Source organism: Anolis carolinensis, chromosome 4 (assembly GCF_035594765.1).
Source record: "Anolis carolinensis isolate JA03-04 chromosome 4, rAnoCar3.1.pri, whole genome shotgun sequence".
Taxonomy (NCBI): domain Eukaryota; kingdom Metazoa; phylum Chordata; class Lepidosauria; order Squamata; family Dactyloidae; genus Anolis; species Anolis carolinensis.
In genome coordinates, this window is record NC_085844.1 from 253,032,822 (window position 1) to 253,103,906 (window position 71,085).

The window sequence follows — 71,085 nt, forward strand, 5'->3', positions numbered from 1 at the left end:
AGTGCATAATTCCCATGGAGTAAACAACAAAACCACTGGACCAAATCACACCAAATTTGGCCACAAAAGACGTTAGTCATCCAATCAATCTGCATGCGGCAGCATGTCAGCAAAAATGGCTAGGCGTGTCAGTGCTGACACGCGTGTCATAGGTTGGCCATCACTGCTCTAGGGTGAGGTCTGATTGCACAACGTTTTCTTTGCTAGCCTAGCTGACCTTCTTCTGCATTCTTTCTCCCTTCGTCGCTCCAAAAAAGTAGGTGTGATGACTCATGGGCCATGTAGTCCCGTTCCTAGTACTGTTGTGACAGATGAAGAGGAAAACTTGGGTTTCCCACCGTTTCTGCCAGTTTTGGAGCCCTTGCAGCTGCAGGATGTTTGTCCACAAGAAGTCAGCCAAACAAGCCTTGAGCAGAAATCTCCCCCATTTTCTCGCCGCCTTTATTATAATCAAGATAGACACGCTAGGGAGGCGACTCGCCGAAGCGCCCGGATAGCTGCCAGACAATTAGATGATTAAGTCTATTTCCCTTGGGAAAGTTTAAGGAGTCTTGCATCTGGACAGTATAGGTTTCGGTTCTTGTTCCCCAGAGAAAGTGTGCTTTGGCGGGAAAACAAGATCCTATATAGATGTTTAACCACAAAGGATTCCTTGCGGAGTCAATTCGTCAGCTCGTGGAGTGAGATCGTGTGTAGACTTCGTACCCCAGTTCCCAGCTCCTGAATCAAGTTCCCAGCCCTGCCTTGTTCCACGGATTTCTATGGACTCAGTTCTTGTTCCACGATTGTCTTGTTTCAAGTTGGACCTTGCCAAGTCTCAAGTCTTGCCTTGCCTTGCGTTTTAAACTACGGACCCTGCCTCTCGGATCCCAGCCTTGTTTTTCCCTCCTTCGGATTTTACCTTGAGCCTCAAAGACTAAGGACAGTTCCCCACACTATTGCTTGCTAAATAGTGTGTGTTTCGGTGAAGTGGATTATAACTTTGGACTTTAATATCATATATTGGACATTGCTTCCCTGGACTATATTTGACCTTTCCTGAAGGGTCTATTTCTGGACTATATTCTACACTTGTTTTTATTGACTTTATATAATTCTTTAATAAAGATATTAGATAGAATCTGGCCTCTGTGTATGGTTATTGGTGCTCTGCAGCCTGGGTCCTGACAGTAGGGATCTCTGCCATATCTGCCATCTCTCCTCCTTCCTCTTCTTCCTCACCAGTTAACCCCAAATCCCCAAGTGCTGCCTCTTTAACCACCTGTACTCCTTCTCCATCCGAATCAGAAGAACAATCCACAATACTTTACAGATGCAGCAACCTTGCATGCAAAAAAACCAATAATATGTACATCAACATAAATGGCGCTCCATGCAGTCATGCCAGTGGCCACATGACCTAGGAGGCATCTATGGACAACGCCGGCTCTTCGGCTTAGAAATGGAGATGAGCACCAACCCCCAGAGTCAGACCCAACTAGACTTAATGTCAAAGGAAAACCTTTACCTTTACCTAAACATAAACGTACTTGAATAACAATTACCCAACAAACTCATGCAGAATCCTTGGTGCAGGTTATGACCTGTAAAAATGGTTCGGGCCCCGAACCTATCCCTGCGATTGCATCTCCCCCTACGTACCAGGGCGGACTCTTAGATCCTCCGGTGAGGCCATCCTCTCGCTCCATCCACCATCCCAAGCACGGTTGGTGGGGATGAGGGAGAGGGCCTTCTCGGTGGACTCTGACACATTGGTATAATTATACAGTAAATAATATGTTAAATGTGGAAATAACAAATTGCAATAACAAATTGCAAATTGAACAATATAGACAAAGCAGAAAATGTTATAATAATTAAGAGCATGTAGGATCCAGTTAGGAATCATTTAGAGGATATATTAAGATGTGGAGTGGGAAAATAAAATTAAGACCCTTAATTTTAAAGAGCTGGGCATGTTTAGCCTCCAGAAGAGAAGGCTGAGAGGAGACATGATAGCCATGTATAAATATGGAGAGGAAGTCATAGGGAGGAGGGAGAAAGCTTGTTTTCTGCTGCCCTGCAGACTAAGACGCAATGGAACAATGGCTTCAAACTACAGGAAAGAGAGGAGATTCCACCTGAACCTCAGGAAGAACTTCCTCACTGTGAGAAAGGCTGTTCAGCAGTGGAACTCTCTGCCCCAGACTGTGGTGGAGGCTCCTTCTTTGGAGGCTTTTAAGCAGAGGCTGGATGGCCATCTGTCGGGGGTGCTTTGAATGCGATTTTCCTGCTTCTTAGCGGAGGGTTGGACTAGATGGCCCATGAGGTCTCTTCCAACTCTACTATGATTCTATGATTCTAAGACCCAAGGGGAGGGGCAGAGCGTGGGAGTGGGATAATATATATATATAATTATTTATATATTTATAAATTAATATAATTTATTTATTTACAGTATTTATATTCCGCCCTTCTTTCTCACCCTGAAGGGGACTCAGGGCGGATTACAATGCACACATATATGGCAAACATTCAATGCCAACAGACAAACAACATATATAGACAGACACAGAGGCATTTAACATTTTTTTTCCAGCTTCACGATTCCAACCGCAGGGGGAGCTGTTGCTTCACTGTCCACTAGTGGCTGTACTTCCGCATTCCTTTCCTCGTGTTTTGCTGTCAGTTTTACGATGTTGTAAATTAGTTAAATTAGCCTCCTGCATAAAGCGTACCTAAATTTCCCTAATTGATAGACGCAACTGTCTTTCGGGGCTGCATAGGTCAACAGCAAGCTTGGCTATTTAATGGTCGAGGGCTTAACCCGACCCGGGCTTCGAACTCATGACCTCTCATTCAGTAGTGATTTATTGCAGCTGGTTACTAGCCAGCTGCGCCACAGCCCGAATGAAAGTTTACTGAATGTTTTACCTAATTAATATATTAATAATATATTAATTAGGCAAAACATTCAGTAGGAACACAGGTGTTTCTATTACATCTGCTCTTTTCTGGAGCAACACTTGTGCAAGACTTTTTCCTCACCATTAAAGAAGCCATGGCCCATTTGGTGCCTCCATTTGTCTCTTGTTGAGGATTCAGTTTAGGTTCTGGATTCCCATCAGTCCTGGGTCTGGTCCTGCTCCTATTTACATTGCCGTAAATACGGCCTATTTACATTGCCGTATTTACATTGCCGTATTCCACCATTGCACTGGTTCTTTTCTGGAAGTCTTCGTCCTCCCCAATTCTTGGTCAAAACATCTGCTTCCTCCTGCTGCTTTTTGGGCAGGACATCATGGCTCCTGCTGACATATGCTAATTATCCCGTCAGTGTTTTTGAGCCATAAAGGTCATTTCACAAGGCAGACTTTGTGCTTTGTTCCCTGCAGAACTTCCAGGGATGAGGCTGCCCAACTCTCTTGGAAGATGATATAAAGGAGGAGGGCAGAGCTGGAGAATCACTCACTCAGTCCTGCTTCACCATGAAGTCCTCAGGTGTCCTCCTCTTTGCGCTCCTGTCCTTCTGTGCCTTGATGCCTGATGCCTCTGGGAAAGGTGAGCGATACCTGGACAGAGATGCCCCTCAAAGGTTTCCTGCCTCTAATGTCTGAGTGAGAAAAGCTCTCTAGATAAAACCTGCACTCAAATACTTGCCTGCAATGGTTAAGTCTCCTTTGTCTAACCCAAGGGCAGCTGCCTGGTTTGTCTCACAGCTTTTCTGTTTGTTCTGTCTTCCAGAAAACCCTGGAAAATGTCCAAATCTTCCTCCAGAGGAAGATAGAGGTTGTACAGAATTTTGCAAGTCAGACGATGACTGTGCTGGGAGCAAGAAGTGCTGCGAGTGGGGTTGCATGAAAGCCTGCCTTAATCCTGCCAAGGGTTAGTCCCATTCCCAGGTGCTGGAAGGGCCCTGTGTCTAGCCTTGGATCAGGAGATGGTTAAGGAGCAAGGATTCCAGTGTCTAGAAGAAGACATATAAAAGCGTTATTCCAGGGACACCATTCCTATCTTTCCTATTTTAAAGTTGCTCAGGTTGTTGGTCTCATCTTGCTCCATTCTAGGGAAGACCAGAAAGAGAATAGATGGAAAGATGAAGAGAATCATTCCTTAGAGAACTGATTCTCAACCTGGTGTCCCCAGATGTTTTTGGTCTACAACTCCAATCAATCCCAGTCAGTTTACCAGCTGTTAATATTTATGGGAGTTGAAGGCCAAAAACATCTGGGAACACTAGGTTGAGAACCTTCTTCTTCTTAGGCGATCCCTCGTAGTTTGAGGATGATGGATTTCTAGTCATGGAGTCTTGAAGATGGGTTCTTAGGTGGCTGAAGAGACCTATTCTTGATCCGCATGTTCTCCTTTCCGCAGTGAGGACATTGGTTTCCAGGTGGAAGGCGGTCCCGGTCAGGGTTGGCTTGACTGGCCTTCCTCTTGGCACGTTTCTCCCTTAAGCCCTCCATTCGTGCCTCTTCAAACTCCTCAGCACTGCTGGTCATAGCTGACCTCCAATTAAAGTGCTCAAGGGCCAGGGCTTCCCAGTTCTCAGTGTCTATGCCACAGTTTTTAAGGTTGGCTTTGAGCCCATCTTTCAATCTCTTTTCCTGCCCACCAACATTACGTTTCCCGTTCTTGAGTTCGGAGTAGAGCAACTACTTTGGGAGAAGGTGATTGGGCATTTGGACAACGTGGCCAGTCCAGTGGAGTTGATGGCGTAGGAGCATGGCTTCAATGCTGGTGGTCTTTGCTTCCTCAAGCACGCTGACATTTGTCCGCCTGTCTTCCCAAGAGATTTGCAGGATTTTTTCTGAGGCAACGCTGATGGAAACACTCTAGGAGTTTAGTGTGACGTTGTAAACCGTCCACATTTCGCAGGCATAAAGCAGGGTTGGGAGGACAAAAGCTTTGTAAACAAGCACCTTGGTATCTCTATGGATGTCCCAATCATCAAACACTCTCTGCTTCATTCTGAAAAATGCTGCAGGTTGAGAACCACTGCCTTAGAGGATGTGTTCCCATCACAGAGGGGTCAACAGAGGTAGACATAGAGGGAGGACACTTTGGGTTACTGCAACTATCTAATCCTATGACTATTGCTCAGGTATTTTTGTCTCTTTGGTGCTAAGCCTTGTTGCCCTTCCAAGACCTCTCAACCTCCACAATGGGGCACTCTGACCTTTGGGCTTCTGGGTTTTCCTTGCAGCCATCTCCTTCGGGATCACATGAGGGCAGATGCAGGGGTCAAGTGGTGAAAAGTGTGAGCAACTGCCATGGAGATGGTGCCACTACCCGTCTTTATGCTGCCAAGCACAGGGATCCTGATGTTTTCCCACGGGGGTCTGAGTTTATGGTTGTGATGGGATAAATGGTGGAATCAACTCCAGAGCCCATCCAGGGATCCTTAATTCTCCAGGCAGCTTCTGGGAATCTCCTGCAATGGAGGCAGGAGAACAAGGAGCATGCGGTCAACATGATGAGCCAAAACATCAGTAAACCAGTCTCTTAGATCAATGGGGAGGTGGCTACAGAAGGTGCCAAACTGGTTTCTGGAGCGTTTGGCTCCTAAGTCCCTTTGGCCATCATGACTGGGACAGAGCCATTGGCAGGGAACATTCAGTTTCCCTGATGAGTAAGAAATGTCTGTGTTCTTCCCTGGCAGGAGAGCATTCTACACATGTTCTGACCTCTTTCATATTGTTTCACAGGTTTCAGCCCTGGAAAAAGAAAGCTGGAACCAAATTAAGACCAAGGAGCAAGGGGAGGGTGGAGATAAGAGCTGAAGAAAAGTCTGGGCATGAAAAAAATATGTTTCCATCACATTTGGGAAGATAGTAATAGCAAACATCATGTATCTCCAGCTTACTGTATATACTCGAGTATAAGCCTAGTTTTTCAGCCCTCTTTTTAAGACTGAAAAAGCCTCCTTCGGCTTATACTCGGGTGAGGGTCCTGGTTGGCTTATAATTGGGTCAGCTTATACTCGAGAATACCATATATGGTACATTTATTATTTTTCTCTATTATTTTTGCTACTATTACATTTATTTTACTCTATTATTATTATTATTATTATTATTATTATTATTATTATTATTATTATTATTACATTTATTATTTCACTCTGATCTTATTATTATTATTATTGCATTTATTATTTTACTCTATTATTATTATTAAAAGATACATAAGCACATTTACATTGAAGAAGATGAGAATAATGATTTGATCAGAGTTGGACAGTCTTATCTTAAATTTGAGCTTGATGTAAATATTCAAAAACACTTAACCTACGGATGCCTCAATTAATGTAATTTTATTGGTATCTATTTTTATTTCTGAAATTTACCACCCTCGGCTTATACTGGAGTCGATGTTTTCCTGGTTTTTTTGTGGTAAAATTAGGTGCCTCGGCTTATATTCGGGTCGGCTTATACTCGAGTATATACGGTCTTTTGTTGTACCTCTGATTCCCTCTTCTTTTCACAGAGTGAACTTAAAGGAGGCCTGGATCCATGGATAGCAACCACCAGAGAAGTCTGGTTGGAGGTCTTCTGCCCATCTCTCCTGCTCCATGAAAGCACCCCTCATTCTTTTGAGAATAAATGCAACAATCCCCTGAACCTCAAGAGTCCGGACTCATTTTTGGATGATAGTCCTCTTTTGAACGTGGCTCATTGGAGCAAACCTGATCTTGTTTTTGTCCTGAAATCCCCTCTTCCTCCTTGGATTCCCACCTGTCTGTCCCTATGGGGCTCAGATTGCAGCATCTCACGTCTAGAGGGGCTTCACGTGGCCTCCTTATGGGTGGAACGGTGGTGGGGGTTTCCGTTTTGGCTCTGGCCCAGTTCTGCTCCTCTTTCCAGTGACCGGGTTCCAGGTGGGTCTCTCCCTTCCCTAACCTATCCCACACTCACTCAGTCAAAAGCAACAAAAGTATAAAGAATAAAATTCTAGTAGTAGCAGCCCCGGTGGCGAAGTGCGAAAAGCACTGAGCTACTGAACTTGCGGACCAAAAGGTCCCAGGTTCAAGTCCCGGGAGCGGCTTGAGCACCAGCTGTTAGCTCCAGCTCCTGCCAACCTAGCAGTTCGAAAACATGCAAATGTGAGTAGATTAATAGGTACAGCTCCGGCGGGAAGGTAACAGTGCTCCATGCAGTCGTGCTGGCCACATGCCCTTGTAGGTGTCTATGGACAACGGCGGCTCTTCAGCTTAGAAATGGAAATGAGCACCAACCCCCAGAGTAAGACATGGCTGGACTTAACATAAGGGGAAACCTTTACCTTTACCTTAGTAGCAGCAATAATAAATGTCCTTTCAAACTCACACCTCTCCCAAGCACACACACACTTCCCTAACAGAATTTGGAAAATTGAAAGTTGGAATAAGGAAGTGTTGGGTTTCATCCCTGGACTGCACAAGTTTTTGTGTCATCAAGTTTCTAGTCCTCAATGAGTAGCCAGACTAGAAACAGGGCTAAGCTAAGGGATTCCTTTCCTCACATGCCTATGCATGTTTCCTGTAAGTAAGTAAGTACTGTATATACTCGAGTATAAGCCTAGCTGAAAAAGCTCCCCTTGGCTTATACTTGAGTGAGGGTCCTGGCTGGCTTCTATTCAGGTCGGCTTATACTTGCGTATATAGGTATTCTTATTAAAGTCTTATTATTATTATTATGATCTTAAATGACAGTTTTATATATTCAAAAACATTTAACCTACTGATGCCTCAAATAATGCAATGTTATTAATATCTATTTTTAATTTTGAAATTGACCCATAGCTGCTGCATTTCCCACCCTCGTCTTATACTCGAGTCAATAAGTTTTCCCAGTTTTTGCTGGGTGCCCCAGCTTATATTCGGGTCGGCTTATACTCGAGTATATACAGTAAGTAACTTTATTTTTCTATCCCGCCATCATCTCCCGGCAGGATCTCGGGGCGGCTAACACGGAACAAAGGTCCGAAAACAATAAACAGAGTACAACAATTAAAACATATTACAATGTTTAAAAACACAGTAAAATCGACATTATGCAAAACAATACATTAACCATAAAAACTCATTTGAAGCATAAAATGAGTAAAAATAAAGTAAAATAAGATGGACCATCAGGTTGGTGGAGGGTGATAGTGTCCAGGGGCCATTTGAACTAAAGTGCAATAGTATAGTTATAAAGTGCTTCGGGGCGAAAGGACAAAGTGCAAGCATTTCTTGACTGTTGGGTGGGAACAGACATCCAATTAATTATAGGGAAAGGGAACTGTCTCCTTTCCCTTTGATGACGTAGTAATGGAATCCTGTGAGGGAACTTCCGGTTAAGTTTAAACTGCCCCAGGAAGGCCATGCAGTCTCCACCATGTTAGCCTGCCTTCCTTCCTTCCTTCCTTCCTTCCTTCCTTCCTTCCTTCCTTCCTTCCTTCCTTCCTTCCTTCCTTTCTTTCTCCCAGTGAGGACGCATTGTAGGAAAAATGTACCTACATGGACTTTTGTACCTTTTACCTTCTTTAGACGATGAGATTTAGCAAGCTAGTTCGCTTCAAGACTTTTCTATCAATAAATGTTTTGGAACCTAAAGTTCTGACTCTACCATCCTTGCCTCCAGTGGCCTAGGGGATAAAAGCCTTGTGACTTGAAGGTTGGGTTGTTGACCTGAAGGCTGCCAGGTTCAAATCCCATCCGGGGAGAGTGTGGATGAGCTCCCTCTATCAGCTCCAGCTCCATGCGGGGATATGAGAGAAGCCTCCCACAAGGATGGTAAAACATCAAAACATCTGGGCGTCCCCTGGGCAACGTCCTTGCAGACGGCCAATTCTCTCACTCCAGAAGCAACTCCGGTTGCTCCTGAGACGGAAAAAAAAATCCTAAGTCATCCTAAAGATTAGAAGATTTTTCCTGCTCACCACACATAAATTTCTGCTGGTTATGGAGTTTAATCCTGGTACTTTGCTATTTTCTTCTTTTTTCATTCAGTTGCTTCAAATTCTTGGTGACCTCGTGGACCAGTCCACGCCAGAGTTTCCTGTCGGCCGTGGCCACTCCCAGCTCTTTCAAGATCAAGCCAGTCCCTTCAAGGATCCCATCCATCCATCTCGCCCTTGGTCGATCTCTCTTCCTTTTTCCTTCCATTTTCCCCAGCATCATTCTCTTCTCCAAGCTTTCCTGTCTCCTCATGATGTGGCCAAAGGACTTCATCTTTGTCTTTAATATCCTTCCCTCCAGTGAGCAATCGGGCATTATTTCCTGGAGGATGGACTGGTTGGATCTTCTTGCGGTCCAAGGCACTCTCAGAAGTACTCTGCTATACTCTGCTACATTTTTGTGGAATTTCCCTAACTGAGGGTTATTTTTGAGCCTAACAGCTCAGATTCGCCAACAGGAAGATCTTATACAAACAATAAAGCACAGTATTCCAGGTGAGGTCTAACCAAAGCAGAACAGAAAGGCACAATGACTTCTCTCGATCTAGACACTCCTTTTGGTGCAGCCCAAAATCCCATTGGCTTTTATAGCTGCAGCCTCACATTGTTTGCTCATCTTCAACTTTTTGTCCACAAAGACTCCAAGGTCTTTTTCACATGGGCTGTTGTTGAGCCAGGCATCACCCATTCTGTACCTTTACTTTTCAATTGTTCTACCTAAGTACAGTATCTGACATTTGTCCTTGTTGAAATTCAGGTGAGGAAACCCTGTTTCCAAGTATTTCCTCACTTGCTCGGCTGTTATGCAGCATATTTGGCAATGGCCCCCAAACATGTAAGATCTGCTCTTGGCTCATTGAGAGCTGGAGCTTCCTCTCTGAAGCAACAATCTCAGCCTCATCCATTTGGGGAAAGATGAGGGAGAACACCTTGTCCTTCTTTTCCTGACTTCCAGCCCATGATGCTGTGATTTGACTGGTCTTGATCTCTTCTGTCCTGGACCAAATAGAGACCACCAAAGAACAGTCAGCCAAGATCGGGGCTCCTCTTTGGGGAACTGAATATTAGACATGTGCATAATCCATTTTTAGCAGGTCTCTTCGGCCATTCAGATTATCCATTTTGTTCAGATGCTGAAAACAACAAGAGGTCAACCGTTATGGATTCCCATCTGAAAAGGGACCATGGGGCAGCCGATCACAGCTCCTCCTCCCCTATTCGGCATCACAGTTTAATCTTTTTGATTTTCCTTTATTTTCCTGATTCTTTTTATTTAGTGGAACTGACTGGGAGTTGAATAAGTAAGTAAGTAACTTTATTTTTTCTACCCTACCACCATCTCCTGGCAGGGACTCGGGGCAGCTACACGGGTCAGAAGCCCAAAAATACAAAACAGTAGATCAGTTAAAATACATTGCAATACAAACACAGTAAAATCAGCAGTTATACAAAACAGTTACCTTAACCAAAACAATACAATAAATCATAAAAACTCGCTTAACATATAAATCAGTTAAAAATAAAATCAGTTAAAAATAAAATAAAATAAAATGGGCCACCAGGTTGGTGGAGGGGATGGCCACCTAAACTAAGGTGCAATAATATAGTTCTAAAGTGCTTTGGGTCAAAGGACAAAGTGTAAACATTCCTGGACCAAAGGGATGGGAGATGGATGGCCAATTTGTTATGAGAAAAGGGACCTGTGCGAAAGAAGGTGTATTGATCTGACTTTTGGACATGGGGACTCAATTATTCAAATGCGCAGCGAAAAAACCAAATTTTAAGCTTCTTTTTAAAGTAAGCAAGGGTGGGTGCCTGCCTGATCTTCCCCGGGAAGGAGTTCCAGATCCTGGAGGCAACGACTGAAAAGGCCCACTCCCTCATCCCCACCAACTGAGCCTGCAATGGTGGCGGGAGCGAGAGAAGGGCCTCTCCGGATGAACGAAGAGATCGTGCAGGTTCATAGGGGGAGATACGGTCGCGAAGGTAGGCGGGTCCCAAACCATTTAGGGTTTTATAGGTAAGAACCTGCACCTTGAATTAGGACTAGAAAGTAATAGGTAGCCAGTGGAGCTCCTTAAACAGGGGAGTTGACCTCTCCCTGTAATCCGACTTAAGGGATGGTGGATGCAGTTGCGTATGCGCATTTGGGGGCTTTCACCCTTTTAGCTTCTTTTCCTCCTTCCCTTCCTCTCCTTCAGGAAATACTTCTAAAAGATTATTACTAATAATAGTAATCCCAGCAAACAAAAACAGAAGCCTTGCTCTCCTCTAGAGTGGAAAATAGAAACAGCTTTAAGGAAGCAAAACCCCAAGCAGAAAGGAGATTGTAAGCTCAGGAGAGAAAACAGAGGGGATTTTAAAGGTAGTCCAGGGAGGATAGCTTCACTGAGCTCCAGGTCATTGCTCTTCTTCCCTGGACCTCCTTAAAATGCCTTGAAAGCTGTGTGGCATGCAGTTGGTGCTAGCACATGCACCTGCCTCTTTTCTAGAGTAGAAACATTAAACTTGGTCTCTTCCTTTACAACAGAAGGTAAAGGATCCAGAAAGCATGGTATTTTAATACTGATGCTTTTTACCATCCTCTGGGAGGCTTCTTTCATGTCCCTGCATGAGACGCTAGGGCTGACAGATGGGAGCTCACCCTGTCTTGCAGATTCAAACCACTGACCTTCAGGTCAGCAGTTCAGACGGCACAAGGGTTTAACCCATTATGCTATGGTGGCCCATTCAGGAGTCGCTGGAAAATGGGCATGGGGGCGTCCGGAATCAGAAAAGGATAGCAATTCACCCAAAATGCACAAGCCTACTGAATATGTGTATGAAGATGCTTTTCCATCCATTCTGACAAGTCAGCGATTGAGTGGTGCCAACCCTTCAAATAGTGGAGAAGAAAGAGGAGAGGCTCCCAATACAACCATTTTCTCTTTCTTTTGCCCTTCTTTTTAATCCAGCAAAGGAGCAAATCTTGGAGGACTAATTCCCTGGCAAGGTGCCTAGCTGCATTATTTTTGAACTTCTAGCAGACTCCTTTCAGACTTTAGCTCTATTGTGGTGTTCTGTTCTGTATTTACACTGTACCTTTTTGGTGGCTCTTGCTGACGTGACTCCTTTTGTTTCTCTCTCTTACATGTTTCTTAGAAAACGCAGAATGGCTATTTCACAATGGAGCTATCTGCAATTGCTCTTATTAGGTATTACATTGTTTTAAAATGTTGGAATTTTAAACATGTTTGCTAATTGTTGTTATATTGATTTCTTGTATTTTGTATGATGCATATGTATTGAATGTTTTTACTATGTGTAAACCGCTCTGAGTCCTTATCAGAGATAGAGCGGTATATAAATAAAGTTTTGTTTGTTTGTGTGTGTTGCACAATCCCCAGCTGAGCACTTAAGGAATCTGCAGGCAGAGTTGGGCAAGGAGTTTGCAATTCATTTCCTGGAGCCCAACTGATACCTGAGAGTCTTGTGTCAAGAGGAAGCCTCTTCCATTGGGAAATCCAGCTTGACCAGCTTCCCTCTCTGCTGGGTTTATAAAATCCCTGTCCGACCCAAGGGCAATGCTTGCTTCCCAAAAGGGCACTATGGGGTCCAGGCTTCTCCTCCTGGGTCTTCTTCTCTTCTGGGCTGGTTTGTCTTATGCTAACAAGAAGAGAGGTGAGTTGGCAAACTCAAACAAGGTCCAGGGAGGGATGGACACATCTGGTCAGCTGGACTTGGTTGGAGAAATGGACAGGGGCATGGGGTCCTACCAAGAGGCTGCTCTGCTTCTTCTCCTGCTCTAGCTTTTGCCTGCTTCTTTGCATCATTTCTTCTGGAGAAGAATTTCATGCTAGAGCAGTCAATGCATGAAAGTGTTTTCCTTCAGGAGAAACCAAAGACTAGGATGGAAGATAGGAAAAAGAGGTTTTTCTTCCATTTAACCCAGGAGATGGTTGAGTTCTGGGGGGGGGGGGTGCAATGGTTGGGGACTTCTTTGTCAGGGACCAACAGTGACTGTGGTCCAAGTGTTATCCTTAAGATTGCATTCCAGCAGTCTAGGAGTTAACTACAGCCAGCCCTGATTGAGGGCCAATGGGTCAAGACTTCCGTTTCAACTACATGGACGGAACATTTGTCATGAACTGTGGAATGCAAGGAGGTGCCTGCTTGCATTGATAATGGACTTGGCAAGCCGAGAGGATGCACCATGTTTTGTCCTTGCCGAGACAACATGTGTCCAGAGAGTGATGGTATTTAGTGTTGTAAATAACTTGTAAATAAAGGCTTAGAACCGCTGGGATCAGCAGATAATTAACGACTGAGGTGTCGTTTGTCAGTGCTACTTTCGCCACAGCCTGAGTGGTCTGACTGATGAGCAGAAGGTGAGAACTGACTCATCAATCGGTCAGGGCGATGATTCCCTGATAAAGCCTTCAAGCCAAACCGATTTAATCCAGCCTGTACAAGTTTAATAGTAAATTACATAAAGAGTTTCTCCTTCCTTCTTCTAGATATCTGCCTCCTTCCTCCTAAACAAGGCAAATGTGAAGCCTACATTCCTAGTTTCTTCTTCAACCCAAAATCAGGAAAGTGTGAGAAATTCATTTATGGTGGATGTGGTGGAAATGAGAACAGATTTGGGACCGAGAAGGAGTGTCTCCAGGCCTGCTCAGGTAGGTAGTAGGGGACAGAAGGCAATCATCTTTCAAAGACCAGGAAGGGCTCCTTTTGGGTTTGTTGGAGTAAATACCATTGTGTGAGTAGATAAATGCTCAGCCATGGATTTGAAACCTCTGCTAATTCAAGGAGGGGGACATGCCTTTTTAAGAAACGGAAGTTGGGGAAGATGGCCCTATGACCTCATGGGACCATTCTCTGCTCCAAGGACTGTCCACTCAAGTCCCATTGAGAGGAAAAGGAATTCTACTGCAGGGGACAAGGAGAGGTATCTGCTCTCAGTTCAAACATACAGAGCAGAAGACACCATTGGATCCTGGGCCAAGCTCATAGGGACCAACAGCAAATGCTGTTGAACTAGCTAGGTAACAGGAGTGGTCAATGCCATGGCCACAGCTTGGTTGTTGTTGCCCAGCTGGGAATAGAGGACCTGCTCTCTGACTTCCACATTCTTTTCAAGAAAATGTTCAGGCCAAGACATTTGGCACCTACTCTAGAAGCATCTGAAGGCACCCAATAACGGCCTTGGATGTTGAAGGTGATTCTGCCCTTCTCGATCCTCTCTTGAACTGCAGAATTGTTCCACCTAATTGGCACTCCAAAGGGTCACCATTACTACACAGATAATTATGAGTTGCCTTCTTTCTCCCCTCTTTGAAAGAACCTTATAAGTCCCTCAGCCTTAAGACAGCTCAGAGCATTCTTGGTGATCCATCTCATTCGGCATTTTCTTTTTTTGAATTATTGCCATCTGGAAGACGGTACAGGATGATAAAGGCAAGGACAAAGAGACCGAGAGACAAGTTTCATCCTAGATCTGTGGTTATGTTGAACTCCATGGTTTTGCAATGATGTGGCATTGGGGGCTGTGTGGTGGTGGTGGTGGGAGTGTGGGGGGACAGGGGTGTTTTTTGTGGTGTGCTGGGGAAAGCATTTAATTTTGTTGTACAAAGTACAATGACAATAAAGTTATACTATTCTATTGTGCTTCTCAAAAACTCAGGTGCTACCAAAACGTTGCAGGGGGGGGGGGGTGTTAGCATTTCTCCCCTTGTCCTAGTAGAAGGCTGCCATGAGATCCCGCTTCCAGAACTGTGATCATGACTTTCCAGTTGACTCGTTTCTGAGCCTCTGACACATCTCCATCTGACTTCCCAGAGAAACCAGGAGTGTGCCCTGCAACAACTCCACCCGGAGAACTCGATCCTTGTTTCTTCCCCTGCTCGAGTGACAGACAATGCCCCGGCAAGAAGAAGTGCTGCACAATTGAGTGCGGTAATGCCTGCTTGGATCCAGTGCTTGGTAAGGGGGCCTGAACCTGGTTGCACTTGGCATGGGAGTGGGATTTGGGGAGCCCTTTGCCCAATGTCACCTCTGCCCCAAAAAACTGGGTGGCACTCCCCCTCTTGAGCAGCTGCCTAGTTGCCTTCTCATCTTCTTGGACAGTGTTTTCTGATCACTTGATTGGTTACTTGGTGCCCATTCTGACCTTAACTGGCCTGGATTCTACTACCCTGTTTCCCTGAAAATAAGACATCCCCAAAAAATAAGACCTAGCAGAGGTTTTGCTAAATTGCTAAATATAAGGCCTCCCCTGAAAGTAAGACCTAGCAAAGGTTTTGTTTGGAAGCATGCCCGGCGCCCGCCAAACAAAACACCAGAACTTGCAGGATCGGTAAATGTACATACCAGTTGTACATGGAAATAATGGTAATAATATATTAAAATGTTATATTATTTATTTTTATACAGTAGTAACAAGACATTCTTGACAGAAGTCATAGTTTGTCTGGTTTGGTTATGTTGGTTTGCAATGACAACTACTGTACAGTATATAATAAATGTCCATTTTTTTGTTCAACAATAAATGTGAATTCTTCATGGAAAAATAAGACATCCCCTAAAAATAAGACCTAGCACATCTTTGGGAGCAAAAAATAATATAAGACACTGTCTTATTTTCAGGGAAACACAGTATTGCTTTCTGTTTTCAAAATCAGTCCTCAGCTTTCCTAGGAGACGGTCTGTGTGCCAAAATGTGCAGCCAGCCATGCTTGTTGGAAATGCAGCAATGCTTAGCACTGAAGAGTAAAAAGTACCTCACAGTGGGCAGCAGCAATAGTCGGTAGTTTGAAGCATCCTCCCTTCTTTAGTCTACTTATCCTTTTCCCTCGGTGATATAAACTGACATTTCATCCATACTGCCATATAATCCCGTATCTGATCCCTGATTGTCTGCTTTGAACTGGATTATATGAATCTGCCATATAGGTAAAGGTAAAGGTTTTCCCCTTTCGTTAAGTTCTGTCTGACTCTGGGGGTTGGTGCTCATCTCCATTTCTAAGCCGAAGAGCCGGCGTTGTCCGTAGACGCCTCCAAGGTCATGTGGCCGGCATGACTGCATGGAGCACCATTACACTGCCATATAGTTCGGTTCAAAGCAGATAATCTGAGATCAGAAATTGGACAATATGGCGATGTAGAAGTGGTCTTCTTGACCACTTTTTCTTCCCATGAGCCCTTTCCCAACCTTCCAAGGCTTAGATTAGCTCCCCGAGTAACTTTCCTGTCTTAGAATGAAGTTCCTACAATAAAGATCTGTTTCTGTCTCTGAGCCATTGGTATGCTTGCACCTTAAAATCAGATCTCTAACCACTCTGTTGCTTTGCAAAAAATACAAGACTTGAATGAAAAGTAATGCCTCCACCTTCGTAACTCCTCAACAGATGGCAGTCCTGGTCTGCGGCAGGTCTTGGCTTGTTCAGTAGACTCTCCTCTACAGTTCCCTTAGGAGGAAAGCCTTAGCATTGAACGGTTGTGTTGTTAAAATGCGAAGTATGGAACCCTGCACAGACGGTCAGTCAATGAGACTTAAGCAACGTGCAGTCATTGAATTCTTGACAGCAGAAGGTGTCACCCCAAAGGAGATTCCTCAGAGAATGCAAGCTGTTTTTATGGGGATTGTGTTGATGTGAGTCCTGTGCGTCGTTGGGTGAGTAAGTTTAAAGATGTTGAGGTGGGAATATCTGCTATCAAGAATTCAAGTTTCTTAAGTCGCATTGACCGACTGCGCAGGGTTCCGTACTTCGCACTTTAACAACACAACTGTTCAATGCTAAGGCTTCCTGCCAAATGGAACTAACTGTAGAGGAGAGTCTATGGAACAAGCCAGTACCTGCCGCAGACCAGGACTGCCATCTGTTGAGGAGTTATGAAGGTGGAGGCATTACTTTTCATTCAACCCTCCTATACCTACTATTTATTATTGTAGAGCAAACAATGCAGAAATGGGCTACTTGGTGCACATTCTGATTGTTACCTGGCCTGGATCCCACTATTTCCTTCCTTTCTTAGCCCTCTTGGAAGCCAGTCTATGCTCCAAAATGTACAGTCATGCCTCTCATGTTATCTCTTCATGAGAAATCCTAACCCTCTTAGTGTGTATTGCAGGGTGACTCTTTCTGTTTCTTGGGGTAAATATTGCAATTTCTTGCAAAATACACACACACACACACACATCTATATCTATATCTATATCTATATCCATATCCAGACATGCACATACATATGCAACATTTTGCAAGAAATAGCAAACAATATGAAAACAGCAGTGGAAATGCCACTGCTATACACTTTTGAATTTTAAAAATCCCTTTCAACTATAGGAAGCCACTCCTAGCCTTTAGTTTTGGCATTCTTCAGAATGGAGAAAATAAACAGGAAAATGGTTCCCCAAAATTCCAGTTTTGTCTAATGCATGTAAACTTGAACAGGAATGTATAACTTTGTGTATTTTACACAAGACTTCCATGATTGGCTGCAAAAACAGCATCACCAAACTACACTGTGTATATTTATCAGGAAAAAAAATCCCAGGCAGCAAGGAATTAACATAAAAATTAGGCTTGAACATTTTTACATAAATGGGGTCTGTTCACTTCGATATTGTGTCTTCCAGATTTCTGGTGCATCTCTGTTTTCCTGATTTGGAATGCAAATTGATGTCTTTATCTTTAAAATAGTCTACTTTCTGCATACCTCCTCGTCCTAAACTGAATGAGTACGTCTTTGTTCCTGATTCTGAGCTCACTTTCCAGAGATACGCTTCTGTCTCCCTGTGAATGTATGCTTTCTATTCTTTGAAGCATGCTCAAGAGGCACCTCCATAGATCACCTCGTCCAGCCCCCATTTCTACCAAGTAGAAATGCTTTCACCTTGCAAAAGCTTATGTGTCCTTGACATAAGATAATCTTCTGGGAAGGGAAATGCTGTGCTGTCTGCTCAGGAAATGCTGGGATTCCTTGGACTGTTAGGAGGCACAAGAGAAGACATGGGAGTATTCTCACTGTTTCTGTGTTTGTCCTTTCTTCCAGAAAAGCCCGGGAAATGTCCAGTTCCACCCAAAGGCAAAATAGCAACTTGCATAGCTAGATGCAGCTCGGACCAGGATTGCCTTGGGTACCAGAAGTGTTGTGACTGGGCATGCACGAAAGACTGCTTTGACCCTGTCTTTGGTGAGTCTCTTTCCCCTGTGATTATTAATTGATTGATGGAGCTATGTGCCAGGAAGATTCATTCCCAAAACATGTGGCTAGTATTATTTATTTATTTATTTATTTATTTCCATCATTTATATGCCGCTCTTCTCACCCGAAGGGACTCAGGGCGGCTCACAATCTGGCAAATTCGATGCCAGTATACAGTACAAAAATAAAACATAGCAATTAAAATAATCAATTTAAAACAATCCAATAAAGACATTTAAAACAGTATAATAAAATACTTAATCCATTCGTCCACATAAACCTTGCACGTAAACCTTAGTCCGGACCGAGTTAAAGCCATCATAATTCATTCATTCATTAGTAGCATGAACTGAGGGGGTTAGAATTACTCAGTGCCTAGAGAGGCTGAATCAGAGTGACACTTCTGGTCAAGTGAGACAGATGTAATGTTCGGGGTGTCAACACAGAGATAAGCAGGCAGGGCAAAGTGATAAAAGATCTGACTGTGTACTTCAGCTTTGTCTTCCACTGTGACCATCTGAATGTGAGTAACTGTAAATAATTTGGAATAATAATAAACAATGAACCGTGAAGGGCTCTTGACTGAAGGACAGTGTTCCAGTGTGCTTGATTAAAAAAGCACAGAGGCAGGGGAAGAGCAGAGAGGCGCAGCAAAGCATGCATGTTACAGATATCGCTTGGTTCTGTGACTGCAAATCCAGGGGTTGGGTTCAACTAAAGCTGCCTTTTTTTGGGACCCCTGACAGTAATGTTATTTCTGGGGGGCTCTATGTGTTCAGTCTTGCACCAGCGGAACTTCCTCTCCTTATACCGAGAGCAGTGGGATGTCCTTCTTGATCCTTGGGTTTCCTTTGCAGTGGTCAAAAGTGGGAGCAACAGCCATAGATGTTTATTATTATTATTATTATTATTATTATTATTATTATTATTATTGGGGGCCCTGGTAGCACAGTGTGTTAAAGCGCTGAGCTACTGAATTTGTAGACCAAAAGTCCCAGGTTCAAATCCCAGGAGCGGAATGAGCACCTGCTGTTAGCCCCAGCTCCTGCCAACCTAGCAGTTCAAAAACATGCAAATGTGAGTAGATCAATAGGTACCGCTCCGGCGGGAAAGTTACGGCACTCCATGCAGTCATGCTGGCCACATGACCTTGGAGGTGTCTATGAACAATGCTGGCTCTTTGACTTAGAAATGGAGATGAGCACCAACCCCCAGAGTCGGTCACGACTGGACTTAACGTCAGGGGAAATCTTTACCTTTTATTATTATTATTATTATTATTATTATTATTATTATTATTATTATTATTATTAATCCCAAAAAACCCAATTTCTTGGTATCTTGTTTTTTTAAACCAATTCCTGGGACTATTTGGGGCACTGATTCACAAATTGCATTGTACCAGCTTTAGTTACTTAGACATAGTTGAATTTATAATGAAATGTTTGTATCCTAAATCTGTGCATTAAAAGATTCTTTTAATGTGTTGTCGAAGGCTTGGATGCCTGCCATAGATGTGGGCGAAACGTCAGGAGAGAATGCTTCTGGAACATGGCCACACAGCCCGAAAGACATACAACAACCCTGATTCTTTTAATGTTTAATATGCTTCCTTCATGCTTAAATGATATTAATTTAAACACTACATTACAATATCCTGATTTTTTAAACAGGTGAGCAGAGTGAAGAGTGGTAGATAGCATGAGCTTTGTATTTCACAAACTAGAGCTGATAGGGGGAAATTGGTGCCTTTTTTGGAATCCGCAGTTGTCAAACATACCCAGAAACAGATCTAGTATTTGAGGCACCAAAATGTGAGTTGGCTAGGGTTGTTGTTGTTGTTGTTGTTGTTTGATTAAAGGTCCTTCCTTAGAGGTTTTAAACATAGACTGGATGACCATCTGTCCAGGTGCTTTGATTGTGTTTTTGTTGCATGGCGTGGAATTGAACTAGATGGCCCATGTGGTCTCTTCCAACGCTAGTATTCTATGATTCTATGAAATAGTTTTAAGAAAGTTTTATGGGATAACTATGAAGTGATCCAAAGTCTCTAAAAATGTCCATATTAGAGAAATAGTCCACCACATTGAAACCGACAGGATTCCATCACTTTGTGGAAGATATATATTGCAAACATGGAAAGTAGAACTCTCTAAGGATGACTGAGCATTGACTATGTGCTTCTATGGCTTTCTCCCCCTTCTTCCTCATGCCTCTGACTACTTCTATTTTCACAGGCTGACCTCCAAAGAGGCTTGGATCTATGGATAGCCACCACCGGAGATGCCTGGCCACAGTTCCTCTGCCCATATCTTCTTGCTTCTAGAGAAACTAAATCTCATTCTGCAGCATTCCCACTTGCCCCATTGATGAGGATCCCAATTCTGCTTGCGTAACTCTCTTCATTCCCTTGACAATAAATTGCACAATCCTCTGAAGTTCCAGAGTCTGGACTCATTTATTTCTGACTGAAGGAGGTGATCTTGTCTCGCTGATGGTCTCAAATGTCTCCTTCTTGTCCTGGAAGGAATGCCACATATGTGGCTCATTCTTTGGACCTCCTGCTCCCAGCCCTCCTCTCTCGAATGTAAATGTGGGAAACCAGTGGGAATCCCCAATAGGTGTTTGGAGAATATTATAAGTAGGATCTAGAGGCCATTCCAACTCTGCTACCATATAGACCAGGCATGGGCCAACTTTGGCCCTTCCTCCAGGTGTTTTGGACTTCAACTACCAGCTGTTAGGAATTGTGGGAGTTGAAGTGCAAAACACCTGGAGGGCCAAAGTTTGCCCATGCCTGATAGACAAAGCTATGACTATTGAACTCTCCCACAATAAAATGGGCTTGATTATTATGGCAATTGGTCGGGGGTGTAAAACAGAAATCAACCCAGGGTGGTTTATAGAGTGATGATACAGTTCAGCTATTGAGTTCCACAGATAAGAGTTCAATGTTGTTCACTTCTGTGAGAGAGGTTGCAGAGATTGCTACACCAGATCGTACAAAAATGGCACTACCATATTGTCTGTGAGGTCGTTCCACTGCCAGTTGCATTCCAAGAATTTTTGGTCTTCTCAAAGTGATGTCTCTGTGCGTTTCCTGTCTACATAAGATGTCTTTAGGAAGAAAGAAGAGGAGGAGCTGCTCCCACCTGCTGCCTGCTCTTACCTGATTTGCAAGGCCACCCACATGCCATGACCTCCATCTCGGGTAGAGTGCCACTCAGCCCCATTAGCGTCCCTATGTTTTGCATTGTTTTGCGGGACAGATGTGTCCAGAGACTTATGGTGTCCATGGAAGGCAAGGCTAAACAAAGATGAATAGATTAGCCTTTTGAAAGGACAACCAAGCCTCTGGATATCTGGCATTATCATCTTTTGTCTTCTGTGCTCTGCACCTTTGTCTTTTTCGGAACAGGACAATTAAGTCAATCAAGGAATCATCTGCATATCTATGTTATCATCCTCTTTGCTTTCATGCCCTTCAAGGGGATGTCACTGTAATGGACTGGACCTTTAAAACATCCAGTTTTCAGTCATTATTCTTCCTGCCATGGGTAATCCCTCCTTTTGCCTGTTGATGCAGAGGTGTCCTGTTTTGTTTTTTAATAACAGCCTTAAGACACTGTGGTAAGTAAATGAAAACTGCTTTACCTCAGCAAAACATAAAGTACAGCACACTCAGTGGAATAATGCAAACGAAAGCCAGACAAAGAAACAGCAACAAATTCAGATGCAGACTCAGAGCAGGCACACGGAGAACAAAGGCATTAGAGTCAGTTTGTTACCAGCAAGAGCTGGCTGCACCTGGTTCTGCTTTATAGCCCTGGGTCCTCTCACAGCTGCTAGGGCAGTTCCTCATTACTCAGCTGCATTTCTGGCAGCTATTTTAGCTGAACGATGTCTCTGCTCTGTTTCCCTTCGCCTCTCCTGGAATGAGGGTACTAACAAAGTCTCCTCCTCAGATTCCAACTCACCCTCAGATTCATGAACACTTTCCTGCTCCCCTTCCTCTTCTGAAGAAGAGGAATCCCTGACAAGAGGGAATCCCTGGCCAATCACAGTGTGGATCCTAGCTGGCTCATTTCTCAGTCAATCGGGGGAGGCACAGGAAGTCAGAATAGCTGTTAATGCCTAAAATGTCATGTATTTCTCTGTAAAGATATTCTGGTTCATTTTAGAGTGGTGATTCTGTACTAGCATCCCTTTTGGCCAAACTGTAATAAATCTCTGTTGTTTGCATTCAAATTTGATGTGTTTTGTTCTCGCTCCTGGCCGATCTGGTTTAGTGGAAGCTCAGTGGGCACAGACTCTTTATCCATTACTCTAGCTGAAATCACTACAATGGCATCCACCACTTAAACTTCCTGGTCTCAGTTTTTTCCTTTGGAGGGAGACCAAGGCAATAAAAGGTCAATTGCTTTAAAAAAATCTGGCAAGAAATGGCACATGAGGAGCATGGATAGAGTAGAGCTGTCCTTGGTGTAAATACTCCAAAGGCATCAGATTCTGTCAGCCCTGGTCGGTGCTTGGATGGGAGATCACCCAGAAACCCCAGGCTCTATTTCACACACTCTCAGCCATAGAAGCTCCTTGGGGGACCCATCTCTATTCCTTCCAAACCATAAAGATCCTTTTGCAGGAAAATGGGTCTATTTAATTGGCAGAGCAAGGAGGAGATGTGGCACCATATCCATGGCTCTTGCTCCCGCTTTCCACCACTTGCACTGAAATATGACACTCAGGAGAAAGTTTCAATGGAAACCTAGAATACCATGGGTGCTTCAAGAAGGGTGCCCCACTGCCAAAGCTGAGCCGTGTTAGTGGCCATCCAAAGATTCCATCACAAGAGAAATTGATTCTAGGAGGAAATATCTCCCTTCCTGCCTACCTTTGCAGGTAGAACTGGGATGGAACGTTCCCTTTTTAATGTCTGTATGGGTCCAATGGGTTTTTATTTCCTCATTGCCCTAGGGTCTCTAATGGTCTGTGAAGTAATGCAGAAATGCCAACCTGCACTGGAAGGGGCTATAAAGGAGGTGCGCAGAGTTGGATTTCTCTCAGTCCTGCTTTACCATGAAGTCCTCAATTGGCCTCATAGTCCTCCATACTTTCCTTGTCCTCTGTGCCTTGATGCCTGCTGCCTCTGAGAATGGTGAGTAGTACCTAGACAGAGATATCCCTTGGACATCTCTGAGCTCATTCCAGATAAGACCTTGGTTGAAATATAGGCATGCCTTTGGTAGTCCTCCTTTCTCCAACCCTTCAGATGTGCCCAGATGTCATGGAGGTCTGGGAGATTTCTGACTCAAGAGTACTTTCAGGGCCTTTTCAAGAGATGGTCCACTAGATGGTCTCCTGGGCACCAGCAACACCTACTCTGCCTCCTTGCAGCACAATCCAATCCTGATCTCATATTAGAAGTGACACTAAGGAATGACACAGAAGCGATACTAAAGGATCTGACTATGTGGGCAGCTCTTAATGGGTTTTACTCACCAAAAGGAAGGAAACAAGACAGTCCAGCTCTGGAATCATATCCTCGGCTGCTGTAAGAAAATCGCACAGACGAAAAACAACAGGAAAAACTCAGCCGTTATCAGGATCTCAAGACTGAACTGCAAAGGCACTGGCATAAACCAGTACAGGTGGTACAGGTGGTTAATGGGCACACTGGGTGCCATGCCAAAAGATCTCAGCTGGCATTTGGAAACCCTAAACATTGACAAACGTATGATCTGTCAACTGCAAAAGGCCACCTGACTGGGATCTGCACACATAATCCAAAAATAAATCGCACAGTCCTAGACACTTGGGAAGTGTTCGACTTGTGATTTTGTGATACGAAGTCCAGCATATCTATCTTGTTTGTTGTGTCATACAATGTCATTGTATCAATAATAATATAATACTTTATTTTTCTATCCCGCCACCATCTCCCCAAAGAGACTCAGGGCGGCTAACATGGGGCCAAGCCCAAAACAGAAACAAAATGTGACACGTTAAAACCAATATAAATAACTAAAAACAGTATCATCATAACATTCAGATATAAAAACAAATTAAAACACAAAATACAACATAACACCATAGTGACCAAGTAAGGGAAAAGGTAATAACAAATTAACATCACCATCCATGGATGAAATGGGGGCGGTCAAGTCAAAAAGTGCATAGTTTCCAGCCCATTAATCAAATGCCTGGGCAAGTGTCGAAGCATTGCCTGAGATAGTTTGGAGTAGGATAGGTAGGAGGGAAAATAAAGTGTGAGGAGACAGTATGTCAGTGAGAGGGGTCTATCATGTTATTGGTTGTTGTATTCCAGATAAATGCCCACTTGCACCTGAAGAAAGACTTGAACCATGTACCAACTTCTGCCATTCAGATAATCACTGCCCTGGGATCCTGAAGTGCTGCAAATGGCGATGCACAAATTTCTGCATGTTCCCTGTATGAAATGGGTGAGTCAATTTCCCTTGCACTGGCACCTTGCACCAGAGTTCAACCTAGAAATACCATTTTTTTTCCCGGTGTATTAGACGACTGGGCATATAAGACGACCCCCAACGTTTCCAGTTAAAATATAGAGTTTGGGATATACTTGCCTTATAAGACTATTTATTTATTTATTTATTTTACTATATTTATATCCCGCTCTTCTCACCCCAATGGGGACTCAGAACGGCTTACAAATCAAATGAACATACAATATATTATTAGCATTGCACAATATAAGCATTAAATTACTATATTATACTATATCATTATATAGTAATATTATTAGTAATATTACACTTAATATATAATATATAATTAATATTATTATATTGTATTATTAGTAGTATAATATTGTATTCCATTATAATATTATTATCAATATTATATGCCGGGCTGTGACGCAGCTGGCTAGTAACCAGCTGCAATAAATCACTACTGACTGAGAAGTCATGAGTTCGAGGCTAATTTAACTAATTTACAACACCATAAAACTTCCAGCAAAACATGAGGAAAGGAATGAGGAAGTACAGCCACTAGTGGACGGTGAAGCAACAGCTACCCCTGTGGCCAGAATCGTGAAGCTGGAAAAAATGTTAAATGCCTCTGTGTCTGTCTATATTGTATGTTGTTTGTCTGTTGGCATTGAATGTTTGCCATATATGTGTTCATTGTAATCCGCTCTGAGTCCCCTTCAGGGTGAGAAGGGCGGAATATAAATACTGTAAATAAATAATAAACATGTATATACAATATATTATATATTTATAAATATATAAGACTACCCCCCTTCCAACACACACCAAATAAAAAGACTATCAGAGCGATAGTGCAAACACACCTCTTTCACCAGTCTGGCCTGCCCTTGTATCCTATTACCATACCGCCTTCTCTGCCTTTCAGACCTCGCACACATGCACCTGTGCTGCTTCACTGCTGTTTTCAGGAGCGAGATCTGAGAGGCAGAGAAGGAGGTATGGTAATAGGATACAAGGGCAGGCTGGACGGGTGAAAGAGGCATCGTGTTTTTCTGGGCACAACACCTCTCTATCTCTTTTTCCGTACCCCGGATGTCATAGACTCATAGAATCAAAGAATAGTAGAGTTGGAAGAGACCTCACGGGCCATCCAGTACAACCCCCTGCCAAGAAGCAGGAAATCGCATTCAAAGCACCCCCGACAGATGGCCATCCAGCCTCTGCTTAAAAGCCTCCAAAGAAGGAGCCTCCACCACAGCCCGGGGCAGAGAGTTCCACTGCCAAACAGCCCTTCTCACAGTGAGGAAGTTCTTCCTGATGTTCAGGTGGAATCTCCTTTCCTGTAGTTTGAAGCCATTGTTCCCTTGTGTCCTAGTCTGCAGGGCAGCAGAAAACAAGCTTTCTCCCTCCTCCCTATGACTTCCCCTCACATATTTGTACATGGCTATCATGTCTCCTCGCAGCCTTCTCTTCTGCAGGCTAAACATGCCCAGCTCTTTAAGCCGCTCCTCATAGGGCTTGTTCTCCAGACCTTTGATCATTTGAGTCACCCTCCTCTGGACGCTTTCCAGCTTGTCAACATCTCCCTTCATCTGCGGTGCCCAAAATTGGACCCAGTGTGATTCCAGGTGTGGTCTGACCAAGGCAGAATAGAATAAGGGGGAGCAGGACTTCCCTGGATCTAGACGCTATTCCCCTATTGATGCAGGACAGAATCCCGTTGGCTTTTTTAGCAGCTGCATCACATTGTTGGCTCATGTTTAACTTGTTGTCCATGAAGACTCCAAGGTCTTTTTCGCACACACTGCTGTCGAGCCAGGCGTCGTCCCCCATTCTGTATCTTTGATTTCCATTTTTTCTGCCGAAGTGAAGTATCTTGCATTTGTCCCTGTTGAACTTCCTTTTTTTAGTTTCAGCCCATTTCTCTAGTCTGTCAAGATCGTTTTGAATTCTGCTCCTTTCTTCTGGAGTGGTGGCTCTCCCTCCCAGTTTGATGTCCCAGATGCCTGCAGCTTGCTCCGCCCTTCACTTATATCCTCCCTGTGAGGCATCCCCTCACCTCGTCATTGGGACCACGTTAAGTCATTTCTTTCCACAAATCCTAGTGAGTGAATTTTCTTCAACCATATTTGTAGAGCACCGCCTTTGCTGCTTTTATATGGCCGCCGCATATGGCGGGGATGGGGCCGCAGCCACGGCCATTTTTGAGCTCCCCCCACCAAATGTGGTGACTGCAGATTCTCCAATCCGGCTCAGAAGTTTCAGCACCTGCCCTATAAGACGACACCTGGCGTATAAGACAACCGCCGACTTTTGAGAAGATTTTCCTGGGTTAAAAAGTAGTCTTATACGCCAGAAAATTCAATATATTTATGCACCTTGCAGCAGTTGCAGATCCTATTCAAAGCACAAGCACAGCGTTAGCTTGGAACAATAAACGTTATTTATTATAGGAGCTCCATCATAAGATAGAAAATTTTCTCAGGGTGTTGATCTAATCTAGCTCCATTCCAGGGAGATGAAGAGAAAAAAGTGCTGGGAAGGAGTAACATCCCTCGTCCTGGCCAGATTGATTGTTTCAGTAACAGAGGGGTCAAACAGGGAGAAGACATTTTCAATTATTGTAAAACCCTATAACTCCTACTCATTGAGAGGCAATCTTGATCCCACTCAGAGCCGTCCTTAGGTATTTTAATGTAGTAGGCAAAGGTAATTTTTGCGCCCACCCCTGCGGCACGGGGGGGAGGTGCCGCGTGGCACGGGGTTCATGGCGAGGCCAGGTCACGCGGGCTGCATGGCAGCAAGGCCCAGGAAGGTCCGTCCCGAAGGTGAAGGAGGCGGGGGTAGCGCCACCCACCCGGGGGCCTCAACAGCGCCCCCAGGACAATGGTGCCACAGGCAAATGCCTAGATTGCCTGGTGGTTGGACCGCCTCTGATCCCACTTGACCTCTGGGCTGGATGGTTAGCTTTCCAGTCTGGGATGGAGAAGAGTAGAGATGCAGGGGCAAGTGGTGGAAAGTGGAACCAATTGCCATGGTTGTGGTGACACTTCCTCCCTTCACTCAGTGTACAGACTCCAATCTCTCCCAAAAGGATTCATCTTGATGGTTTGGGGAAACAGAGATGGAGTGCTTGATCCTTTAAGAGGTTCTTGGGAATCCCCTTCTGGTTCCCTCCGTTCACTCCTCTGTCATTACAATGCAGAGAAGAGGGCAGGGAGCAGGCAGTCCAAAAGATGTGCAACAACCCTGAACCTAGACCTCATCAAACCCTTGTCCCACATCTCCCGCTCATGGAAGTTTTAGAGGTGGCTACAAAAGAAAGTCACGTGGTTGTCTAGGTCTCCTTGGCTATCTGGTTCCTTTGGTCATCATCCTGGGGTTACATTCTAAAAACACTCTCAGAAAGAACCAGGAGAAGAAACCCATGGTCTCCCAGCTGAGGGGAAGATAGTTGGGAGGACCCTGGGATGGGGAAAAAGCACTCTACACATGATCAGTGTTCTTCCTTATTGCTACACGGGTTTTCTCCCTGTAAACAAATTAAGACAAATAACCAGACTGAATCAGAAATGATGGGAGTGGATCCCTTCTAGGAGAAGTGAATGCAAACATAGTGTGTCTATTCCTGTCCCTTCTCTACCTCTGACTCCTTCACCTTTTCACAGACTGATCTTGAAGGAGGTCTGGATCCATGGAGAGCAACCAACGGAGATACCTGACCAGAGCTCCTCTGTCCATCTCTCCCTGCTCCCAGGGAATCTGACTCCTGCTCTGCACCATCTCCACTTTCCACATTGACGGTCCCAATGCTTCTCTGTTAGCACATCTCCTTCCCTGGAAAATAAATGCTCCAACAAGAGTCCTTTTGTTGGCTTGTGGGGAGGTGGTCTTCTTTTCCTGAGGGTCCCAAAGGTCTCCCTCTCCTCCAAGAAGAAATACAGATGGAAGTCTTCTCACCAATGGCCTGGAGGCCCACCCACACCAGTTACCCTGAGAAATACCTCACTGTCATTACTTCTATGGCATGAAAAAAATCCCATAAATGTGGTATGGATGGGGCCACTCTGGGCCCACCTTTCTTATGAGGGCATGAAGGGGATTTTCTTTGCCACTTAATGAATCAAGAGTCCAGTTTTATTTAGAGAGAGAGAAAGGCATGCCTGCCTCCCACCCTTCAGAACAGACTCCCAATGGAATGGGAGGACTGAACCCTAACATGTGAATAGCGTTTGCCAAAGATGATGTGCTGGGAAAGTTCCATTATGGTATCAACTTGACAGAGCATTTCAGAGTAAAAAGATACCGGAAGCAAAGATTTTAACACCCTTTCTACCGTGTTTCCCTGAAAATAAGACAGTGTCTTATATTAATTTTTGCTCCCAAAGATGCTCTAGGTCTTATTTTCAGGGGATGTCTTATTTTTCCATGAAGAAGAATTCACATTTATTGTTGAACAAAAAATTGAACATTTGTTATATACTGTACAGTAGTTGTCATCACAAATCAGCATAACCAGACAAACTGTGAATCCTACCAAGAATTTCTTATTGCTACCAATTTTTCTATGTACAACACTCTATGGTACGTACATTTACGGATCCTGCATGCTCTGGTGTTCTGTTCGTTGGGCATGCTTCCAAACAAAAACTTTGCTAGGTCTTACTTTCGGGGGAGGCCTTATATTTAGCAATTCAGCAAAACCTCTACTAGGTCTTATTTTCTGGGGATGTCTTATTTTCGGGGAAACAGGGTAGGTGACGTTAGTTGTGTACTTAGCAATAACAAACCAAAAAACAGCTGAAGAAAGGAAGTGTACTCTGTTGCCACCTGGTGTTTAGCTATAATAGCTGAATTCTAAATGAGAATTCTGCTTGGTTCAGAATCAGATTTATTTGGATTAACCCATATTTGAGGTGAACTTAGATTGCGAGGAGCCTGCAGTGGCGCAGTGAGTTAAACCATTGAGCTGCTGAATTCGCTGACCCAAAGACGGTGGTTCAAATTCAGGGAGCAGAGTGAGCTCCCACCGTCAGCTCCAGCTTCTGCCAACCTAGGAGTTCAAAAACATGTAAATATGAGTAGATCAATAGGTACCGCTTTGTCGGGAAGATAACGGCGTTCCATGCAGTCATGCCAGCCACATGACCCTGGGGGTGTCTATGGACAACGCTGGCTCTTCGGCTGAGAAATGAAGATGAGCACCAACCCCCAGAGTTGGACATAACTAGGCTTAACATCAGGGAAACCCTACCCTAAGATTGCTGAAGAACGAATAAACAGTGGTAATCAAAGGGATACATGTGTTGTCGAAGGCTTCCATGGCCGGGATCACAGGGTTGTTGTATGTTTTCCGAGCTGTCTGGCCATGTTCTAGAAGTATTCTCTCCTGACGTTTCGCCCACATCTATGGCAGGCATCCTCAGAGGTTGTGAGGTCTGGAGAAACTAAGCAAGGAAGGTTTATATATAAATGTGGAAATAGATGTGGGCGAAACATCAGGAGAGAATACTTCTAGAACATGGCCATACAGCCCGGAAAACATACAACAACCCAACAAAAGAATACATACATCTTTATCCCCAGCTACACTGCCATCTAATCTAGTTTATAAATCCAGATTATCTGTTTGACTATTTGAACTGGCCCTTGCTCCCACTTTCCATCACTTGCATAGCAACGTAACGCCTGGGAGGCAGTAGCAATGGAAAGCTACAAGCCCAGCGGTCAAGATGGATGGCCCATTAACAAGGTTGAGTGATGTGTAAAGGTCAACAGCTCTGGCCATTCAATGATATAAACACAAGGAAAACGGAATCTAGGAGGATATGTTTCCCTTCCTGTCCGGCTTTTGTATGAGTAGAACTGGAATAGAATGTTCTCTTTTTAATCTCTATGAGCCCAAGAGGTTTTTATTTCCTCATTGCCTCAGGGTCTGGGATGTTCTGGGATTTGATGCAGAAATGACAGCCTCCCCCAGAAGGTGATATAAAGGAGGTGGGCAGAGCTGGAGTTCGCTCAGTCCTGCTTTGCCATGAAGTTCTCAACAGGCCTCGCTGTCCTTCTTACTTTCCTTGTCCTCTGTTCTTTGATGCCTGCCGGGTCTGTTAACCGTGAGTATGAGTAGTACATAGGCAGAGGCATCCCTGACTCCATTCCAGATAAGACCTTGCTTGAAATATATCAGGGGTCCTCAAACTTTTTAAGTTCATGGTCCCTCAGATTGTTGAGGGGCCAAATTATCATTTGGGAAAAAAAATTCCTATGCACACTGCACATATCTTATTTGTAGTGCAAACCCCGCCTAACAACAATTATTAATTTATGTATTTGCTACATTTATACCCCCACCCTCTATCACCCCAAAGGAGACTCAGAGCGGCTTGCAAGTTGTATGTACATGAGATGGTCTCCTGGGCACCAGCAACAGCTGCTCTGCCTCCTTGCAACGCAATCCAGTCCCCTGACCTCATATTACTACTACCATGTTTCCCCGAAAATAAGACAGTGTCTTATATTAATTTTTGCTCCCAAAGATGCACTACCCTGTTCCCCCTAAAATAAGACATCCTCAGAAAATAAGACCTAGTAGAGGTTTTGCTGAATTGCTAAATATAAGGCCTCCCCCCGAAAGTAAGACCTAGCAACGTTTGTGTTTGGAAGCATGCCCGCCAAACAGAACACCAGAGCATGCAGGATCGGTAAATGCACGTACCACAGAGTGTTGTACATGGAAATATTGGTATTGGAAATATTGGAAATTATTGATAAGATTCACAGTTTGTCTGGTTATGCTGGTTTGTGAGGACAACTACTTTACAATATATAATAAATGTTCATTTTTTTTTTGTTCAACAATAAATGTGAATTCTTCTTCATGGAAAAATAAGACATCCCCTGAAAATAAGACCTAGCGCATCTTTGGGAGCAAAAATTAATATAAGACACTGTCTTATTTTCGGGGAAACACGGTAGGTCTTATTTTCATCATCATCATCATCATCATCATCATCATCATCATCATCATCATCATTTAATTACTTATTAATCGCCCTCCATCCACGATGCTCTAGGTGATTTACAAGATAAAATTGTAAAGGATAAAAATACACACATACAAATATTGATTAAAAAATATTAAAATAGATTAAAAGCTCTAGTAAAGAGCCATGTCTTGAGTGCTAGGGTAAAAGGCCCCAGGGCCCCATTTTCAGGGGGTGTCTTATTTTTCCATGAAGAAGAATTCACATTTATTATGAGCATTTATTATATACTGTACAGTAGTTGTCATCACAAACCAGCATAACTAGACAAACTGAATCTTATCAATAATTTCTTGTTACTACCATTATTTCCATGTACAACAATCTATGGTATGTATATTTACCAATCTTGCATGCTCTGGTGTTCTGTTTGGCAGGCGCTGGCCATGCTTCCAAACAAATCTTTTCTAGGTCTTACTTTCGGGGGAGGCCTTATATTTAGCAATTCAGCAAAACCTCTACTATTTATTTATTTATTTATTTACAGTATTTATATTCCGCCCTTCTCACCCCGAAGGGGACTCAGGGTGGATTACAATGAACACATATATGGCAAACATTCAATGCCAACAGACAAACAACATTCAGTTTAGACAGACACAGAGGCATTTTAACATCTTTCCAGCTTCACGATTCTGGCCACTGGGGGAGCTGTTGCTTCACCGTCCACTTGGTGGCTGTTCTTCCTCATTCTTTTCCTCGTGTTTTGCTGGCAGTTTTATGGTGTTGTAAATTAGTTAAATTACCCTCCTGCATAAAGCGTACCTAAATTTTCCCTACTTGACAGATGCAACTGTCTTTCGGTGCTGCATAGGTCAACAGCAAGCCGGGGCTATTTTTAATGGTCGGAGGCTTAACCCGACCCGGGCTTCGAACTCATGACTTCTCGGTCAGTAGTGATTTATAGCAGCTGGTTACTAGCCAGCTTCGCCACAGCCCGGCTCCTAGGTCTTATTTTCTGGGGATGTCTTATTTTGGGGGGAACAGGATAGCACAGAAGTGGCATTAAGCAATGCAACCAGATGGGGAATTCTTGATGGGGTTTACCCCCCAAAATCAAAGAGAGAAGACAGGCCATCTCTAGAATGCATGTGGTAATATAAGATAGCAATGGTCCAGCTGTAATTTTTGTTTGCCTGCCTCATGCAATAAAGTCCTTTGTCTGGGTTCCAAGGGGAATGCAGGAATACCTCAAGATCTCATCCTACTACAACGCAAGAGATCTTCTGAGAAGGAGAAGAGCAGAAGTGAATACCCTGCACCAACCTGTCCTGCCAACCCTAGAAATGCTGGGATTGTCTGGGCTGCTGGGAGGTGCAAGAATCTTTTGTGTTTGTTTTTTCTCCCAGATCCAGGAAAGTGCCCAACTCCACCTAAAGTAAAATGTAAAAAATATAATGCATTCTGCCATTCAGATAGTGATTGCCCTAAGCCCATGAAGTGCTGTGAATGGCTATGTGCAAAATTCTGCCTACACTGACTGAAATGGGTAAGTCCATTTCCCTCCTGCTAACATCTCTGGCTGGGTCTATTTCTCTTGTGCTGGCACCTTGCAACAGAGCTGAACTTAGAAGTAGATTCAGACACCTTGCAGCCATAGAAGATCCTGATGAAGGAGCAAAGGCTTGGAGCAATAAACTTTATTTATTATTGGAGCTCCATTTTAAAATAGAAAAGTTGCTCAGGATGCTGATCTAATCTAGCTCCATCCAAGCGAGAAGCAGAGAGGAATCATGGGAAGTAGAAGCATCCCTCAATGTCCTGGACACACTGACTGTTTCAGTAGCTTGTTCAAACAAATTGTAAAACAGAACATAGTGTGAGCCAAAATGAAATCTAATTGTCCAAGGGCAGGAAAGCCAAACCTTGAAGTCTTTTGAAGTCAAACCATAATGAGATCAGATTGACAACACATCGGTTGGGTTGATACTCAGGTCTACCCTGTTTCCCCGAAAATAAGACAGTGTCTTATATTAATTTTTGCTCCCAAATATGTGCTAGGTCTTATTTTCAGGGGATGTCTTATTTTTCCATGAAGAAGAATTCACATTTATTGTTGAACAAAAAAACGAACATTTATTATATACTGTACAGTAGTTGTCCTCACAAACCAGCATAACCAGCCAAACTGTGAATCCTAACAAGAATTTCTTGTTACATTATTTCCATGTACAACAATCTACAGTACGTACATTTACCAATCCTGCATGCTCTGATGTTCTGTTTGGCGGGCATGCTTCCAAACAAAAACTTTGCTAGGTCTTACTTTCAGGGGATGTCTTATATTTAGCAATTCAGCAAAATCTCTACTAGGTCTTATTTTCCGGGGATGTCTTATTTTCAGGGAAACAGGGTATATATAGACTTTTTCCACAGTAACTGTGAGTGTCATCAGATACTAGATCTATAGCTCCCAATCAAGCTCTCAGCTGTGGCTTAATTTATTGCTAAAGTTTCTGAAACAGAGAATCATAGAATAATAGATTCATAGAGTTGGAAGAGACCTTATGGGCCATCCAGTTCAACCCCATTCTAACAAGAAGCAGGAGAATCACATTCAAAGCAGCCCCAACAGATGGCCATCCAGCCTTTGTTTAAAAGCCTCCAAAAGAAGGAACTTCACAGGCTGTGAAGAGCTTGCTTTGAGTTACTTTGCTTCAGCTGCTGGCACTTACATCTGCTCTATTTCTGATCTGGGCTTGACAAGCTGATGGGAGATGCTCACTCCCATCTCATCACTGGCATTTCTATCAGGACTTCCTCCCCAACACCAGAAAAGGCCATGAACTACTACTTCCGAAACTAACAAAATGAAGTTCAACAGGGACAAATGCAAGATACTTCATTTCGGCAGAAAAAATGGAAATCAAAGATACAGAATGGGGGACACCTGGCTTGACAGCAGTGTGTGCAAAAAAGACCTTGGAGTCCTCGTGGACAACAAGTTAAACATGAGCCAACAATGTGATGCAGCTGCTAAAAAAGCCAACGGGATTCTGGCCTGCATCAATAGGGGAATAGCGTCTAGATCCAGGGAAGTTATGCTCCCCCTTATTCTATTCTGCCTTGGTCAGACCACACCTGGAATCACACTGCGTCCAGTCCTGGGCACCACAGTTGAAGGGAGATGTTGACAAGCTGGAAAGCGTCCAGAGGAGGGCAACTAAAATGATTAAGGGTCTGGAGAACAAGCCCTATGAGGAGAGGCTTAAAGAGCTGGGCATGTTTAGCCTGCAGAAGAGAAGGCTGAGAGGAGACATGATAGCCATGTACAAATACGTGAAGGGAAGTCATAGGGAGAAGGGAGCAAGCTTGTTTTCTGCTGCCCTGCAGACTAGGACACGGAACAATGGCTTCAAACTACAGGAAAGGAGATTCCACCTGAACATCAGGAAGAACTTCCTCACTGTGAGAAGGGCTGTTCGGCAGTGGAACTCTCTCTCTGCCCCAGACTGTGGTGGAGGCTTCTTCTTTGGAGGCTTTTAAGCAGAGGCTGGATGGCCATCTGTCGGGGGTGCTTTGAATGCGATTTCCTGCTTCTTGGCAGGGGGTTGGACTGGATGGTCCATGAGGTCTCTTCCAACTCTACTATTCTATGATTCTATGATTCCACTACGATCCATCTTTCTTCTGGGGGGTTGGTGGGGGGTGTAAAGATGTGAGGTAGGGAGGACTCCTTTTGATCCCACCCTTGCCACCAATTTGTAAAGATGTCTGGGTGATGATTTTTTATAACCGCTGCCACCAATTATGGAGATGTCAGGCATAGGATAATTTATTCTTTTTAATCTTCTTATTTACTTTAGATGGTAGCGTTACTTAAGTTTAGGATATGTGTGACAGAGGCTTGAATGTTGAAAGATAACAAGTTTATTTCAGGTACAGAGCTTAGTGGTTACAATTTGTTTCTCAGAGTTAAACTTTCTTAATCTGTTGCAAATATAACTTATGAGGAATACACTTTCAAAATACTTGCTCCTTTCCCTTGAGCAGTCTAAACCTGATCACTTTGGATCTAACCGGGATTACTTTCCCTTTCTCCTCAGACTCTCCAAATAAACCTAAACAAGTCACCTAACTTGTTTAATTTAACACCACTAGAGATCTGAGTTCCCCTGGTTTCCTAAACTGGAACCAGTCCTTCCCCTGTGACTAAAAATCACAGACCACCTAAAATAAGTCACCTTATTTTAGAATTGACTCAAATTCCCTCATTTGAGCCACCCTGATCCTCTACTTGAGAATCAGTCTTCACTGTAATTCCACCATTACAGACTGACCTGTTTTTAAAACGTTCCCTCCTTTTTCCTTCAAACAGCGGTTAGCTCCGCCCCCGTTGCTATGGCAACTGCCTCAGAATGCTAAGATGGTTACCTTCCCCTACATATTATCAACTCTAATACTTACCCATTTGAAACATAGCCAAACCTGACTGTTTAAACAAAATCAAACAAACATGTCATCCATAAATCAAAATAAAACACACACTTCTTTACAGGGGGTTTGGAAGAATACTTCAAATAAAAATGACAAACTAAGTTGAGATGTGGACATCCATGACGTTTTCCCAGGATCATTCCTCCAGTCCATACCGAGTCCACTCAAAGAGAAACTGCTGATGTCCTCTCCTCCTCTGCAAATTTGAGCCACCTTGAACTCATCCTTCCCATTCATTGATATAGTAGGAGGTGGTGTCATCACCTCACTCACATCTAGGCAAGACTTTGTGGCAGGAGCCAAGAGGTAATCCAGAGATTCCACCACAACTAAGATATGTTGGGAATCTATGAGCAGTTAGACTCAAAAATAACCCTCTTTCTGAGGGAGATTCCCTAAAATATAGAAGAGTGGCAGAACTATGATTCATAAGCAGCAGAAACTTACGTGAGGTGAGTTTCGGGAAGCCTTTCTTCCTGAGGATGGCAAAGGACTGCAAAGTCTCCTTAAAGTTCAAAAAAGCATTTATTGAGGTGAAAAGAAATCCATTGTGGATAGGAAAGGTTTTGGAGCTAACTAGCTCTCTAAGTTAGCACTAAGGAAGGTAATGTGATGACTCATGGGCCTTGTAGTCCTGTTCCTAGTACTATTGTGGCAGACGAAGAGGAAAACATGGGGTTTTCGCCGGTTCAGCAAGAGCCGGAGTCTCTTCACCTGCAGGATGTTGATGTTTGCCCTCAAGAATTCAGCCAAACAGGCCTTGGGCAGAACTCCGGATCTAGCTTCAAGCCTTGCCTTGTCTCACGGTTTTACCACGGACTCTGTTCATGCTTCATGTTCGTCTTGCCTCCAGTCACGGATCTAGTCAAGAATCAAGTTTATTTCCAGCCTTGTTGTCAAGCTTCATTGGACTTTAAAGACTCTGTTATTTCCCCACACTATTGCTTGGCAAAGTGTGTGTTTCGGTAAAGTGGATTAAAACTTTGAACTCTAATATCTTATATTGGACAATACATTTCTGGACTATATTTGACCTCATCTGAAAGGTCTGCTTCTGAACTATATTCTTCAACTTGTTTTTATTGATTTTATATATTTCTTTAATAAAGATATTAGATAGAGACTGGCCTCTGTGTAAGGTTATTGGTGCTCTGCAGCCAGGGTCCTGACAGGTAAGCAGGTAAAAATTACTAAGAATGTCTAGATTTATTTATTTATTTACAGTATTTATATTCCGCCCTTCTCACCCCGAAGGGGACTCAGGGCAGATTACAATGAACACATATATGGCAAACATTCAATGCCAACAGACAAACAACATTCAGTTTTAGACAGACACAGAGGCATTTTAACATCTTTCCAGCTTCACGATTCCGGCCACAGGGGGAGCTGTTGCTTCACCGTCCATTGGTGGCTGTTCTTCCTCATTCTTTTCCTCATGTTTTGCTGGCAGTTTTATGGTGTTGTAGATTAGTTAAATTAGCCTCCCGCATAAAGCGTACCTAAATTTTCCCTACTTGACAGATGCAACTGTCTTTTGGGGCTGCATAGGTCAACAGCAAGCCGGGGCTATTTTTTTTTTAATGGTCGGAGGCTTAACCCGACCCGAGCTTCGAACTCATGACCTCTCGGTCAGTAGTGATTTATAGCAACTGGTTACTAGCCAGCTGCACCACAGCCCGGCCCCATAGCTACATTTTGCCTAGGAGAGTGACAAAATGTGTCCTTCTTGGTGGGAAGACAAAGAAGAGAGACATGGCTACGGCCGCATGGTCCGAGCCTTTTTTGGGGCAATAAACATTCCAGTCTAAATAGAGGAAGTTACCTCATCCCTGAAGGATCACATTGCTAAAACAACAAGGTGAGGGGAGTGGATGTAAACAGGACAGAAGAGAGAAACCAGCAAAGGCCTATCTAGGCATGCATGGGATATAGAGAGGTTTCCCTGAGTCTAATCTATCCACTACATATCTAATAGGTGAGACATGTGTAGTCCAGGATGATTTCCAACAAGATATTATGATATTATGGGGCAGATCCATAATAATGGAGCCTACCTGTCAGACCCCTGGCAGCTGGGCACCAAGAACCATACACAGAGGCCAGTCTCTATCTAATATCTTTATTAAGAAAATATATAAAAGCAATAAAAACAAGTGAAGAATATAGTTCAGAAGCAGACCTTTCAAATGAGGTCAAATATAGTCCAAAAATGTATAGTCCAATAAATGATATTAGAGTTCAAAGTTCTTTATCCAATACCGAAACACACACTATTGCCAAGCAATAGTGTGGGGAAAAGTCAGAGTCTTAAGAGTCCAAGGTAGCTTGACAACAAGGCTGGAACAAGGCTGGATATAACTTGGTTCTTTAACAAGGTCCGAGACTAGGTACAAGGTAACCAGTGAATCCTGGAACAAGGTCCGTGGTTAAAAGCAAAGCGATGCAAAATCTTGAATGCTTGATCCGGGAGGCAAGGAACTGGGGTTACGAAGTCCACACACGATCTCACTCCTGAAGCTGATCTGTTGACTCCGCAAAGAATCTCCCGCGCCAAACACCTATATTGGGTCTCGTTTTCCCGCCAACAATCTCTTTCCCAAGAGAACGAGAAGCGAAAGCCAACTCTGTCCAGATGCAAGACTCCTTAGAATTTCCCAAGGGAAGCAGGCCTAATCAGCCTGTTGTTTGGCAGCGATCCGTAAACTCCTGCGATTTGCTTCTCTGACTCCTCTGTCTCTAGAGTAAGATTCCTTCCTGGGAAACGGAGGCGAGGAATGCCCAAGGTCTGTTTTACTGAATTCTTGAGGACAAACATCAACATCCGGCAGGTGAAAGGACTCCGGCTCTTGTTGAACCGGCGAAAACCCCATGTTTTCATCTTCATCTGCCACGATAGTACTAGGAACAGGACTACAAGGCCCATGGGGCATCACACTACCTTCCAGGGTCAGCAGAGAGGATGCAGCTCCTCTTGTAGTTTCCTGCCTTAGTTTGGACTCATGGCTACCAAAACATCCCAGTGATAAGCTGCACAATATGTGTTGCTCACTTCCATCTCTGTCTCTGGCATTTCTATCAGCTCTTCTTCCTCACTATCCCTCTGAGAAGGGCATGACACTCAAGAAAGCCATTTCCATCACAGAGGGGACCGCTCAGGTAAACTTAGAGGACACTTTGGGCCACTCCAACTATCCAACCCTAGATCTGCTTTGACCCTGTCTTTGGATAGCCAGCGTGTCTGGTCTTGCAACAGGACACAGCTTAGAAAGAAAGATACTCAGTGTAGTTGATCTCATCTCACTTCATTTTACAGGAGAGCAGAGAGAGGATAGGAAGGAAGCAGAAGAGGAGGGAAAACATCCCTCAGAGTATGAGTTCCTATCACAGAAGTGTGAGCTGTAGTAGGCACAGAGGAAATACGTTTTTGGTGATGGCTGCAGTTTAAACCTATGACTCCTGCTCACTGGAAGGCGTTCTTGAGACTATGCTGCTGTTCCCCTTCCAAGCCTACTCAACCTCCACAGTGAGACATCCCTCTTGACCCCTGGGCTCCTGCATGTCTTTGCAACTTGGGATCACATTGGAGGAGAGATGCAGAGGCAAGTGGTGGAAAATGGGACCAATTGCCCTATATGTGGTAGCACTCCACCTCTCCACTCAGTGTACAGACCCTATTACCTCCCCAAAGGATCCATTTTTATGGTTTGGGGTACAGGGATGAACTGCTTGATCCGTCAAAAAGCTCCTGGGAATCTCCCATTAGATCCCTCTCTTCACTTCTCTGTCACCACAATACAGGGAGGATGACAGAGAGCAGGCATTTCATAAGATGAGAAACATTCCTGAGCCTAGACCTCATCAAGCCATTATCCCACATCCCCTGCTAATGGAAGGCTTAGGGATGGATACAAATAGCAAATCAGGTGCTTGTCTGGGGCTCTTGAGAATCATGATGTGCCTCTTCCCCTCCTTCCTTTATCTCTAACTCATTTGTCTTTTCACAGACTGATCTTGAAGGAGGCCTTGATCAATGGATAGCAACCAACGGAGATGCCTGACCAGAGCTCCTCTGTCCATCTCTCCCTGCTTCCAGGGAATCTGACTCCTGCTCTGCACCATCTCCACTTTCCACATTGATGGTCCCAATGCTTCTCTGTTAGCACGTCTCCTTCCCTGGAAAATAAATGCCACAGCCTCAAGAGTCTCGACCTTTTGTTGGCTTGGGGGGAGGTGGTCTTCTATTCCTGAAGGTCCCAAAGTTCTCCTTCTCAGCCAAGATGAAATACAGATGTAAGTCATCTCACCAATGGCCTGGAGGCCCATCCACACCAGTCACACTGAGAAATTCCTCACTGTTATTACAAGTATGACATGGAAAAGTCCCATATGAATGGTATGGATGTTCTCACTCTGTGCACAGTTTCCTTGGAGGGCATGAAGGGGACTTTCTTTGCCACTTGGTGAATTGAGGGTCCAGTTTTATTCTGAGAGAGAAAGGCAAGGCATGTCTCCCTCATACCCTTCAGACCAGACTCCTAATGGAATGAGAACCCTGAAATCTTAACCTCCGAAAAGAGTTTGCCAAGGTTGCCAAGTCCCTCTTGCAAAAAGCATATACGGGAAAGTTCCATCTTGCTATCAACTTCTCAGTGCTTTTTGTTGTGGTAATCTCTGAGTGGTTAGACTCAATTTAACCCTCTCTGGGGGAGATTCCACCAAAATCAGCAGAGTAGCAAAAACAAAGCTTTCAAATGCAGCAGTTACTTACACGGGGTGAGCAAAGAGAAGCCTTTGACCATTTAGGATTGCAATGGACTGCAGAGTCTCAATAAAAGTTCAAAAAGTATTTATTCAGGTAAAAAGAACTCCATTGTAGATAGAAAGGCTTGGGAGCTGTCTAGTCTACTCTAGACTGGTTTCTAAGGAAAAATAAGAAAGGAAAAATAACAAACATCTAAATAGTTACATCTTGGCAGGAGAGATGGCAGGATGTGTTGTTAGCTTGAAGAACAAAGGGAGAAGAGAGAACCAAAATGAGAACCAACCTCATGGTCCAGTTTATTGGGGCCATAAAAGACATTCTGACCAATGGGAAGTTAGTGTCCCTGGAGATTCACATTTCTACTAACTTCAAAGGAAGGGATGTGACGTAAACAGGATAGAGTGAAACTCAGTAAAGCCTATCTAGGAATGCTTTGGAAACAGGGAAAGGATTCCCTCAATCTAACTCTATCATCTATCTAACTACATCTAGACTTGAGTAGTCCAGGATGATTCCCAACAGTTTTGACTATGGCCTAAGCATCCATTGGTCATGCACAGCCTCCCTTCAGATAAATTCCCTGGCCTTTGCTCCATAGCCCTTTTCCCCAGTTTCTATATGTTCTTTGGTTTTAGGTTAATGGAGTGATTTATGCCTAGTGCAAAATGATTTTGCCATTTGACCAAACTGTCTTGGAGCCCCTGATGGCGTAGTGGACTAAAGCCTCGTGACTTGAAGGTTGGGTTGCTGGCCTGGAAGCTGCCAGGTTCGAATCCCACCCAGGGAGAATGAGGATGAGCTCCCTCTTTCAGCTCCAGCTCCATGTGGGGACATGAGAGAAGCCTCCCACAAGGATGTAAAAACATCAAAACATCCAGGCGTCCCTGGGCAATATCCTTGCAGACAGCCAATTCTCTCACTCCAGAAGTGACTCAAGTTGTTCCTGACGCGAAAAAAACAAACAAACCAAACTGTCTTTAATGCATTTGAATCAAATAACTCCCTCTTTATTTGGCACAAATTAGCAGAGAGCCACGAAGTTTGAATGGTTGATTTTATACAAAGCAAGCTTCAAAAGTTCCAGCATCCCATTTCCTCCCATTGATAAGAATAGCAACAAGTAACATACACTAGGAATATATATCAGCGACCAAAATAAAACATCAGTCAAAACAATGACATTTAGAGAACTTTTCTTACAAAAGCTTGTATACATCATCACACAGATTCAAAACTTGGTTAGGTAGATCAAATCCATCTAGAAGTTATAACTCCCAGAAAATGAGCAAATAGAATTTCTTCTTCTCATTGTGAAACAAAGAGAGAGAATTCTCATGTGGTCAGCTAAAGCATCATGCAAAAATGTAAAAACAAACACTAACAGGTAACTAAGAGATTGTCATTCTAACACGCGCGCTAAGAAAAAAGAAAATAGCAACTTTAACTCTCCTACTTCAAAGGAGAAGCATGGCTTTTGGTCATATAGATCATGTCAGATAAAAAGGTGGCATGCAAATGTGATTGGGGGTCAAAAAAAGAGATAGTAAGAAGCATGCGAGGTGTTAATTCCCCAGCACCCCTTCTCAAACATGCATGAAATTAATTAGTCCCATCTTGGTGAACATCAAGCGAACAATGATGAACATTTCCAAAATTGAAGGGCAATTCCCTCCCAACCCAGTCAGTATTCAAAATTAGTTATGTTGAGTATGCGTGTCAATTTTGGTTGGGTTCACAGTGCTCTTTGATGGTGGGTGAATTACAACTCCTAAAATCGTGGGTCAATTCCTTCCAACCTTCACCACTATTTAAGGTTGGTCATGTTGGGTGTGTGTGCCAAGTTTGGTCCAGATCCATCATTGGCTGGGTTCAGAGTACTCTCTGGATATACTATAACTCCTGAAATTCAGCATCAATCCCTCCTTCCATTATTTTCTGTTGGTCATGGAGGGAAAGGGGGTCTGTGTGCCAAGTTTGGTCTAAATCCGTTGTTGTCAGTAGTCACAGTGCTTTCTGAAAGTAGGGGCCATCTTGGAAAATGCATACAAATAGACATAGACAGACTAGATAGGTAAAGGCAAAGGTTTTCCCTGACGTTAAGTCCAGTCATATCCAACTGTGTGTTGGTGCTCATCTCCTTTTCTAAGCCAAAGAGCCGGCATTGTCCATAGATGCCTCTAAGGTCATGTGGCCACTGGCATGACAGCATGGAGTGCTGTTACCTTCCCGCCGGAGCGATATCTATTGATCTACTCACATTTGCATATTTTCCAAAAGCTAGATTGGCAGAATCTGGGTCTAACACCCCAGCTCACCCAGCTCCCCGGATTCAAACTGCTGACCTTTTGGTCACTGTTGCTTTCTGATAGTCCGGAGCTAAAATGCTCTCCCGTGTTCTTTTTGTTTTTTTAACACTTTTGCTGTTTTGAGGAAAATTTTCATAAAAGTGCAAAAGGCAACAGCTCTGGTCATCCAAAGGTACAATCACAAGAGAAGCAGACTCCAAGAGGAAATGTCTCCCTTCCTGTCTGCCTTTTGCACAAGTACAACTGGAATGGAACGTTCCCTTTTTAATCTCTGTATAAGTCCAAGAGGTTTTAACTTCCTCATTACCTCAGGGTCTCTTATGGTCTGGGATTTGAGGAGGCAGAAATGCCCACCTCTTCTGGATGGGGATATAAAGGAGGTGAGCAGAACGGGAGATCACTCAGTCCTGCTTCCCCATGAAGTCCTCACCTGGCCTCATTGTACTCCTTACTCTCCTGGTCCTCGATGCCTTGAAGCCTGCAGCCTGTGGGAAAGGTGAGTGGTACCTAGACAGAGATGACCCTTGTAGACATATTAGACCCCATTCCAGATAACCTTGGTTGAAATATAGGCATGCCCTGACAGGGGATGATGGGATGCAGAGTGGATTCCAAAAATTCATCATCCCGGTCTCACCTCCTTCTCCAGACTGTATTCCCATGCTGAGAATCAGCACTGGTCAAACAAACACTCCAGCAGGCGAAGGGTCAGTTGTTTAACTGTTGTTTAACTTTATTTACATAATCTATTTACAGTTGCATTTCTTGGCTTCAGAGCATAGCATTCATAGTCCATCTCCAGCGAATGCTCAACGCCGAACTCCTCAGATAAGATAACAACATTCCTCAGTTCCGAAGGAAGTTCCAACCCTCAAAGGCAGGAAATCAAGCCTGATAGGTCACAGTAATCACAACAGGCTGTCAGTCAAAACTAGCCTGCTGTTAACTATTTCATTACTGAAAATACACACTCTAGCTCATCAGCAGTAAACACTTGATTTACATTTCATACAAATACAACCGTACCCCAACATGCCCTGCATAGGCCTCCTTCATCCAACACTTTAGATGTGCCCAGATGTAGAGATTTGGACCAGAGTATGTTATAAATGACTGGGTCATGGAGATCTGGGAGATGGCTGACCCAAGAGTGCTTAGAGGGCCATGTCAAGAGGTCCCAGATGAACCACTAGATGGTCTCCTGGGCACCAGTAGCAGCTGCTCTGCCTTCTTGCAACCCAATCTAATCCCCTGACCTCACATTGCTGCTGGCATACAAGTGGCATTAAGGAGTGCAACCAGATGGGGAGCTATTGATGGGTTTTGCTCACCAAAAGCAAAGGATGGAAGAATCCCAGGAAGGAGAAAAAGTGATATTATATTTTACTCTTGCTATGAGCGAGGAAAGTTTGCTCTAGATTTCTAAGTCATCTTGAGATACCTGATTTGAACAGCACACACAGGCAAACTGCAGAGTTTTTGTTCCAAATCAGGAAGGCTTTTATCTTGCAATTCAGTAGGAAAAGACTATGAGCCGCTCTGCACACAAAGCATGTCCTCTCCTTCTTTTACTCTCAGCCAATTTGTCCCATGTTGATCTCTCTCTTTCTCGAACATGCATCAACAATCAGCAATGCACAAACATTACCAACCAACCCACGACATATTAGCTTATTTGGCAGCTAACATGCCTTGGATGTTAATTCAGATTATTGTCATGGTTGGTCTTGAAAAGGTCCATTTGGTTGGTTGGTTGGTTGGTTGGTTGGTCGTGCAGCACCCAGTGGCTCAGTGGGTTAAACTGCTGAGCTGCTGAACTTGCTGACCAAAACATCGGCGGTTTGAATCTGGGGGGTGGGGTGAGCTCCCACTATTAGCCCCAGCTTCGGCCAACTTAGCGTTCGAAAACATGCAAATGTGAGTAGATCAATAGGTACCACTTTGACAGGAAGGTAATGGCACTCCATGCAGTCATGCCAGCCATATGACCTTGGAGGTGTCTATGGACAACGCCAACTCTTCGGCTTAGAAATGGAGATGAGCACCAATCCCCAGATAGTCGGATATGACTAGACTTAACGTCAGAGGAAAACACCAGTCAATTCTGGTGTGAGAGAATCAGCCATCTACAAAGACGTTGCCCAGGGGATGCCCGGATATGTTACTATCCTGTGGGGAGGCTTCTCTCATGTTCCACATTTATACAAGACCCAGACAATCACATATGATATTACATCATCCATCCATGCTTATTTGGCCATGACTCATGACTGCAAACATGCTTCATAGTTGTATCAAACACTCAAACTTCCATTGTCATGATGAGCTACCAATGAGCTACTGGAGATGCTGTCACACTTGGTTCCCCACAAAATCCTGACAGAGACCAGCTCTAGGATGTACATGCCATTGCAATGCTCCAGCTGCAATTTTTGTTTGCCTGCCTCATGCAATCAAGTTCTTTGAGTGGGTTCTAGTGGGACTCCAGGAACACCCCAGGATCTCATCTCACTTCAACACAAGAGATCTTCTGAGAAGGAGAAGAGCAGAAATGAGTGCCCTGCACCAATCAATCCTGCCCATCCCGGAAACGCTGGGAATATCTGGACTTCTGGGGGGGGGGTGCAAGAACTGTTGCATGAGATGTCTCATTTATTTATTTATTTATTTACAACATTTATACCCCGCCCTTCTCACCCGAGGTGACTTAGGGCGGCTTACAAAAATTGGCAAAATTTAATGCCCAAATTGCAACCATAAAAACAAAACAATATAAACAGATCTGTTAATAACATTTTTAAAACACATTATAAAAACTTTAAAAACATATATATAATTAATTCCATTCATCCGAGATCCTCATGCTTCATCTTTAAATCAGGCCATGTCAACTTTGTCATTTATTCATCAAAAGCTTGGGCACATAACCATGTTTTCACGACCCTTCTGAATCCCAGCAGGGTAGGAGCCTGTCGGATATCTCCAGGGAGGGCATTCCACAGTCGGGGAGCCACCACCGAGAAGGCCCTGTCCCTCGTTCCCACCAGCCGCACCTGTGAGACAGGTGGGACCGAGAGCAGGGCCTCTCCAGATGATCTTAGTGATCTTACTGGTTCATAGGAGGAGATACGTTCGGACAAGTAGATTGGGCCAGAACCGTTTAGGGCAGGGGTCCCCAAACTTTTTAAACAGGAGGCCGGTTCACGATCCTTCGGACCGTTGGAGGGCCGGACTATAGTTGGCCACCAAGCAATAATAATTAATAATATCAACAACAACAACAACAACAACAACAATAATAAAGAGGGTTGGAAGAGACCCTTTGGGCCATTGAGTCCAATCCCCTTCTGCCTTTGTGCACCAAAAGCACAAGCAAAGCATCCATAACAGATGGCCACCCAGCCTCAATGTTAATAATAATAATAATAATAATAACAACAACAACAACAACAAAGAGGGTTGGAAGAGACCCCTTGGGCCATTTAATCCAACTCCTTCTGCCTTTGTGCACCAAAAGCACAAGCAAAGCATCCATAACAGATGGCCACCGAGCCTCAATGTATAATAATAATAATAATAATAATAATAATAATAATAATAATAATAATAATAATAATAATAATAATAATGGTTGTAAGAGAAGAAGAGACCCCTTGGGTCATTTAGTCCAACCCCCTTCTGCCCTTGTGCCATGGGGGCCGGGTAAATAGCTTCGATGGGACGCATCTGGCCCCCGGGCCTTAGTTTGGGGACCCCTGGTTTAGGGCTTTATAGTTCAAAACCAGCACTTTGAATTGGGCTCACAGCATTGTGTTTGTTCTTTCTTCCAGGAAATCCCGGAAAATGCCCAACTCCACCTAAAGGAAAACATGAACCGTGTCTAAAATTCTGCCATTCTGATGGTGGTTGCCCTAAGCCCATGAAATGCTGTGAATGGCAATGCAGGAGATTTTGCCTTATTCCTGAGTGAAATGGGTGAGCCGGTTTACCTTGTGGCATCTCTGATTGAGTCCATTTATGGTTGATCCTCCAAGAAGCTTCTAGGAATCCCCCGCTGGTTCTCTCCCTTCATTTCTCTGTCACTACAATGCAGGGAGGAGGGCAGGGAGTAGGCAGTCTAAAGCAGTGATGGCCAACCTATGACACACGTGTCAGCACTGACACGCCTAGCCATTTTTGCTGACACGCTGCCGCATGCAGATTGATTGGATGACTATGTCTTTTGTGGCCAAATTTGGTGTGATTTGGTCCAGTGGTTTTGTTGTTTACTCCATGGGAATTATGCACATTACATTTATATATATAGACTAGCTGTGCCCGGCCACGCATTGCTGTGGCGTTGTCTGGTGGTGTTGGTGAGAAATTGTTGAGGTAGTGGTGGTATTGAATGTCTGTTATATGGTTGTCTTTATGTTTAGTATGCACACTGAAGTGGATTATATGGTAGTGTGGAGTCAAGATAATCCAGTTCAAAGCAGATAATATAAGATTCTAAATGGGTTATATAGCTGTGTGGAAGGGCCTTGAGTCTACACTGCCATATAATCCAGTTACAATCTGATAATCTGTGGAAGAGGCCTAAGTGAGGCCTAACTGTGCCTGTCCCCTGGGCTGAGGAGGTTGCTAGGAGACCAAGTGGGTGGAACTTAGCCTTCTAACTGGCAGCAATTGGATAAAAACTATTATTCCTCTCCCTGTAATTAGGACTTTATTTTTCTTTTCTTTTTGCTGTATCAACCTAGAGCCGTGAATGATGGGTTGTGTTGTCAAATTTCGAGGTTGGGGGGCCTGTAGTTTTGTTGTTTTGTCCGCTGCCCTGATGCCATCACTCTTTTATATATATAGATTATATTATTCTATTATTATTCTATTATAATTGTAATATATTATCATATTATTACTATTATATTACTATTCATTATTCATGACTACATTGAAACCAGAATAGAGAGAAATCAGCGTGGAAACTGCAAGAGGTAGCATAGATTGTTGTACATGGAAATAATGGTAGTAAATAGTTTTTGATTTATTAAATACAGTTATATATTACAATTATACATTTTTTTATTTAAACTATACATATTGCGAAATTATGTTGTTGTTTTTCTCAAAGTGACACACCACACAAGTCATACCAGGTTTTTTGGTGAATTTTGACACACCAAGCGCTAAAGGTTGCCCATCATTGGTCTAAAGGATGAGCAACAGCCCTGGATCTAGACCTCATCAAACCATTGTCCCACATTCCCTGCTCTTGGAGGGCTACAACATGAATACAAAAGTAAATCAAGTGGTTGTCTGGGACTCCTGGTAATCTGATCCCTTTGGTTATCATCTACAAAGACACTTTGGAAGCAGGGTGCCACCAGGAGAAGAAACCCTTGATATCCCAGATGAAGAGAAGATGGTTGGGCTCCTCCCTGGGATGGGAGAAAAGCACTCTATACATGCTCAGTGTTCTTCCTTATTGCTATTCAGGTTTTCTCCCTGTAACCACATTAAGAGAAATGATATGACTGAATCTAAAAATGATATGATTGGATCTAGGAAAAGTACAATGCAAAAACAGTATGTCTCTTCCTCTCCCTCTTCTATCTCTGGCTCATTCATCTTTTCACAGTCTGACCTTGAAAGAGGCCTAAATCCATAGAGAGCAACCAACTGAAATTTGGCGCAGCTGGTTAGGAGCCAGCTGCAAGATCACTACTGACCGAGAGGTCATGAGTTCAAAGCCCAAGTTGGATTGAGTGCCCAACTGATAAATAGGCCCAGCTCGTTGTCGACTTAAGCAAGCCGAAAGACAGTTGCATCTGTCAAGTAGGAAAATTTAGGGACTGCTTATGCGGGGAGGCTAATTTAACTAATTTACAACACCATAAAAACGTCCAGCAGCGTGAGTGCCAGATGAGGAAGTACACCATCAAAAGGACTCATTGTTACAGTGGATGATAAAGCAGCAGCTCCTCCTGTGGCCAGAATTGAGCATACCCTCATGAAGCAAGGAGCTGGGAAGTTAAATAGCCTCTGTGTCTGTCTGTCTCTGTGTTGTTTGTCTAATGGTATTGAATGTTTGCCATATATATGTACATTGTGATCCGCCCTGAGTCACCTTCGGGGTGAGAAGGGCGGGATATAAATACTGCAAATAAATAAATAAATAAATAAATAAATAAAATGTCTGACCAGAGGTCCTCTGTCCATCTACTCCCAGAGAAACTGTATCTCACTCTGCACCATCTCCATTTTCCACATTGGTGGTCCCAATTATTCTCTATTCACACTTCTCCTACCTTTGGTAATAAATTCTCCAGCTTCAAGAGACAGAACCTTTTTTGCTTGCAGGGAGGTGGTCTTTCTGAGTGTTCCCCGTGATATCAGGTGGAGAGACTTTGCAAAGACCCTGAGTGGCTACAGCCAATGACCAAGAGACAACAGTGTGTCATGAAATATATGATGTATGGTTTGTATGAAATTGTATGAAAGGTGTATGAATGCAGCCTAATTGGGCCAAAGATCCCATCCTAAGGAATAAGGCCTGGAAAACAACTACAATTCAGGGACTGCAGTTAAGAATTGCTGGTGAGACCCGTGACCAATGATTAACTGTTGACATTGCTGACTTGATGAACTTTTGGTGGGAAAACAACTTGTTTACATTGCCAAAGACAATGATTCTTTTAAGTAAGGAAGTCAACATTTCTGTAAACATTTCAGAAATGTTTACAAAGTTCCTTATATTATGAAGGAAGCAAAAAAGGCTCCTTTAAAAAAATATATATTTATTAAAGATTTGGGGGTGCTCAAAATGTGGTAAACAAAAAGAGGAAAGTTGGGGTGTGAGGGAAAGATAGATTGGGGAAGAAGAAGAAGAAGAAGAAGAAGAAGAAGAGGAGGAGGAGAATATGAAAACGAGAAGCCGGGGGGAGGGATTTGGTAGGTAAAAAGTACAGGGGGGGGGGTTGCTTCCAATCTCTTCCATTGTAATCAACATCACATCAATAATATAGTCCATGTTCTGTCCTTTCATCTCGTTTCCCAACACCCATATCTTTGCATCTTCTTAAAATTAAATAGGGCTTCGTACATTTCCTTGTTTAAAGAAATTTTTAATTAACGACCAAGCCGTCCCAACTTGTGGATTTCTCTGGTGACTTCTGAGCTGTTGGTTTAGGTTGTCCATACTCATGATATCAAGTATTTTGAGCAGCCAATCTTCTAACATTGGTAAATCTTCAGTCTTCCAATGTTTTTGCATATAGAATTCTCGCCGCTGTGACAAGATAATTAAATAAAGTGGGTTTTTTTTCAGATTGAAATCTATTATTCCCGGTAGATAATACTCCGGTTTTAATTGTATTTTTATTCCTAGCATCTTCTGAATTGCTTCATAAATAGTCCTCCAGAACTTGGTAGCCTTCTTACAAGTCCACCACATGTGGGAAAATGTTCCCACATGTGTTCTGCATTTCCAGCATCTGTCTAAGGTGTTTTTGTAACATTTCGCCAACTTATTTGGGGCTAAGTACCATTGGTACATCATCTTGAACCAATTTTCACGTAGGTCATAAGCACTGGTAAATTTAATTTGCTATTCCAAATTTTCTCCCAGTCCTTGATTTTTATGCTGTGACCAATATTTGCCACCCATTTAATCATGCAATGTTTATTGCATATTTTTGTGATCACAAAAATATACAAAGTTGTCAGCTCACCACAGCCGCTCCTGAATGAACACACGAGACTCTCTGTGTTATCACCAGAAACTTTTACTGTAGGAAACATGAACATCAAAAAAGCCAAGAATGGGAGGCTCCGGCCAACCATCCTTTATATACCATCCCCCTCATTTGAAAAGTCTCTTCCCGCTCAGCAAAACCCCGCGCAAATTCCCCGCCAAGTCCAGCAGCCGTTTCTTCTCCGAGTCCTGAGCCGCAGGTGTCTTATCAATGTCAGTGACCCTGAAACTCAGAGCCACATCCAGGCTCTAGTAGCAGGGTTCTGACATGGCGTCCTCCTCCCCTTCGTCCTGGAAGGAAAAGATTAAACACAACTATTGTTCTCCGCTGTCCAGAGTTCCTTTATACTTTTTTAACAGGCTGCAATGGAATACCGGGTGTACCTTTCCTAGGTCCTTGGGTAGCCTCAGCTCATAGGTCACTTCGTTTATTCTTTTTGCTACCCTGAATGGCCCTATATAGCGTGGAGCCAATTTTTTAGATGGGAACCCCAATTTCAGGTTTTTTGTGCTCAGCCAAACCAGATCCCCTTCGCCCAATTTGTCCCCCTCTCGGCGCCTACGATCGGCAAAGAGCTTGTACTTCTTTTGTGTTTCCCGCAATGCCTCCACCACGGTCTGCCACCCTTGCTTAATTTTGGCCGGCCATTCCTTGTCGGTCTGGCCCTCTCCTTCCTTCCACTCGGGTAGCCTGGGGAAAGGTGCCACCTCCTGTCCGTATACTATTTCGAATGGGGCACGACCTGTGGCCGAATGTACGGCCCCGTTAAAAGCCATCTCAGCAAACGGTAGAAGGTCCGCCCAATCATCCTGTCTATAATTGGTGTACATCCTCAAGAATTGGCACAGTGTTTGTTGGGTGCGTTCGACTCCCCCGTTGGTTGCGGGATGAAAAGCCGAGCTCAGATTCCTTTCTGCTCCTAACAGCTGTAAGAATTTTCCCCAAAATTTTGCAGTAAATTGGACTCCCCGGTCGCTAATTATTTTGTCGGGACACCCATGTAGGCGATATACATGCTTCACATACAAATCAGCAAGTTTTTCAGCTGAGGGGAGTTTCGGCAGGGCCACAAAGTGTGCCTGTTTTGAGAATAGGTCCAATATTGTCCAAATGTATCTGTGGCCTCTGCTGGGGGGTAGTTCGCCTACAAAATCCATGGCCACGCATTCCCATGGCCTCATGGGCTCCACCACCTTCTGCAATAGCCCCTGGGGCTTCCCCGGTGGTGTTTTTCCCTCTGCACATAATTCGCACTGCGTGACGTACCCCCTGGCGTCTTTCCTCATTCCGGGCCACCAGCATTGTTTGGCCAACAGTTTAATAGTCCTGGTGGGGCCTAGATGACCCGCACCCTTGTTATCGTGGCACTTCCTTAACATTTCTCGTCTTAAACATTCAGGAATATACAATTTCTTATTTACAAACACCAAATCCCCACACAATTCTCCCTTTTCCTTGTTAGTTTGTAACCATTTGTCCATTCCATACGCTCGCTTCAACTCTTCCTCCCATATTTCTCCTCCCCCCGTGGAAATGGCAGTACGTTTGTTTTCTTTGGCCGCTTGTGCTCGAGTTAGTACTGCCAGGCCCCACTGCTTATCTAGGAACAGGCTCCCTTCAGATTCCTGAATTCCTCCCCCGTGCTGAGGCATCCGAGAGAGAGCGTCAGCGAGTATGTTATGTTTCCCCTGGAAGAATCTGAGTCTGAAATCAAAACGGCTGAAATATTGGGCCCATCTAATTTGCTTCGCTGATAGTTTACGAGGGGATCTTAGATACTGTAAATTTCTATGATCAGTCCACACCTCAAACGGTGTTCCACTTCCTTCCAGAAAGTGTCTCCAGCACTCTAGTGCTTTTAGAATCGCTAAGGCTTCTCTCTCCCAAATCGGCCAGTTTTTTTCTGTATCGCTAAACTTTTTTGACAGATAGCCACATGGCTTCAGGTTCCCCCCCTCGTCTTTCTGCAGCAGAACTGCCCCATATGCCCGGTCTGACGCATCGCAATGTAGTACAAAGGCCTTAGACATATCAGGGTGCTGTAGGACAGGTTCCTCAGTAAAACGCTTTTTAAGGGCTTCGAAAGCTTCCTGGCATTCTATTGTCCATGTCAGTTTGGCCCCTGGGGCCTTCACTTTGGCTGTTTCTCCCCTGCCTTTAGTTTTTAACAAATCCGTTAATGGCAAAGTGAGGCGCGCAAAGTCCTTGATAAATGTTCTATAGAAGTTTGCGAACCCTAGGAAGGATTGCAGCTGCTTCCGTGTTTTGGGGGCTTCCCACCCCCTCACGTCTTCCACCTTCGCAGGGTCCATCGCCACTCCCTGGGAGGAAATCCTATACCCCAGAAAGTCTATCTGGTCTTTATTGAACTCGCACTTGGCAAGCTTCGCATACAGTTTCGCTTCCCTCAACTTTTGTAGGACTTCCCTGACTAGTTCTACGTGTTGTTCCTTAGTTCGAGACATTATCAATATGTCATCTAAAAAAATAAAGACTCCCTTGTACAACAATGGATGCAATACTTCGTTGATTAATTGCATGAACGCGGCCCCTCCCCCGCACAAACCGAAGGGGAGCACACGATAATTGAATAATCCGAATGCGCAGGAGAAGGCCGTCTTCCACCTGTCCTCTGGTTTGATCTGCAATTTATGGTAGGCCTCAATTAAGTCCAATTTAGTGAATATCTGTCCTTCCGATAACTGGGCGATCAAGTCCTTCACTAAGGGTAGGGGGTATTTATTTACAGTACTGATTGCATTTAGGCCCCTGTAGTCAATGCAGAGCCTCAGCGTTTGGTCCTTTTTCCGCCTGAACAACACAGGCGCCCCTAGAGGGGAATTTGAAGGCTCTATGAAACCCCTCGCTAGGTTTTTATCAATGTATTTTCTCAGTTCCTCCTTTTCCCTAGCTGACATCGGGTATATTTTTGCCTTGGGAAGCTCTGCTCCTGGGACTAGCTCTATTTTCACTTCAACTCTCCGCTTCGGTGGGAAATTGTCTGCTTCCTTCTCATCAAACACGTCCACAAAATCCCGATACTCTGGGGGTAATTTATCTGCCAGTTCTGCTATTCTGATAGAGTCTTCCTCCCCCCTTTTCCCTGGCTCCCTCTCAACTTCCTGGCTCCCTTCTTCCAAATTCATCCTGAAGATCATGCTCTTATCCTCCCAGTTGATTTGCGGGTTGGCCTGCCCCAGCCACGGCATGCCTAGTATAACATTATAGCTGGCTATTTGTGATATCACAAATGACACCTTTCCTTCCCAACTCCCTATCTTACACTTTACATCTTCGGCACTGTACTTAGCTAACGATCCCGATGCTGTGGATCCGTCCAACTGCGAAAAAGCTATTGGGGATTCTAGGTTCGTTCTTTCGCATCCCAATCCCTCGGCTAATTCAGGGGAGATGATGTTCCTGGAACATCCACAATCCACAAATGCTTTGCAGGTTGCTTGTTTGCTGCCATTTTCAAGCTGAATGGGGACCACTATCATAGCTTTGTCCTGACTTACCAACCCCCCCGAGTGGTGCCTCATCGGTGGTTCTTCCTCGGCGCGTTTTCCTGCCACGGCTCTGGGTTTGGGCTGGCCTCCGCCTTCCCCTTTTCTCTGCCAGCACTCGGCAGCCCTGTGGCCCAACCGGCTGCACACGAAGCAGCCACTCCTGCTGGCGCTCACGTTCCCTGTCGGCTCCGTTCTCCTCCCGGCTGGGGTTGATCCCTCCTTCCGGCTCCCCTCTTTCATCTGCGGCCGCTGCTGTAGCCCTCCTCGGTGCCTCCTCGCCTGGGCCAGCGATGTCTCGACGCGCCCCGCCAGCTGAATCCATCCGCGCAGTGTGTCAGGCTCATCACGATGCACCGCCCAGGAGAGGATCTCCCGCCTGAGACCCTCTTTGAAGAGTTCTATCTTTGTTACTGCAGACCATTCCGGCACCTTTTCGGCGAGGCATTGGAACTCCTCCGCATACTCAGATACCGACCTCTGCCCCTGGGAGACGGTCTTCAACTTCTCCCTCGCCCGGATCTGCTCCAGTGGATCTCGGAAACGGGTCTCCAGGGCCCCCATAAAGCGTCGGAGTGACCCCAGACATGGGTCGCACCGCGCGTGCAGCTGAACGTACCAGCTGGCCGCTCCCCTCTTCAACACTGCACCAATGGCCCGTATCCGGCTGGATTCCGTTCTAAAAGTGTGAGCATTGTCCTCCATATAGCCCCTCACCGTGGTCAGGAAAAAATCCAGTTCAGAGGACTCTCCCCCAAACTCGATCCTTAGTTCCTCTCGTCTCGGTAGGGGTCCCTGTGGTGGCAATCCCCAATTCTCCGCCCGTCGCAAGCCCCCTTGCGGACCAGTGGGCCCCGCTGCTGCTTCTCTTGGCCCTGTGCCACGCCCGGCATTCGCCAGGGGCACCAGGGTCTCAGCTGGGAGCGTAGCTGGGATTCTCGGAGGTTTTTCCCCTTCGTCGTCACTCTCCTCCACCCGCGTCAGGCTTGTTTGGGTCTTGGGCCGGGCGCCGGGCTCCTTTCGCATTTCCCTTCCCTTCGGTGCTGGGAGGTCTGCAAAGCCCTGGCTGCTTCCCACGCTCACGTCCCACATTGAGCCAGCCCGAAGTTCCCTTCCTCTCTCTGGCTCCGCCAAAAACGCCAGGCGCTCCATCGCCCTCGACATCACTGCCAGGGTGGTCTCCATCGCCGACATCCTCTCCTCCAGAAACACCATCCTTTGTGGGCCTGGGGAAGGTGAACCTTCCTCTCCTCCGGTGCTGTCTCCCCGCACCACTCCACGCCTCTGGGTTACCCCATTTGGCTGGGCATAAGCGGTGGATGACGCCAGGGCCGCCAGCTGGTGGAACTCAGCGTCCGGCTCGGGAGTGGCCCTTTCCGACCTTCCTCCTCCTGCGCCCAAGAGCTCTTCATCCTCCACTTGCATGTTACACCTCACCGCTACAGCGGGATGGTGTCCGTATTCTTGGCTTAGTGTCAGCTCACCACAGCCGCTCCTGAATGAACACACGAGACTCTCTGTGTTATCACCAGAAACTTTTACTGTAGGAAACATGAACATCAAAAAAGCCAAGAATGGGAGGCTCCGGCCAACCATCCTTTATATACCCTCCCCCTCATTTGAAAAGTCTCTTCCCGCTCAGCAAAACCCCGCGCAAATTCCCCGCCAAGTCCAGCAGCCGTTTCTTCTCCGAGTCCTGAGCCGCAGGTGTCTTATCAATGTCAGTGACCCTGAAACTCAGAGCCACATCCAGGCTCTAGTAGCAGGGTTCTACTAACTTGGTCAACTGAGAAAGAACAAATTAAGAAAACAAGGCACCTTGATAAGGAAAACCAATTAAACAAGGTCAACATGTGTCCAGGAATTGATGGAATCAACATGTTTTAGCTGTCTATGCTTCTATGATGCTGTTGGTACATCTAAGCTTTCTGTAACATGCTATTAAGAGCTTCCTATGAGTTCATTTGCTTCATCTTCTGGCACTTGCATCTGCTTTGTTTCTGAACTGGGCTTGTCAGGCTGATGGGTGTTGTTTGCTTCCATATCTGCTGAGGGCATTTCTGTCAGCACTTCCTTCTCAACACTGGAGCTGGGCATGAACTACTCCCTTCATCATGATATATCCCGCTTCCCAAGGGGGACATGGTTTGGCATGATACTCTGAAATGGCCCATCTTACCTGTCCGAACGTATCTCCCCCTATGAGCCTTCTAGAACTCTTAGATCATCGGGGGAGGCCCTGCTCTCGGTCCCACCAGCCTCGCAGGTAAGGCTGGTGGGAACGAGGGACAGGGCCTTCTCAGTGGTGGCTCCTCGGCTGTGGAACACCCTCCCCAACAACATACGGCAGATACCAACTCTCCTGGGCTTCAGGAAAGCCTTAAAGACATGGTTATGCATGCAAGCTTTTAATGAATGAGAACATGGACTTTACATGACCTGTACGAAGACTTGAGGATTCTGGATGAATGGATTTTAATCTTGGACATTCTTAAAATTTTATATAATGTGATTTTATTTTCTAATGGTATCTGTTTTATATGAACTGTTGTTTTGTAGATTGTTTTATATGAATTGTTGTTTTTACATTGTTTTTAGGCATTGAATTTTTACCTGTTTACTGTAAGCCGCTTTGAGTCTCCTCGGAGAGAAAGGCGGGGTAAAAGTGATGTAAATAAAATAAATAAATAAATAAATAAATAAATAAATAAATGAAACTGAGGAACCAGGCTAGAGTGTGGACATCCATGGTGTCTTCCCAATAATGCTTTCCTGGTTCATACCCAGTTTGCTCAGAGATACTGCAGGCATCCTCTCCTCCTCTATGAATCCAGAATTTGAGCCACCTTGAACTCCTCCTCCCCATCAATCAATATTGAAGGGTGTGGTGTCACACAAACACACAGCCTGGATCCTGGTGATCATCTGTGGCAGGAACCAAGAGGGAACAATGGGACATTGGCTGGATCCACAGAATGAGGTAATTGCAAGCAGAATGCCGGGCTGTGGCGCAGCTGGCTAGTAACCAGCTGCAATAAATCACTACTGACCGAGAGGTCATGAGTTCAAAGCCCAGGTCGGGTAAAGCCCCCGACCATTAAATAGCCCGGCTTGCTGTTGACCTATGCAGCCCCAAAAGACAGTTGCATCTGTCAAGTAGGGAAATTTAGGTACGCTTTATGTGGGAGGCTGATTCAACTAATTTACAACATCATAAAACTGCCAGCAAAACACGAGGAAAGGAATGAGGAAGTACAGCCACTAGTGGACAGTGAAGCAACAGCTCCCCCTGTGGCCGGAATCGTGAAGCTGGAAAAAATGTTAAATGCCTCTGTGTCTGTCTATATATGTTGTTTGTCAGTTGGCATTGAATGTTTGCCATATATGTGTTCATTGTAATCCGCCCTGAGTCCCCTTCGGGGTGAGAAGGGCAGAATATAAATACTGTAAATAAATAAATAAAATAAATAAATGCCACAGGGCTTTTCTGGGCCATAGTCCAGTAGGCATCCACAAAATGGACATCCAGCTTCCGGCATGGATGATGATAGAATCACTTTGAAGGAGAGGTACAGGGGGCAACTGGTGGAAAGTCAGACCAATTGTCATGTATGTGGTAACACATGGCCTATTGGGGTATTCGGTGGAAACCTGTGCTCAATGGGGTCACACTCTCCCTGAAGTCATAGGCCTGCAGTTTGAGGGTCATCCTGGATTCAGCATAGACACTTGAAGCTCAGGTGTCGGTAGTGGCTGGGAAGGCCTTTGCACAGTTAAAGCTTGTGCGACAACTGTGACCGTACCTCGAGAAGTTTGACTTGGCCACAGTCATTCATGCCTTAGTTACCTCCAGGTTGGGTTACTGCAATGTACACTACATAGGGCTGCATTTGAAGACAGCCTAGAAATTCCAATTAGTACAACGGGTGGAGGCCAGGTTGTTAACAGGAGTGAATTATAGGAAGCTGACAACCCCCCTATTGAAACAGCTCTACTGACTGCCAATAAGTTTCTGGTCCCAATTCAAGGTGGGTCCAGCCTGTCTTTGTGACCGCATTTCCTTCTTTGTGTTGAAGTGGGAATGATTGTATATAGAGTTGCCTTCTCCGTCGTGGCCCCCCGGCTTTGGAACTCTCTACCTAGAGAGATCAGGCAGGCCCCTACCCTCCTCTCCTTCCGGAAGAGCTTAAAAACCTGGCTGTTTCAAAAGGCCTTCAATGTTTAGTTGTTGCTGGATTGATCTATCTGTCCATTCCATAATAGTCCCATTGTTGTTGTCTTGCCATTTTATACCGCACTTTATCATCCAACTGTGAAATTTCCTTTTCCCATTTCGTATCACTCTGCATTTCGCCTGGGATCTACGAATTAGTCTCCTGTTTTTAACACTGTATCCTGCTTGTTGATTGTAATGATTGTTTTTATTGATGTTGATGTTTTTTACTGGGATAATTGTTTTATTGCTTTGTTACTGTTTTGTTTGTTTTATCGGGCCTGGCCCCATGTAAGCCGCCCCGAGTCCCTTCGGGGAGATGGGGCGGGGTATAAAAATAAAGTTGTTGTTGTTGTTGTTATTATTATTATTATTATTATTATTATTATTATTATTATTATGAAATGTAATTGAGTTATAGTGATGCAATGTGAGCTGGAGATTGCATCATGCACTGTCTGCTGTCCACTATGCGAGTGTGTAAAGAGTTAACTGTGTATTGCATCAGACAGCAGAGGTGGTTATAAATAGCTCCCTGTGTTATCTGTTCTTCCCTCTGCCTTTCTTGCACTCTGTCTGTATATATCGTCTTGAGAGTTTTCCGTTTTGTTAGTAAACCTTTTGTAGATAGCCAAACAGGCTTCAGCCTCTTTATTGGTGCCAGTGATTCTTCGTTGATCTTCCTCTGCATTTGTGTTTATCCAAACCACGCGCGCTTTGACACTTTGGAGGCTTTTAAACAGGGGGTGGATGGCCATCTGTTGGGGGTGCTTTGAATACTATTTTCCTACTTCTTGGCACTTGAGAAACAAGACGCCAGTGCCTCCCAGTTTTGTAATGACTTTTGAACCATTTTTTGTATGGATCTCATATGCCTATAAGAATCAAATTAGGCTGAGGGCATGCTTCAACTTAGAAGCAATAGAGTTAGTTAGAAAGCTTAGACCCAATCCATTTCTGTCAAGAAAGGTAACTCTTACATTTTAATAGACCTTTTGAAAACTTTTAAGATTGAATTCTGCATCTCATGTTTTTTTATGCTCAAGAATGCTTCACCGCCACACAGTTTCATTCTGATTGTCTTGAGCTAAAATGCTATCCTAAATATTCCTTTTGTTTTTTAAATGCTTTTGTTGTTTGGGTGAAAATTTCCCTAACAGTGGGAAGGGCAACAGCTCTGGCCATCCAAAGATACCACCACAAGAGAAATGGACTCCAGGAGGAAATGTCTCCCTTCCTGTCTGCCTTTTGCACAAGTACAACTGGGATGGAACGTTCCCTTTTTAATCTCTGTATGGGTCCAATGGATTTTCATTTCCTCGTTGCCTCAGGATCTCTTATGGTCTGGGAAGTGATGCAGAAATACCAGTCTCCTCTGGAAAGGATATAAAGGAGGCAGGCAGAGCTGGACTTCTCTCAGTCCTGCTTTGCCATGAAGTCCTCAACTGGCCTCATTGTCCTCCTGACTTTCCTTCTCCTCGGTGCCTTGATGCCTGCTGCCACCAAGGAACGTGAGTGGTACCTGGATAGAGATGCCCCTTCAAGGCATCTCTGATCCCATTCCAAATAAGGCATTCTTTCAAAAATACGCATGCAGGCCTCCTTTGTCCAACCTTTCAGAGCCATCTTGGTGTAGAGATCAGACCAGAGTTTGGTAGAAATGAAGAGCCATGGAGATCCAGAAGGTAGCTAACCGAGGAAAGCTAGATGGTCAACAGGTTCCACTATCCAGAAGAGATAGAAGTGCTTGCTATCAAGAATCTCATCCCTTAATAGTATGGAGGTGGTGTCTACCAGTTCTGGATGGGGTTACATTCCCCTTGAAAGATATAGCAGGATGGGAGATATAGATGGGTTGTGCACAAGGAAAGGGTAATCATGGGGAGAAAGCAGACTGGCAGTGGGATGAGCATAGCATTGTGTAGTAGCAATGGTCCAATTGCAATTGCCTCATGCAATGAAGTCCTTATTTATAGGGTAGACAGAAGAGCCCTAGGATCTCATGTGACTTCAACACAAGAGGTCTTCTGGGAAGGGGAAGAGCATAAATGAGTGAGGGTCTTGCACCATGCTGACGTTCCCACTCTGGAAATGTTGGGGAATTTCGTTCGGTGAAGAAAGCAGACTGACAGCAGAAGTTGTCTTCAAGATAGTTTACTTTTGGCCAAGAGCAGGTGACAATGTTAGCTAATGCCCAGAAAATGCAATGCCACACCTTGCCTGTAGTGGCTTTCCAATTTATCCAATTTTACAGAAGAATGCACAGAAAGCTAACTGATAATGGAATTTGCTGAGTATTATAATCCTTTTGGACATGCATAGTTGCCTTGTAACTTATATAACTCATTACTCATCACATCAGGTGAAGTGTCCATAGTTTGCTCCACGTATGTACTATCCTCAGGTGACATGTTCATAGTTCATCCTGTCAGAGCGGTTTTCTAGGCACACACGCAGCAGAAGTCGCTGACGAGGAAGCTCTGGATAAATAACCATGCTGCAGTCTTCAGTTATCTATCAAAAGTTTACTTATGAACGGAAATCTCACAAGACGATACACAGCTCTCATGCAGGCACACACGGGAAGGGACAGAGAGAAAAAGATAGGAAGTAGAGGGCTATTTATCTCAGTCTCTGCTGTCTGATGCAATCCAAATTTAATCCTTTACACACTGGCATAGTAAGCAGCACACAGTGAATGATGCAATCTCCAGCACACATTGCACAACCATGACTCAATTACATTTAAACAACTCTATATACAATCATTCCCACTTTAACACATCCCACGTATGCATCATCCAGCAGCCAAATCATTACTGCAGTTTGCAAGACCTTATATTGTGAGCAAAGAGCAAATGTCAGGCAGAACATGTCCTGTCAACACTTTCATGGAAAAACAAGATTTTTGAGTAAGGGTCATCTAGGTAAGGGATTTTTAGGGTTTTTAAATAAAATATTCAAGAGCTGCTCCATTAGAAATACTGCATGGCAGCTGCTTTTGGAGTGGTTTGCCCCACAGCTTTCGTGTTTCTTCTCACTTTCAGAATGGATGCACATGCTATTGTATGATAGCATGGTCATCTGCAGTTTTCGCTTGTCTGGCTCATGGAATAAAGTCATTTCACTTTTCTGGATTCTGTTTCAATTTCTCATGCCAAGCAGACAATAGTAGGCATGACTAGTGGGAATGCAGGAATACCCCGGGATCTCATCTCACCTGCGCCAACCTGTCCTGCCCGCCTTAGGAATGCTGGGATTGTCTGACTTGCTGGGAGGTGCCAGAACTGCTGTGTTTCTTCTTTTTTACAGTTAGGAAAGGGAACTGCCCACCTTCACCTCCAGGAAAACTTGAACCATGTACAAAATTCTGCAAGACAGAAGATGACTGCCCTATGCCCATGAAGTGCTGCGACTATAAATGCAAGCAAATATGCATGGCTCCTATGGAAATGGGTGAGTCTGTTTCCCTTGTGCTCCAGAGCTCAAGCTAGAAATATCTTCATACACTTTGCAGTGGTTGGAGATCCTGATTAAGGAGCAAAGAGAGGAATGGCTTGGAGCAATACACTTTATTTATTTATTTATAGGTAAAGGTCAAGGTTTCCCCTGATGTTAAGTCCAGTCGTGTCCGACTCTGGGTGTGGGTGCTCATCTCCATTTCTAAGCCGAAGAGCCGGCGTTGTCCGTAGACACCTCCAAGGTCATGTGGCAACTGGCATGACTGCATGGAGTGCCGTTACCTTCCCGCCAGAGCGGTACCTATTTATCTACTCACATTTTCATGTTTTTGAACTGCTAGGTTGGCAGAAGCTGGAGCTAACAGTGGGCGCTCACTCCGCTCCCCGGATTCGAACCTGGGACCTTTTGATCTGCAGGTTCAGCAGCTCAGCGCTTTAACATACTGCGCCATTTTAAGATAGGAAAGTTGCTCAAGGTTCTGATCTAATCTACCTCCATTCTAGAGAGAAGCAGAGAGAGGAATCATGAGAAGGAGAAATATCCCTCAATGTCCTGGGCGCACTGACAGTTCCAGTAGCTTCTCCTAAAAAAAAAACATAAAATAAAAAAAAACAGTGAGCCACAATGAAGCTTAACAGTCCAAGGTTAGGAAATCCAAATCTAGAAGTCTTTTGAAGTCAGGCCATAAAGGTTCGAAGCTGTGAGTCAGGGTGAGCTCCCGACTGTCAGCCCTAGCTATTGCCAACCTAGCAGTTCGAAAGCATACAATGTGAGTAAATCAATAGGTATCACCTTGGTGGGAAGGCAAAAGGGCGCACCATGTAGACATGCCGGAAAAAAGATTGGAGATGTCTACAGACAGCAGGTTCCTCGGTATGGAAAATGGAACAAGCTCACCTCCCCATGGATGGAGTTGAGCATCGCCTCCAGATGCCGGAGGTGAAAAGGGGAGACCTTTACCTTTGTCTGTGTATTGTTTGTCATTGTTCACTGTGTAAAAGGCATTGAATGTCTGCCTTATATGTGTACTAGGGTTGTCCATATGTTCGTAAAAATTCTCCTACCGTAATTATTTCGTATTGTTCCCGTTTTTTGACACGAGTATTGAAACGTTTTCCCTGGGCGCAACTGGCAATGTAATACGATCCATCGTTGGCCCATTCTGTAATTGTGTCTTAAAATTTTCGTTAATTTTTTTCCTCCAAAAAATTTTTTTTTAATATTTTTTAAATATGATTATTTATTTATTTTTTTTGTTTCTGCAACCTAACATGAACGGGAGCCTAGCGCAGCCTAACATGGCTCCCGCTCCCTGCCAATCAGAGTCTTCCACGATGGCTAAAAAAGGTGGGGGCTAGCGTCCTCCGCGTCCACGTGTAGAATCGCTATAAAAATCGCCTCCGCACGGAGCCAAGCCATTCTTGGGTTGGGATACCGAGGAGAGAGGGTGGTTCGTGCGCGCCGTGAAGCTGAGAGGGCAAAGTGACTGGGGGTAGAGGGTTGTTGCTGCTTTCTTAGATATTGTGTTGGGGGGAAATTGGCTTGGTGCAGAGTCCTTGCTGTGGATGTTGGGAATTTTTTTTCCAAAGGAGTCTGCGTCCCTCCCTGCTAGTGCTGAGCTTTGGGTTGGTTCCTTCTCCTGAGGTAGACCTTTTGCCTTTCTATTTTTCCTTTTTTGGAATAAAGCAATCACCCCATAAGCCTTTCTTTCCAAGCCTTAAAAGGAGGGAGCTTGAAAATTATAGTTTTCTAAGCACATCTGTGTCCCTGTAAGTGCTGAACTTCCCTCACGCTTCGTTTATAATCCCAAGCCCCCGGGCTGAGTGTTATTGCATCAATTACAAAGACACACATTGTTTTCAAACCTAAAAAGGTACATTGGAAGGAATAGTTTCCAAAGGACGTGGGGCACCCGCCAAGGCATTGCTTCCCTCACGCTCCATTTCTATTCCCAAGACTTGGGCTGAGTTTTATTTCTGCAATCACAAAGTCAGACATTGATTTAATTCAATAGAGGGTCCACAGCAATTTATAGTTTCCAAAGGACGTTGCCAATCCTGTCAAGGCATTGCTTGGTGTGTGCTGCATTTCTAATCCAAAGTCCTCAGCCAGAGTTTCATTTTTGCAATCACAAGGTCAGCCAGTGGCACCATTGATCAAAAGGTTCAAAGGCAATTTATAGTTTCCAAAGGACGTTGCCAATCCTGTCAAGGCATTGCTTGGCGTGTGCTGCATTTCTAATCCAAAGTCTACACAAGTAGAAGAGGGACTTTTACAGTGATAAGAACCCAATTGAAGGAAATAAGACTTTCAAACCAGGAACAGGTTTCTTCAAATATTGAAAAATAGTGTATTATAAAAAGTTATGAAAATTCGCCAAAAATCATAGGAGACAGGAAACATTCTGCAAATTGTTGAGCAAAGAGTGTGAAATGTGTTCTCCCACTGTACCAAATTTGATGAGAATAGCTCAAGAAATGAGGGCGGGAGACCCCCAGAAAAGTCCCCCCCCCGGTTTCCTGTTTTTTGGCGATTGCGCATGCGCGTCCGCCATTTTAGAAACATTTTAGAAACATTACAAATTTTCGGAAATATCCAAAAATTTTGGGTGAAACATTTAGAAATAATTTCTACATCGAAGAGCCGGCACCCCCTACTTTAGAAACGAGAATTGAAACATTTTTTCCATCGATCGGACAAGCCTAATGTGTGCTGTAATCCACTCTGAGTCCCTCCAGGGAAATAAAGCAGAATATAAATAAACTGTATTAAAGAACTCAGGTCTAAGGTTAGATTCACAAAGCATTGACATGATTGGTACTCAAGTAGAAATAGAGACATTTTCTACAACAAAGCAGACTGCTGTCAGCTCCTGGATTTATAACTTCCAATCAAGGTCTCGGCTGCTGCTTAATTAATGAGCATTTTTCCGATGTCTGGAGGGATCTCTACATGTCCCTGAAGGTTCAGCAAACCGCATAATGCAGTTTTCTGGTTCCATTCAATCCATTTATTACAGGATGGGAGAAAAGCTCACTACACATGCTCAGTATTCTTTCTTATTGCTACTCTGATTTTCTCCTTGTAACCAAATTAAGACAAATGACTGAATCTAAAAATGATGGGACTGGATCCCTTTTAGGAAAAGTGAGATGTAAACATGGTGTGTCTCTTCACATTCCCTCCTCCACCTCTTTCATCTTTCCACAAACTGACCTTGAAGGAGGCCTGGATCCATGGAGAGCAACCAACTGAGATGCCTGACCAGAGCTCCTCTGCCCATCTCTCGCTGCTCCTAGGGAATCCAATTCTTGCTCTGCACCATCTACACTTTCCACATTGATGGTCCTAATTCTGCTCTGTTATCACTTCTCCTTCCCCAGAAAATAAATACTCCAACCTGAAGAGTCCAGGCCTTTTTTGACTTGCGGGGAGGTGGTCTTCTTTTCCTGAGGGTCTTGATGACCGTGGCGCCAGCTTTCAAATTGATTTGAACCCGCAGCGGAGAGTTCCGCAGATCCATCACCAAAGGAATGGAGCGGGACCGCAGCAGACTATTATTAAAAGATTTTTTTTTCTCTCACTTTCCCCTTCCCTGGACTATGTAACAAATCCCCCCAATAAAAGTAGCATTCATTTTTTAACAGTAACACTTTCTATCTGGTTATTTTGTGTCTTTCCCTGACTCCTTCTTTTGCACGCAATCTCTCTCTCTCTCTCTCTATCTGACCCGTCCGTCCCTTTAACTCTGGCTGAGGCTCCTCCGCCATAGATTAATACAGCGGGCGATACAAATTGGCTCATATCTTTATCAAAATTACCCCTAGCACGCTCCTCTTTTAGTCCTAACCCTTTCTAAGGCTCCTGACTCAAGGACCACCAACGGAACCAAAATCGGTCCAGTTCTCGGCACCTCATCAGCTGACTGTCAAACGGAACCGACTGCTCCTTTCAAGCCAGACTGCTCTCTTCCAGCCTTATCCCGGACTTTCCTCTCCCCGCGACCCGCAGGATGGTTTTAAGAGATCACTGGTCCCTTTCTGTGAACTGTGGATGGGGGATCGCTCTCCCGCTGGGGAGACATAGTTCTCCAAGGACCTTCACCCTCTCTACAGCTGCCAGGAAGGTGCCTGGACGGGCGCCCTCCACGTTTCATTCACACCTTCATAATTTTATGAATGAGAAGAACACTCTTCCCCAGACCAACCCCTGAACTTATGAAATCCTATACTTCCAAAGACTGCAACTCACATGTACCTCTTCCCCATGCTATTTCTATGAATTCCTTCCACCACAGATGAACTCTTTTCCCAATGTATCCATGAATTTTCATATTCTATGTACCTGGGCACCCTCATGAATCACTGTTATATGAATTTCTAATCGTTGGGCTAACCTCATGAATTGTAAAATCATGCTGCTAAAACTCCACTTTTATGAATTTCCATATTGGGTTCTCCAGATGTTATGAACTTCGTTCTTATCAAATATTTTCAATTGTTTATATCATTCATGATTCCCCTTTATGCAATGTAACTCACTTTTATGGATTCTTCCTTATTTCCATGAAATCTATCTGCCTATATGTATTTGTACTCTTTGGGATCCCCGGAAAATATGTATTTTTCCCAGCATGGTTTATATTCCAACTTTATTTTATTTTTCATTTTATTTCATATAATTGCCAAGTCATGAAATCAAATAGGAAATATTTTGAACTCAACCTGAACCCCAGAACCTATCCCATTTCCTATGACCCAGGCTTCCCTTCCCAAAAACAAAAGGATAATCCGCCACCGCTTAACCCAATCAAATTCAGATTGCATGGACAATATAGGGCTTGAGTCGCCGAATTCGGAGTGTTGACCTAAAGGTGATTCGCCCCAAGGCAAACATTGTCATATCTCACCCAAAGGAAAAACCAGGACACCTCAGGAAGGCGCCCTGCAGAGCCTGTCAATATGGCTCATCACCACCCATCTTTACTTCCACCTCTGACACCCCAAGGCATATCTAAAATCTGTATACATGACAGAAACCCGGACATCCTTGATTGCTGCCATTAATCCCTTTAGAAATCGGTCTAGCAGGAATTAATCCGATATTTCCTGCCCTGTCACTTCATTGTTTCAATAACTCCCGCCTTCTCCTTCCTGATTGGCTCGAGTAGAGACAAAAGGCAGCTTCCTATTGGGCCAACAGAGCAAGGCGGGAAACGAAAGCCCGCCTCATTCAACCCTCTAGCCTATCAACGATCAGATGGGCGGGGGAACGGGGCGGGAAATTCAAAGGGCTGTCAGACTGAAATTTTGTATAAATATGGCTTTATTTTGATTATGTGGTACCCTAGTAGACCGAATGATCGCTACTAGAGTCCTCTTCAGCTGAATTGCTCAATAAAGACTCCTTGGCGGATTTTCCTTCAACTTTGGCGGACCTTCTTCATTTCGGCTTCAGGTTGTATTGCGGCTCATAATTCTCCTTTTGGCTTCGCCAAGGTCCGTTCTCTCAGGACCGGATCGGGTCTCTCCTTAAGGGCCCGATCCCCCAAAACGCGGTCGACAACAGTCCCAAAGTTATTCCTCTCCACCAAGATGAAATACAGATGGACGTCTTCTCACCAATGGCCTGGACACCCATCCACACCAGTTACCCTTAGAAATTCCTCATGCCATTACTGCTAAGGCATGGGAAAGGCCCATAAGCATGGTGTGGATGGGCCCACTCTGGGCACAGCTTTCTTATGAGGGCTTGAAGGGCACTTTTTCTTGCCCTTTGGAGACATGAGATGGCCAGGTCTGGTGAATCAAGGGTCTAGTTTTACTGAGAGAGAGAAGTGCATGAAAACTACAGGAAACTACAAATTACAGGAAAGGAGATTCCACCTGAACATTAGGAAGAATTTCCTCACCGTGAGAACTGTTCGGCACGGGAACTCTTTGGCCCGGAGTGTGGTGGAGGCTCCTTTGGAGGCTTTTAAGCAGAGGCTGGATGGCCATCTGTCAGGGGTGCTTTGAATGTGATTTTCCTGCTTCTTGGCAGGGGGTTCCATAAGGTCTCTTCCAACTTTATGATTCAATGATTCTATGTCTGCCTCCCACCCTTTAGACCAGACTCCCAATGGGATGGGAGTTCTGAGCTCTTATGTTGGAATAGAGTTTGCCCAGGCTGCCAAGTCATTCTCGTAAAGAGCATGTGTTCAGAAAGTTCCAGAGCATTTGACTATAGCCTAGGCATTCATTGGCCATTCACAGCCTCTCTTCAGATGAAGAACAATTCCTCAGTCTTTGCTCCATAGCTCTTTCCCCAGTTGATATATGACCTTCTTGGGAACAACATTTACCAAGTAATCTTCTTGGTCCCAGTTTGTTCCTTTGGAGGGAGACCAAGGCAATACAAGACCCTTTTATGTTTCTAGCAAGAAAAGGCAGATGGGGAGTATAACAGGGAGAGGACAGGGGAATACTTTGGCAACACAAAATACAAATATAAATGCAAGAGGGAGAATTTCTTCAACTTGTCAGAGTTGCAGAATTTACTGTCTCTGCTGCCAGCATTTATGTAGTCAGAAGCCTCTTCTTTTAAATTGGGATTTTGAGAGGGGGGGCACTTTGAATGAAGAGAAACAAAAACTGTTTGTTTATTTGTAGCTTGTAAGGTAAGTGAGCGTAATGGTTTCAGTAATAAAAATACAGTACAGATGCTTAGTGGTTACAACAATGGCTTGGGGTTTTTCTTTTCAGAAAATGTCACTTTTAAAACTGGTTTTTGTGTGGCTTTGTTCATCCAATCCAATTCTTTCTGGATTTAAACAGTTATTTCTTATTTCTTGGAGGCTTTTAAACAGAGGCTGGATGGCCATCTGTCGGGGGTGCTTTGAATGCGATTTCCTGCTTCTTAGCAGGGGGTTGGACTGGATGGCCCATGAGGTCTCTTCCAACTCTACTATTCTATGATTCTATGATTCTATGATTCTACGTTACAATATAGCTCTTAGTCTTTCTCCTCTTAAAGTCTTTAACTATATTCTCCTCAAAGAGGTTATCTTCAAAAACACGGTTCTCGATCCTAAAACCAATTCCTCAAACTGGCTTCCAAAACCTAGGCTACCTAACTGAATTCCAGAGCCTGATTAACTGTCTGCACTTTAAAATCTCACTGGCTAACTGCCCAAGCTAACTGAAAAAGAATGTTCAGCCAGCCTTTAACTGCCAATTTGGCTCCGCCCATCTCCGGTTGTTCAGCAACTCCTCATTTCCATTCAGCCAATCAGGAAGCACCTATGCTAATGGCTGCTCGGTGGCTCCTCCCCCAGGCCCTGCTGAGCTGTTGCAGCTGAAATCTACAAAATTCTAAATCAACCTGGCCCACAAATTGGTTGCACACAAATCCTGCGAGGTGGGCCACATTCCAACTCTATAAGGTAGGCCAGATCCATTACAGGGAGCATGGATCTTTGGTTAGAGCAGAGCTGCCTTTAGAGTAGAGCTGCCTACTCTGCTCATATCCCAAAGGCACCAGATCCTATCAGCCTTGGTTGTTGCTTGGATGGGTGGCCACCAAGGAAGCCCAGCTGCTGTAGGTTCTACTTCAAAGGAAGGGGATGATAAGAAGATACAGGAGGAAGAAGAAAACGAGGAGAAGAGAAGGAGTGATGTCCAAAATCTCATAGTCCATTTCACGGCATGCCACATCCAATCAATTCCAGCAGAGACACTGAGAGTTTGGGTGGAAGATCAGATATAGTTTATTGTTTTGTTGGCCAAGAAAGGATGCCAAGAGAATTTTCCCAGGTCAATATAAACCAGTTATAAGCATGGTCATTTTATAGACATTTAACAGACATTTGAAAGAACATACACTTGCAAATTGGTGCAAATTACAATCTGCAATCTTATTGGTGTAAAAGTGCATTCATTTACAAGTTGTGATTGGCGCACAGTATGGTAGGAAAAATCAAAATATTTTATTGGAGAAATCATTGAGGTGGTCTCCTGTATCCCCTTCCACCTGGGATGGGATTACTTTGGGTAAACAACGTCTGTTGACTGGCATCAGCCGGCAGAGGGGAAGGTTCCCTTGATGGGACAATGGCTGGCCTTCCAAACTGCTTAATCTTCCAAGGGAGCAGTCCATTATGTTGTGTGTGGGATCAGTGAATTCTCTGCCAGGGGTTTTAGCTGCACCCTCCTCAGAATTCATCAATTGTTGGGAAAGGAATGAGGAGTTGTTGGTGTGGCTCAGCCAGGGGTCATTCTGCTGGCCTTCATATCCATGCAAGGTGATTCCAGGTCATTCTTGGAGCTCAGTAACTTTTGGGGTCTCCATCTCAAACTAATGGAGGAGGAAGAAGTGGAGGAGGAGGAGGAGGAGGAGGAGACAGATGGAGGAGAAGGAGGAAAAATGATTGAGGTCCACCTTGCCAGAAGGTGTTATAGGTTAAGCAGTCCTTTTCTAGAATTCTGAAATTGAAAGTACTGTACTCCAAAAGTGTTTGAGACAGTGATAGATTTGCATCCACTTCTTCCATGTATACCTCAAACTTTGTTTCATGCACAAAATTGTGGTTGGACGGAGGTTCAGAGTTCTCAGAAGAGTGACGTACTTCCTTGGCCTTATGGGGCTACTATGGAACCCCTGGTGGTGCAGTGAGTTAAACCCTTGTGCTAGCAGGACTCATGACTTGATGGTTGGGTTGCTGACCTAAAGGTTGCCAGTTCAAATCCAACCTGGGAAGAGCATGGATGAGCTTCCTCTGTCAGCTCCAGCTTCCCATGGAGACATGACAGAACCCTCCCACAAGAATGGTAAAACATCAAACACCCAAGCGTCTCCTGGGCAACGTCCTTACAGACGGCCAATTCTCTCACAGCAGAAGTGACTTGCAGTTTCTTCAGTCACTACTGATACAAAAAATGGGGCTACTTGATTTGTAATTATTGCAGTAGAATTCCAACATTTTAAAGAATGTTCAGGTTTATCTCAACTTCTATTAAAATATAGTGTCAGGGATTCCCCAAATTTGAATTCACTTCACTTCACTTCACTTTATTT

The 71,085-nt window shown here is 44.3% G+C and overlaps 3 protein-coding genes and 2 long non-coding RNA genes across 5 annotated transcripts; 4 read left to right on the forward strand and 1 right to left on the reverse strand.

Annotated features, from left to right (window-relative positions):
• The first annotated feature begins 12,385 nt into the window (after window positions 1-12,385).
• Window positions 12,386-20,528, forward strand: LOC103280499 (chelonianin). Its single transcript, XM_008119728.2, has 5 exons — window positions 12,386-12,561; window positions 13,398-13,559; window positions 14,722-14,865; window positions 17,938-18,078; window positions 20,328-20,528. Exons 1-5 carry the CDS (start codon window positions 12,465-12,467, stop codon window positions 20,330-20,332), a joined length of 549 nt encoding a protein of 182 aa, XP_008117935.1. The 5' UTR covers window positions 12,386-12,464; the 3' UTR covers window positions 20,333-20,528.
• A 3,715-nt stretch (window positions 20,529-24,243) lies between these two features.
• Window positions 24,244-40,247, forward strand: LOC134298576 (uncharacterized). Its single transcript, XR_010005683.1, has 4 exons — window positions 24,244-24,551; window positions 28,232-30,676; window positions 32,956-33,095; window positions 40,051-40,247. It is a non-coding gene; the product is annotated as an uncharacterized LOC134298576 (long non-coding RNA).
• A 2,929-nt stretch (window positions 40,248-43,176) lies between these two features.
• Window positions 43,177-49,394, forward strand: LOC103280498 (uncharacterized). Its single transcript, XR_010005686.1, has 3 exons — window positions 43,177-43,610; window positions 46,945-47,089; window positions 48,228-49,394. It is a non-coding gene; the product is annotated as an uncharacterized LOC103280498 (long non-coding RNA).
• A 1,270-nt stretch (window positions 49,395-50,664) lies between these two features.
• LOC134298570 (uncharacterized) lies at window positions 50,665-56,124 on the reverse strand. Its single transcript, XM_062979206.1, has 2 exons — window positions 54,369-56,124; window positions 50,665-51,140 (listed from the first exon to the last, which is right to left on the reverse strand). The coding sequence occupies exons 1-2, from the start codon at window positions 55,950-55,952 to the stop codon at window positions 51,099-51,101; spliced, it is 1,626 nt and encodes a 541-aa protein (XP_062835276.1). The 5' UTR covers window positions 55,953-56,124; the 3' UTR covers window positions 50,665-51,098.
• A 3,854-nt stretch (window positions 56,125-59,978) lies between these two features.
• Window positions 59,979-65,681, forward strand: LOC134298573 (porwaprin-a-like). The gene is made up of 3 exons (XM_062979216.1): window positions 59,979-60,080; window positions 61,882-62,025; window positions 65,415-65,681. The coding sequence occupies exons 1-3, from the start codon at window positions 60,002-60,004 to the stop codon at window positions 65,453-65,455; spliced, it is 264 nt and encodes an 87-aa protein (XP_062835286.1). The 5' UTR covers window positions 59,979-60,001; the 3' UTR covers window positions 65,456-65,681.
• Window positions 65,682-71,085: the final 5,404 nt, after the last annotated feature.

Excerpts from the sequence above, each read along its gene's own strand:
- LOC134298573 (XM_062979216.1), top strand. The coding sequence starts at position 60,002 with ATGAAGTCCTCAACTGGCCTCATTGTCCTCCTGACTTTCCTTCTCCTC. Across the intron at positions 60,081-61,881 it reads GCCTGCTGCCACCAAGGAAC|TTAGGAAAGGGAACTGCCCA; the intron begins GTGAGTGGTACC and ends TCTTTTTTACAG. Across the intron at positions 62,026-65,414 it reads CATGGCTCCTATGGAAATGG|AAAATAAATACTCCAACCTG; the intron begins GTGAGTCTGTTT and ends CTCCTTCCCCAG.
- LOC103280499 (XM_008119728.2), top strand. The coding sequence starts at position 12,465 with ATGCTTGCTTCCCAAAAGGGCACTATGGGGTCCAGGCTTCTCCTCCTG. Across the intron at positions 12,562-13,397 it reads TTATGCTAACAAGAAGAGAG|ATATCTGCCTCCTTCCTCCT; the intron begins GTGAGTTGGCAA and ends TCCTTCTTCTAG. Across the intron at positions 13,560-14,721 it reads GTGTCTCCAGGCCTGCTCAG|AGAAACCAGGAGTGTGCCCT; the intron begins GTAGGTAGTAGG and ends CTGACTTCCCAG.
- LOC134298570 (XM_062979206.1), bottom strand. The coding sequence starts at position 55,952 with ATGGTTGGCCGGAGCCTCCCATTCTTGGCTTTTTTGATGTTCATGTTT. Across the intron at positions 51,141-54,368 it reads GGCACCACTCGGGGGGGTTG|GACGAAGGGGAGGAGGACGC; the intron begins GTAAGTCAGGAC and ends TTTTCCTTCCAG.